Source organism: Heteronotia binoei, chromosome 14 (assembly GCF_032191835.1).
Source record: "Heteronotia binoei isolate CCM8104 ecotype False Entrance Well chromosome 14, APGP_CSIRO_Hbin_v1, whole genome shotgun sequence".
Lineage (NCBI taxonomy): Eukaryota > Metazoa > Chordata > Lepidosauria > Squamata > Gekkonidae > Heteronotia > Heteronotia binoei.
In genome coordinates this window covers 39,256,253-39,328,341 of record NC_083236.1, presented here as the reverse complement: position 1 = coordinate 39,328,341, position 72,089 = coordinate 39,256,253, and positions in this window count along the sequence as shown.

Below are 72,089 nucleotides of genomic sequence, written 5' to 3'. Positions count from 1 at the left end.
ACTGTTTTTCTTCACCACTGGTGTGCTTATTGCATTAGAATCCCTTAAGGAAAAAGAACCTTATTTGCTTCTTAGCAATATACTTAAGAGCATTTTTGTCAGTGAGTAAGCCCCGTTGAATAAAAATGGAACTTATTTCCAAGTACTCCCATTTAGGATTGCTCCATTAGTCTTACAAAAAAATTATTTCATAAAGATTTTTTAAAAAAAAAATAAAATTCTGAAATTGCTCATGTGAATTGGGTTGGACAAATGTCACCCATTCTGTTCTGTATTTCGCTTTGCTGCATTAAGTGGTCTTTCCCAAATCCTTCTGGTGAGCCAACACACATTTATGTGAGGATGAGCACATGATGAGTATTTCTATATCTATTTTATGCATGTCTTATACACATTCAATACATGTTGCATTGTGGCTTTCCATAATAATAACATATATTGTAATATGAGTGAAATACTAGCACTTCCACCAGCCACACATACACCAAAATAAAAATCTGGAGCACACAAATGGAACATAAAGGGAATACCCATGAAATCCCATTCCATATGCTATGTAAAAGGTCCTTACATAGAGCAACTTGTGCCAGAACAGTGTATTTTGATGAGAATCTTGTTCTAGAAATAATTTGGAAATGCCCCTTATGTCATAGGGGCTTAAGGTGAGCAATCAACAACAGTTATCCAGCAAATAATATTTATGTTCGTGGCAGTCCTTAGTAGTATACATATTTCTCAACTCTATGCTTTGATTTCATAGCCTCTTACAAAGGGTTATACCTCTTAGAAAGCAACTGAGAGATTATGATACATTCTGTTAAAGCCACCAACAATGTATTCTGATGAACATGGCTGTACACAAACACCATACATTAAAAGGAAATTGTACTCTAATCCAAAGTGGATGACAATATTTTGGGTGACTTGTTCTATGGAATGACTCATGGGCTATTTGAAACATGCATCAGCAGATAACTAAGGGGGGGGGGGAGAAAAAATATCCGCCATTTAAATATGAAGAATACGCATCCCATTATATTGAAAAGCCCTTATCTTTTCGGCAAAGCACATCAATTCTGGCACCTCTCAATACACATTTGTGGCAATTGTGTACACTGTCCTATCGACAGTGAGTGTCTCTAAGAGATCATAATGCACTTGGCAATCATTTATTTGCAAAGCTGCTTTTATTTTCCACTGAAAAGTGCATTCGGTTGGTAAAGATTCTTATTAACGCTGAAAATTGTCTTTTGTTAAATCTCTCAGCAGGACTGGAAAGGATCGACAAAATGAAAGTTGCAGTTAGAAGAGCAACACAGAGTGATTTGGCTTCCTTGTGTTTTGCAAGAAAAATGTGCCTAGGGAGGCAAGAACAGACGCATTTTGTTTAAAGGACAAGCCATGGCAGCCTTAGGTGACTTCAATGGACTAGAAAGGATGTGACTGTTTAGGAGTGCACCATACATGCCTTCTCATGTGGATGTCACACCTCTTCCTTATTCAGCTGGAAGGTAGTTTAAAACATTTAAGAAAACTTTTTTTTTCCCCACCATGTTCCTCAACAGTTACAAGCAGGGTGTCCCACTCAAGGGGTCACAGAGGATGATGCATATTCTAGAAATTCAGGACTGCTGAGATTGGTGGTACAAAACCCATGGGGCCATCAGCTTGAGGACCTGTGATGGTGCAATCATTGAATATTAGCAAATGCATTTTATTTTACTTTGAATGCAGTTCTGCACTGCAACCACTAGGGGCACGAGGAGCAGGTTTGACTTATTGGTGCTATTTGCTGTGCTTTGTTAGCAGCATTTAAAAAAAATATATCTCTCCATGGCTGCAGACAGGGCCAACCCTATACTGCCTGGCACCCTAGGCAAGGCTAACTTCTGGCGCACACACACACACACACTCTGCACTGAGTCACATGGGGGTGCACAATTTGGTGCCCCCAGAAGGCCAGCGCCCTAGGCAAATGCCTAGTTTTCCTAGTGGTGGGGCTGGCCCTGCTGCTACCACAATGAGTCCTGAGGCCTGTTTTGTTCAACATCATTATAAATGATTTGGATGAAGGAATAGAGGGAATGCTTATTACATTTGCAGATGATACTAAATTGGGAGGGATTACAAAAACAGTAGAAGACAGAAACAGGATACCCTGGCATAGAAGATTGCTAGGTGACCTAGGGCCAAGTGACTATGTCTCTGCCTAACCTGCATTATGTGATGGTTAATGTGAGGATAAAATGGAGAAGAGGAGGATTCTAGGGTTGCCAATCCCCAGATGGGGGCAGGGGATCTCCTGGTTTGGAGGCCCTCCTTCCACTTCAGGCTCATCAGAAAGCAGAGGAAGGGGGGGGAGGGAAACTCCATTATTCCCTATCCTTCATTATTTCCAATGGAGCGGCAGCATTTAAAATGTGTGTGGTCCCTTTAAATGTGATGGCCGGAACTCCCTTTGGAGTTCAATTATGCTTGTCACAACCTTGCTCCTGACTCCACCCCCAATGTCACCAGATATTTCTTGAATTGGACTTGGCAACCCTAAGTAGATGATATAGGGAGCCCTATACAAAGAGTAAACTAATTAGATTGGCAGTAGCTTCAGGACAGCCAAAAGTATGTATTACCTCACATGATGTATAACTATTTTTTGCATAAACTACTGGCATCCACCACTTTTTCATCAGTGGATGTATTAATCTGACTTCAACCAACTGGCTACCTACATTGTGCAACATCACTCCTCAGCATGATCTTCATGAATCACCAGTCCTGTTGGTGATTTGCTGAGAAGTATATTTTTGGCTTGGTTCATATCAAGTGCACACCCTTAGTAGCCATGTCTAGTCTGCTGTGGAAAAACCAAAAAAGGAATCTTATGCCACCATAAAAAAATTGTAGTTGCATTGTAGTTTCAGCATTTGTAGTTCACATTGTAGTTGTAGATGCATTGTAGTTTCAGCTTTCATGATTAGAATCTATTACATTGGATGAATGAAGTGAAATCTCAGTCTACAGATTCAGCTACACAGAAGGAAAAATGAATGTAAGGAAGGAAAGCAGGTGCAATTTCCACTAAAATGCTTACTATACGGCATGCTACGGAGAATGTTCTCAACACCCTAGGATACATACTGAGAGATCATCACAGTGCAAAAGTCATGCTAGTGTGGGAAAAAAGAAGCTATTGAAGAACATTATTCATTATTGTCCTTGTCCCTCTTTTGGCTCTGTGTAGCCTTGCAACAGAGGTAGAGAGACCCTATTCATCTCCTGATGTTGCAATATGACCAGTACTTCAGGAAACAGTGTTCATTTAACTGTGGTGTTTTAGAGCTGCCAATGTTTTCTTCTAGAAGAAGAAGACAATAAGGTTTTTATACTCTCCTTTTCTCTATCTTAAGGAGTCTCAAAATGTCTTACAGTCTCCTTCCCTTCCTCTCCCCACAACAAACCTTGTGAGGTAGATGGGGCTGAGAGAGTTCTGAGAGAACTATGATTGGCCCAAGGTCACCCAGCATGCTTCATGTGGAGGAAGAGTGGGGAATCAAATCTGGTTCTACAGTTGAGAGTCTACTGTTCTTATTCCAGGCTGTCTCTTCTACCCTGGCTTTTCTAGCAAACAGTTATTTGACTTGAGTTTCCAAGTCCCCTGTGTTCTCTATAGAGTTTCCCCTCCCAAACGACTAGAGCATCTGGGAAAACCATAGAGTTTTCCCGGAAATGGCTAGGGTGGCCGCCGCGTTGTCAGCGTGATGATGTCATTTCCAGGTGATGTCATCACACCAGCGACATAGTGGAGGTTCCCCCCGCTGGCCCAATGTGGTGAGGAAACCCCTGCCTGGACCGGGGGCTTGGAAGCCCTATGTTTGACCAGAACAGCTGCATCTATCTTGGTCATGGATTGACAAGGAGAGCACTACCTTTGCTTCTGTAGACTGTTAATACGGATTTCAAAGGTACTGGAAACCTGGAACACCAAGAAAGTTGGTTGGAAGCAAAGTTAATCAATTTCCTGTGCCTGGTCAGCAGAAAATGGAAATACCTAAACCATAGAACATTATCCACAATCACAATGTGGGAAGTTGATGGTGCCTCGAAGCCAGTCATTTGTGGTAGTGACCATGGAGATACTTTAGAACACAATTAGAATCAATTCAGTTAGGAAGAAGATGGACATCGGAACTTCCATGTCCAGATCTGTTCCATTAGGATTTGCACCCATCACTTTTGGGTTTTCCAAGATGCTTTTGAATTATGCATTTAGTAGACTGAGTTCCATGAATACAAAACACTTTTGGGGCACAGTCCAAAATGTTCTGCTTCCTTTTTCCTCTCTCTCATTTTTTTTTTCTTTTTCATCTTCCTTGTTATTGATGTGCATAATGTAAAAACAAAAACAAAAAAAAGACAAATCTTGCCAGAAGGTCAAAATCAATGATGATTTTACAGATGACACCTTTGGGAATCTGAAGTATAGTGTTAGCTGGTGTGTGAATGCTTGGAGATTTATTAAGAAAGATCAGTTACTTGAAAAGCAGTCTTCCATAAGGTTGAAAGGAAGCAGTATTTGAAATGTGTTTTTTTTATAAAACAATTTTATTTAGAAACATATGGTAACAATATCTATTTCTTGCATCATTAATAACTTCTTTTTATCTATCCCATATATTACTTTCTAACCACCCCTCCCCCTGTTACTTGACCCCGGCCAGTGTTATTTACTTAAAATACTAACATTTAAAGGTACCCTTAACTAATAAAAACAAAGATTAATATTCTTCTTCCTTCTAAGACTTAATCATTATCAAAAATTGTCCAATGTCCTTTTATTTTCCACTCTTTTTCTACATATCTTCTAAACTTTTTCCACTCCATCTTAAAAACTTCTAAGTCATAGTCTCTTAAAATTCTTGTTAATTTGTCCATTTCACTCCATGTCATAACTTTTACAATCCAATCCCATTTTTCTGGTATTTTTTCTTGCTTCCACAACTGCTCATACAGTGTCCTAGCAGCTGAAAGCAAGTAACAGATTATAGTTCTATCTTCTTTTGGAAATTTTTCCATTTGTAATCCCAACAGAAAAGTCTCTGCAACTTTCTTAAATTCGTATCCCAAGATCCTAGAAATTTCTTGTTGAATCATCTGCCAATACTTTTTTGCTCTTTCACAAGTCCACCACATATGGTAGAAAGAACCTTCATTTTTTTTCCAACATCTATCTGGCATCTTATTGTTCATCTTTGCCAACTTTTTAGGAGTCATATACCATCTGTACATAATTTTAAAACAGTTCTCTTTAATACTATAACACGTTGAAAGCTTTATAGAATTCTTCCACAAATATTCCCAAGTTTCCATCTGTATTTCTTTATTTACATTAATTGCCCACTTAATCATTTGAGATTTCACTACTTCATCTTCCGTAGACCATTTTAAAAGTAATTTATATAATTTTGAAATTAATTTTTCATTGTCTCCAAGCAGAACTTTTTCCATTTCTGTTTGCTCTCTTCTTATTCCTTCAGTTTTAATATCATTTTCCACCAAGCTCTTTATTTGTTGCATTTGGAACCAATCATATTTATTATTCAACTCTTCAGCAGTTTTCAATTCTATTTTGCCACTTTGTATTTTTAATAGTTGATTGTATGGCAACCGGGGGGGAGGGGTGGGCTCCCTCTTGGGTATCCTGCCCCCCCAGGGAAAGTGTATGTGCAATACATAGCCTCTCCTTTCCTGGTGTAGTGAACGCCGCGTGGTCACTGTCCGGCTATGCCTGGCAGATGGTCACTGCAATGGCCTCTCCTGCATTACTGCATCCATGGCAACACCTTCCCGCTGGTCCCCCCCCATTTCTCACAGAGTTTGCCATGTCATGGTGTGACCGAATGTCCGGCGGTATAACCAGATGGGCAGGCTGGGCTCACCAACCTCGCCAGCCAAGAGAAGGAAAACTCTAACATCAAACCCAGGCAGATAGGGCTCGTTAATGTAACACCTACCACCTGGAGGACTCACTGCCGGCATCCCGGCTTACTGGGCCATGGCAGATGACCCCAAGGTGAAAGGGTGGAGCCAGTACAGCGCACACTGTGCTTCACCTAAAAATTCCTCTGCGCAGGCCTGAAGGGCATATCCACATCCACAACCCACAACACACCAAGTCCTGCAGCGATGGGCAAGGGGCGAAACGGCAGGTGGAAGATGCCACTGGAAGCCGCAGTCCCGATCCTGCATGTAGGTGGTTCAGGGTATTGGTCGCCTGATGCTGACCCGGAGACGAAAGCATTTTTCGGCAGCACCCTGAACAACCAAGCAGCCTTATCTAGGGACAGCACTGCTTGCTCCACACGGAGAGGGGCCTAGAAAAGGTGGCCAAAACAAAGCTCATCTCCCCCACCCCAGTTGGGTAGCCGCGGTCAACGGGCATCCTTACTTGCGGTCAAAAAATAACAACAAAGAAAAGGCATGCACCTGCCTCACAAAGTGTGCAAAGACTGAAGCTTGCGTGTTGGAACATCAGAACCATGCTTGACACAGTAGACAGTGGTCGCCCTGAATGACGCTCTGCTCTAGTTGCCCACGAACTTCTCAGGTTGAATATTGACATAGAAGCTCTCAGTGAGGTCCGTTTCCCTGAGGAAGGTAGTCTTCAAGAACATGGTGCTGGCTATACCCTCTACTGGTCGGGTAAGTCAAAGGATGAGAGCCGCCTTTCTGGTGTTGGCTTCATAGTCAGGAACTCCATTGCCTCCAAACTCAAAAACCTGCCAACAGGTCACTCAGATCGCATCATGTCCATGCACCTCCCACTTCAAAACAAGCAGCATGCAACCCTCTTCAGTGTGTATGCCCCAACCCTTCAAGCAGATCCCGCAGAAAAGAACAAGTTCTATGCTGATCTACGCAACTTCGTATGGAAGACCCCTACAGAGGACAAGGTGATCATCCTTGGTGACTTCAATGCCAGAGTAGGTAAAGACTTGGAAGCCTGGAAAGGAGTACTTGGCAAACATGGCATTGGCAACTGCAATGATAACGGGCGCCTCCTGCTAGAATTCTGCATGGAGCACCAGCTCACCATCACCAACACTATCTTTCAGCAGAAGAACAGCCTGAAGACAACCTGGATGCACCCACGGTCCAAGCACTGGCACCTTATCGACTACATTCTGGTGCTCCAGAGAGACCTTCGAGATGTCTTACACACCCGAGTACTGCCCAGTGCGGAATGTCATACGGATCATCGTCTTGTACGCTGCAATCTCCATCTTCACTTTAAACCCACACCCAGGAGAGGAGGTATCCCTCGGAGGAAGCTTCAGGTTGGCAGCCTTCAGTCAGCCGAAGTTAGAGCTGCCTTCCAGGCAAAACTCCAGTCAAGAATTGAGGACCCCAGTTGCCCCACAGATCCTTCTCCAGAAGCACTCTGGGAACACCTAAAAACTACCATCCTGTCGATCTCTGAAGAAGTCCTCGGGTTCTCCACAAGGAAGAACAAGGACTGGTTTGGCGAGAACAATCAAGAGATCCAAGAATTACTAGCGAAAAAGAGATCTGCCTACCAAGCACATCTTGCTCAGCCCTCCTGTCCCGGGAAAAAAGCAATCTTTCGCGCTGCATGTAGCAACCTCCAGCGCAAGCTTCGAGACATTCAGAACGAGTGGTGGCCCATCATATCAGGCTCAGAGTCCCTTGCGTAGTGCAGATGGCCAAGTGCTCCTCACAGCCAAGGCATCCATACTGAACCGGTGGTCGGAGTATTTTCAGGTTCTATTCAGTGCCAACCGCGTAGTTCAAGATTCAGCAATCCACCTCACCCCACTTCAACCAGTGAAAACAAGGTTGGATGAGATCCCCACCCTAGAAGAGACTGTTAAAGCCATCAAGCAACTGAAAAGTGGCAAGGCAGCAGGAGTTGATGGAATCCCACCAGAGATCTGGAAGCATGGGGCACAGTACTACATAGCACACTTCACAAAGTACTTGTCACCTGCTGGGAACAAGGCAAACTACCACAGGACTTTCGCGATGCAATCATCATCACTCTACACAAGAACAAAGGGGAAAAGTCAGACTGCTCCAACTACCGTGGGATAACCCTGCTCTCCATCGCAGGCAAAATCCTTGCCAGAATACTCCTGAACAGACTGGTACCCACCATTGCAGAAGAACTCCTCCCAGAGAGCCAGTGCGGCTTCAGAGCTAACAGGAGCACCACTGACATGGTATTTGTTCTCAGGCAGCTCCAAGAGAAATGCAGGGAACAGAACAAGGTTCAATATGTGACTTTTGTCGACCTTACCAAAGCTTTCGATACCGTTAGCAGGAAAGGCCTGTGCAAATCTTGGAACATTTAGGATGTCCCCCAAGGTTCCTCAACATGATCATCCAGCTACATGAAGACCAGCGAGGCCAAGTCAGACACTGCAACGACCTCTCGAAGCCCTTCCCAATAGGCACAGGTGTAAAGCAAGGCTGCGTTCTCACGCCAACTCTCTTTACGATCTTCTTTAGCATGATGCTTCAAAGAGCTGCAGTAGATCTAGATGATGATGATGGTGTCTACATCCGCTATCGCACTGATGGCAGCCTGTTCAACCTGAGGCGACTAAAGGCTCACTCCAAGACAATGGAAAAACTTATCCGAGAGCTACTGTTTGCTGATGATGCTGCACTCGTCTCCCACTCGGTATCAGCTCTGCAGCATATGACGTCCTGCTTTGCAGAGGCTGCCAAGCTATTCGGCCTAGAAGTTAGTCTGAAGAAGACAGAAGTTCTCCACCAGCCTGCACCCCAGGAAGATTATCACCCTCCCTGCATCACTGTGGGTGAATCAGTTCTGAAGACAGTCCAGCAGTTCAGCTACCTGGGGTGCATCATCTCCTCAGATGCCAAGATCGACAAGGAGATTGACAACAGGCTGGCAAAGGCAAACCGTGCATTTGGCCGACTGCACAAAAGAGTGTGGAGCAAGGCACAAAGATCAATGTTTACAAAGCGGTTGTGATGACAACCCTCATCTACGGCTCCAAATCGTGGGTTTTATACCGTCATCACCTGCGACTCCTTGAACGCTTTCATCAGCGCTGCCTTAGCACCATCCTCAACATCCACTGGAGTGACTTTGTGACCAACACTGAAGTCCTCAAGAGGGTGGAGGTTACAAGCATTGAGGCACTGCTGTTGAAGACACAGCTGCGCTGGGCAGGGCATATTTCTAGGATGGAAAACCACCGCCTTCCCAAGATTGCTCTGTATGGCGAACTTTCCACCGGCCATCGAAATAGAGGGGCACCAAAGAAGAGGTACAAGGACTCCTTGAAGAAATCCCTTGGCACCTGTCGCATCAACCATCACCAGTGGTCTGACCTAGCCTCAGATTGCAAAGCATGGAGGCACACCATCCACCAGGCTGTCTCTTCCTTTGAGAACGCACGCATAGCTGGTCTTGAGGACAAAAGGAGATTGAGGAAGAATCGCACTGCTACAGCACCAACCCCAAATCAGACTTTTCCCTGCAGCCACTGTGGCCGGATCTGCCTGTCCCGCATTGGTCTTGTCAGCCACCAGCGAGCCTGCAGCAGATGTGGACTACTGCACCCTTCTTAAATCTTCATTCGCGAAGTCAAGCTGAGAGAGAGAGAGAGATGGCAACCACTTTTCTTCACCCGTCTCAGCTGTTATTTTTATTACTTCTGCTGGCACTATCCATAACGGTTTTCTCTCATCCCCATACTTCTTATATTTCATCCAAGTATTTAGCAAATTATTTCTCATATAATGGTGAAAGAAAAAACCATCCATCTTTTTTTCCCATAGTACACATTCCATGACCTTCCAACGCTAAAAGTTTTTTGTTTAACAGTGTTACCCATTCTTTTATCCACACTAAACAATCTGCTTCATAATATAGTTTTAAATCTGGTAATTGGAATCCTCATCTCTCTTTTGCATCTGTTAAAATTTTCATTTTGATCCTTGGTTTCTTCCCAGCCCACACAAACTCTGAAATTTTACTTTGCCATTTATTAAATTGTTTACTGTCTTTCACAATCGGAATAGTTTGAAACAAATACATTATTCTTCGCAAAATATTCATCTTAATTGCAGCTATTCTGCCAAGCAATAACAAATTAAGTTTATTCCATTTTATCATATCTTCATCCATTTTACGCCATAGCTTCTCATAATTGTTTTTAAACAAATCAATATTCTTCATTGTTATCTCCACACCCAAATATTTTACCTTAGAGGTAACTTCACATCCCGTTATCTTCTGCAGTTCCTTTTGTTTGCTTACTTACATATTTTTACATAGAAGTTTTGATTTTTCTTTATTAATATAAAGTCCCACCAGTTCTCCATATTCTTGTATTTTAACTAACAACAAAGGTGTTACTTGTATGAGATTTTCATTTATAAACATTATATCATCTGCAAATGCCCTATATTTGTAAGTAAATCCCTTTACTTTTAATCCTTCTATTTCTTTGTCTTCTTGGATTTGCATCAGTAAGATTTCAAGAATCATTATAAACAACAGTGGGGAAAGCAGACAGCCTTATCTTGTACCTTTGCTAATTGTCATATCTTCTGTAAGATCTGCATTTATACATAGCCTTGCACGTTGTTCAGTGTATATTGCTTTTATCATCCTTATATAGTTTTCCCCCAACTCCATTTTCTCCATTACTGCAAACATAAAGTCCCAGTTTAAATTATTAAATGCTTTCTCTGCATCCGCAAAGAATAATGCAACTTCCTTTTCTGGATGCCTTTCATAATATTCCACGATATTTACAACAGTTCTAATATTGTCCCTTATTGTCCCTTATTTGCCTTTTGGGAAGAAACCTCGCTTGATCCTTCTTATAAAATTAATCAAATGATGTTTAAGCCGTTCTGCCAATATTCTTGTATATATTTTATAATCATTGTTTAATAGTAAAATTGGTCTATAATTTTTTACATTCGTGACATCTCTATCTTCTTTTGGAATCAACAAAATAACAGCTTCTTTCCATGTATTTAGTATTTTCCCTTTTATTCTTATAATGTTCATCAATTTCTGAAGTTTCAGTATTAATTCCTCTTTGAAGATTTTATAAAATTTAGCTGTATAGCCATCTGGCCCAGGTGCCTTTTCATTTTTCATTGCATTAATAGCTGCTTCAATTTCTATTTTTTCAATTGGATCATTCATTTTTTTTCATATTTTCTGTTAAGGGTGCTATTTTAATATTTTGTAAATAAGTTTCCATTTTTTCTTTCTTTATTTTAACACCCTTAAATAATTTGGCATAGTACTTAAAGGATTCTCTTTTTATTCCTTCCTGATCTACCAACTCTCTTCCATCAACCACAATTTTATTAATAATTTTACCTTCTCCCTTTTTCTTCAGTTGCCAGGTCAAATACTTTCCAGGTTTATTTGCTCCATCAAAAGATTTCTGCTGTAATCTTTTCAGATTCCATTCCAGTTCTTTATTTAACAAATGTCTCATTTGTGTTTGTAATATTGTAATCTCCCTCACAATTTTCTTTTTCCCTGGTCTTTTTCTCAGTTCCCCTTCTTTTTTCTTTATTTCATTTTGAATGTCCAACATCTGTTTTTCTTTTGCCCTCTCGTCTTTATTATTCAATGTAATCAATGTTCCTCTCATTACTGCTTTATAAGCATCCCACACCGTCTGAAATTCTATATCTTCTTTATCATTTATTTGGAAGAAAACTTTAGTTTCATTTTCTAGAGATGTCACTATTTCTTTATTCTATAGTAAATCTTCATATAATCTCCATCTTCTCAACTCTTTAGACAATTTTGTAATCCACATTATTGGGTTATGATCAGCCCCTATTTTAGGTAAAATCTCTATTTTCTTTGTTATAAGGCCTAAATCCTTAGTGCCCCACAACATGTCAATTCTGGAAAAAGTATTATGTCTTGCTGAAAAAAAGGTATAGTCCAGTACTTCAGGGTTAAATTTTCTCCATATATCTTCCAGGTTTTCTTGTTTGACCAATTCAAAAAAAAGACTTTGGCAAATTTCCTTCCTTATTATTTTTTTTCCCCCAGACCTATCCAGTGTATTCTGAATTGTTAAAATCCCCCATTATCAAAACTTGGTCATATGTCACTTCATCAAATTGTTGTATAATGTCTTTGAAAAAGGCATCCTTTGCTCCATTTGGTGCATACAGTCCCAATAACAACAATTTTTTTTGCATTTAATATTATTTCTACTGCTACAAATCTTCCATTTTTATCTTTAAACACTAATTTCGGCTCCAATTCTTGTTTAATATAAAAAATCACTCCCCTTTTCTTCTGTTCAGCCAATGAATGAAATTCTAGTCCCAATTGCTTATTCCATAAAAATTTATAATCCTTTTGTTTGATATGTATTTCTTGTAAACAAATTATGTTACAATTTTGTTTTTTAATCCAATGAAATGTTGCTTTTCTTTTTTGTGGTGAATTTAGTCCATTTACATTCCAAGATAATAATTTGTAATCCATCATGGTGCAAATTCTTTGTGTTCTTCCCAAAATCTATGCAGTTCCTGTGTGTTTGTAATTGTAATCCCTTTTCCTTGAAGTTCAAAGCTCAAACCTTCAGGTAGTATCCATCTATACCTCATTTCATTGTTCCGTAATTTTTCTATTTATTATTTATTTATTTTATTTTATTTCATTCGATTTATATCCCGCCCTACCCCACCAAAGCAGGCTCAATTTCTGTCAATTTCTTGTATGGTCTTCTGTCATTTATCACTTGTCTTGGCAACTCCTTCATAATTCTTACTCTGCTGCCTCCCACTATCAATGCCTTTTCAAAGTTTTTATTCATGATCTTTCCCACCATTTCTTTTGTCATATATCTTATAACCACATCTTCCATTTTCGCTGGTAGAGAGATCTCACGATACTTGATGTATTTCCTGTGTTGACTGTGGGAGCTGCAATTCTATGACGATGGGGCTTTTTCTCAAAAACCGCAAGTAGACCAAATAATAAATTCCTTTCCACTTTTTAGCACTGTCCTTTAAATTTACAAAGTCCAAAGTTCGCCCCTTCTAACCTTCTTCTTCCAAGCTTTCTAGATTTCAATTTCCCACCTTCTGATTTTATTTTGTTTAACTTTAATTAGTCCTGGAATGAAAGATAGCGATCTGTACCTTTTCTGTAGTTATTCAGATCAACACCAGTCTTGTGTAGTTTTAGATGTTTAGCAGTATCAAAGAAGATTAGGATCCTGTCGAGCTTATGTCAAATAAATGACTCTGGAAACTTCTGCAGATGATGAAAATGCAACTCTTCTCCGGAGACCCCTCAAAGCCTCAAAGGAGCCCCCCATCGGGACTCCCTTTTAGCCAAGTTAAATCTCCTCAAAGTTTCCTGTGCATATCTTGGACTGATCTCTGACTGAGAAAAATAGGCAGTAGGCATTAATTTGCCTTCCACTACCCCGAACAGTAGTTCCAGCCTGCTTCCCTTCTGAGAAGCAGTTCAGCTCGGCATTTTCCAACCCCAGAAGTCTGCAGTATTTGAAATGTTTACTAACTTGTAGGTGAGCATTAACACATGCACACACGGCTTTTTTCTACAACCCCCCCCCCCAATATGAACTCATTTGCATATTAAGCCACACTCCCTGATGGAACCATTATTCACATAGGACTTTTTGTAGAAAAAGTCCAGCAGGAACTTATTTGCATATTAGGCCACACACCCCGAGGACACCATTGTTTCACACAGGGCTTTTTGTAGAAAAAACAGCAGGAACTCATTTGCATATTAGATCACACCCCCTGACAACAAGCCAGCAGGAACTGTGTTCCTGTGCATTCCTGCTAAAAAAAAAAGTCCTGCGTGCACATAATATAGATTTCTATTTCATTCTTCAGAATTTTAGATCAGTCCAGGGATGGACAAATCTTCAGGGCTTGATGGAACTTGTTGGTGGAAAGTGCCTTCAGGTTGTAGACAATCTATGACAACCCTTAGGATTTTCCAAGGCAGGAGACAAACAGAGCTGGTTTCCTACTGCCTGACTCTGCATAGCACCCTTAGACTTCCTTGGTGGTCTTCCATCCATGTACTAAACAGGATCAACCAGGGCCATAGGCAGGATCTGGAAGGTTGAGGAGCACATAATTTTTTTTTTGGGGGGGGGACTCATGCGCCCTGGCACCCCACACAACCTTCCCTTTCCTCACTTCCCCCCCCCATCCTCCCTCCCTGCCGCTCTCATCGCCGGCCTCCCTTCCCTGCCATTAAAATAGTGACTGGGGTGGGGGCAAAAGCAGCCCCCAACTTCCGGCATGAATTAAAGGGACCGCTGACCAGCCGAGACTTTAATGCACCGGAGACTGGGGGCTGCTTTTGTCCCTGGCCCTGCTCACTATTTTAGTGGCGGGGAAGGGAGAGCGGTGACCAGAGCGGAAGGGAGAGCCGCAGGGAGGCGGGAAGGGAGGGCGGTGACCAGAGCGGCTCTCTCACCAGTCTGCCTTCCTTCCATGTCACTAAAATAGCGCATGGGGTCAGGAGCAGAAGCAGCCCCCTGTCAATCTGTGGGCCCTTTAACAAGAGCAGGGTGCTGGGGGCTGCTTCTGCCCCACGGCTCCACATGCTATTTTAGTGGTATGGAAGGAAGGCTGGTGAGAGAGCTGCTTTGGTCACCGCCCTCCCTTCCCGCCACTAAAATAGTGAGCCGCTAGGAAAAGAAGCAGCCCGCAGCCTCCAGTGCAGTGTCGCTGCCCTCCCTTCCTGACACTAAAAGAGCATGCAGGGTTGGGGGCAGAAGCAGCCCCCAGCACCCCGCCTCAGTTAAAGGGAGCAGCTGGGGGCTGCTTCTGCTCCTGGCCCCACATGCTATTTTAGTGGCATGGAAAGAAGGCTGGTGAGAGAGCAGCTCTCCCTACCACTCTCATTGCTGCCCTCCCTTCCCATTACTAAAATAGCACACGGGGCCATGGGCAGAAGCAGCTCCCAGCCCCCAACTGCTCCCTTTAACTGAGGTGGGGTGCTGAGGGCTGCTTCTGCCCCCAACCCTGCATGCTCTTTTAGTGTCAGGAAGGGAGGGCAGCGACAAGAGAATCAGGTAGAGTCACTCTGGCTGCCGACCTTCTTTCTCTGCTGGTGGGGGGGCAGAAGCACCAGTGGGGAGCAGAAGCAGCTGATTGGTGGGCCCTTTAACTCAGGCAGGAGACCCGAGCTGCTTCTGGTGCTGGCCCCGCGAGCGACCTCTCCATCACCAAATCGCTTGTGGGACTGGTGGCAGCTCCTGCTAACATGTCTGAGGCCCTGGGGACTCCTTGGGGCCCTGGAGTCAGGGGGCTTTGGCAAGAAGTTGGGGGGCTGTTCCTCCACAGGCCCCCTCATAGCTACGGGCCTGGGATCAACTCTGCTAAGTTTTACAGGGTCTGACCAGATTGGGATAGGAAGACTATCCAGGTCAGGGCTGAGGGATATTACTAAATTTAACTAAAATTATTTTTCCAAGGATCTTTTATATGCCACAAATGTACTGAAAGCTGTAGCAAACCATGCATGTACAACACTCTGCAAAATTTCAAAATGAAAAAGGGGGGGGGGGACAAAGCTCCTGATGCCTTCATTCTGCTTCAGAAATAAAGTCAAGTAGTTTGGAACTTCAAAGACAAGGGAGAATTTCAGATGAGGAGAATTTCAGATGAGGAGAATTTCAGAAGAAACTTCAGAATCAGCAATACCAGCATTCAGCCTGCAGGAGGTACAGTTGCTGATCTCCAGGCTAGAAATTTCTTGGAATTACAACTGGTCGCCAGGTCACAGTGTTCAAAAATGGCTGCTTTGAAAGGTGCTTCCTATGGCATTATACTCTGAGGCCCCTTCCACCCACCCCCTGACTCCACCCCAAAAAATCTCTAGGAATTTCACAACCCAGATCTGGCAACCCAATCAGCATAGATAGCTCCCTTCTGAAATGTTAGACTGGGACCTATAAGTACCAGATTTCTCTTTGTGTTGTGTTTTGGATACTCTCCTTTTGCCTGCCATGGGGTAGGTTTGCCCATGTGTGCAAACCTGCACTGGACATTCAAGTAATGGTTTGCAGGTATGCATATGTTATCAAGTATAACTTCATGAAGAGCGGTAGTGGAGCCAGATAATGGCAGCAGATGAAAGCAATGGCAAACCACCTCTGTTTGTTGCTTGCCTTGGGCACCTTATGAAGCTCTCCATAAGTCAACTGAGACTCGACAACACTTTCCACCACCATTGTGAAATCCTTCTCCTCAGTAATTCCATTTGGATTCTGGAGTTCTGACTTACTAAGACTTATTTCTAACACAGCATGAATGCATTTTCTATCAAATATGGATACATCTTCAAGTAATAGATGTAAATTTGCAAGCCAAGCCAATCTGAGTCTCTTGAAAGCAGCTGTTTCTGCTTGGCCAGTCCTTCCTCTCCACTAAAATGAATAGTGTTTAGGCCTGTTGGTGCTTTTTTTACAGCCTTCTCTTTAATAGGAACAATTGGCTATACTTGCTTAGCATGGGAGAAGGGAAATGATTCCCAATAATGCCACAAATGCATTCAATATTTATTTTCCCTCCTTTTCATTCATTTTTAATGTTGTGTCAAACAACAAAATCAAAGGGCTGCATCGGGGGCTTCAGTGTATTCTGCTTTAATGTACTGACTTTGTAACTCTTTCAACAAAAGTGTTTGTTCTGTTGGTTTATTTAACTTGAAAATTACAGTTAGGAAACAGGGAAACCAAATTCTGTGGGGCATTTCCAATACGTAAACATTACTCCATGACACTGGGAGATACTTAACTTCTGACCATCCCAGGGATAAGTACCTTTCTCCCCATTCTATCATTTTATTATTCTGGGATTTTGTTCTATGCTGCAGTCTACTCCTTGAATCCAGATGGACTTTATTTAGTTAATGTGTAAAATCAGTTCCACACCTGAATAATACGCAGTTTGCTGCAATTTTCAGTTCTTCCAGTTCATTTACTTTCTTTTCCCTCCGTGAACATATGTACATGGGTAAAACACTACCCAAAAAAAGCAATATGTGATCACCTGCAGTCACATTCTCAGTGTCTTCATGTGTGGCTTTAGTTATCATTGGAGAGAGTTCACCAGTGCACTTTGGTTATATATATGGACTCAGAAGAGAATTAAATAGATGACATAGGGTTGCCAGATTACCCTTGGCCTGTGGTAAGTGGTGGAGGGCTAAGATTGCAGTTCCAGCTTGGGAGACTCCTACAGATCTGGGGTGGAGCCTGGGAAGGACAGGGACATCAGTGGGGTACAGTGCACCTCCAAAACATCAATTTTCTTCAGGTGAATTGAAGATCAGCTGTAATTCCAGGGGATCCCCAGGTCCCACCTGGAGGCTGGCCCCCCTGTGACTGTACTACCACACATTCACACCCAAGGCAAAATTCACCTTGCCAGTTGGCAAGAACCATCCGATGACCAAGCCATGCTGGGAAAGAGTTATCATTTATGTGGACTTGCATTCTGCTTCAAATAAGGATCATTGGACATTCTGTGGCATTCAGGCAGCCATCTGTATTCATGCAACACGCTGAAGCAATAACAGGTTGAAACATTTAGCTTGTGCACACGGGGAGCAAAATATAATTTATTCCGGTCCTTTCATTGTCACATTCTAATCATTACGTTGATGAGAGCTGTAGCTTTGAAGAACAAAAGAAATATTGAACAAGACACCATAAAGTTCTGCAATCCAATTATTACAGGTGCAATTGGCAAGGGTTGCAAAGGTCTGCAGATGACTGACTGTTCATCAGCCAATGCCCTTTAATTCCCTTTTTATAGTTAAAGGAAGACGTCATTTAATCATTGCAAAATAATTTATTGGCGTTAAATTGCTTCCCCCCTCCAATCTTATCTTTCTTTTTTTTAAAAAATGGAAATCTCATTTAAATTTGTTTGCTATGCCATTTCAACATGAAATTTAGAATCTAATGGAGTGAAAATGGAAGACTGGTGGCATCAATGAAGCTATTAATTTGACAACCAAAAAAGATTGGTTAGAGAGACTTGGGGCTTTTTTCATACCCAGTTTATCTTTGGACTCTATTAAAGCATGAAACACCAACTAAATAAGGGTTCTGCATCAAGGTCCCCCACATAAATTCAAAAGGACATCTTCATTATTGATATAGCGATTAATCAGAAAATCGTTTACTCTTAATAATCCCACTTGACCAATAAGATATATTTTCCCCTCAAAAGGCCAGCTACCAAACTCTGAAAAGTTAGTGTTACCAGAAGATAACTGCTATAGGCAGAAAAAAATATTCTAGCACTTTTCTCCCACCACCACCACCTCTTTTCTGCATTCACTAGCGGTAGATTACTAATGTATTGGCAGCAGCATAAATTAAAGATATAAAGATCTGTGCCTCTTCTTAGCCCTAACCTGGATATCCCAGGCTAGCTCAATCTTGTCAGAGATCAAAAGTTCAACCAAGTTAGGCCTGGTTAGTACTTGAATGGGAGACCATCAAGAAAGTCTCTCTGCAGAGACAGGCAACGGCAGAACACCTCAGTTTATTTCTTGCCTCGAAAACCCTACAGAGTCGCCATAAATTGGCTGTGACTTGACAGCACCTTCCATTTATTCATTTCACCCCACCAAGGAGGAAGGGAGAACCTGTTACTAGCAAGAGGTGCCTGGACAAGCTGGGTTGTTGAGGCCAGGTAGGTTCATCCCTCTGTATAGTGAACCATCTCACCCTGAGCCTCTGTCTTATGCCCACCCACATCCTGTTTGGGCTGGGGTAGCCCTGATAGAGTAGGAGTGGCCTATGGATTGGTGTGGCCCCTGCAGGAGGGGTGGCTGTCAGCCCCCAGGGCTCTTCCCAGTGGCCTTATTGGTCAATCCTCCCCTGGCAGGGGTCCTGAAACTCATTAATTCTGGAGGTCCTTTTAGAATGTGATGTAAGGATAGTGAGGATCACACACACATCCACACAAATACTGGCATAGTGAATTGTGCCAATCACAGAATAACTGCCTCCCCCACCCTTTTCACTCAAGACCTTTTGAAATTTATCTCTGGCTTATATGCAAGTACATGCAAGGAAACATTATCAGTGATCCTTGAGTGCCACGCTAGGAATCACTGCTGTTAGGTTCTCAAGCAGAGAAAGATCCTTCTTAGAACTTGCTACCAGCCATCTTTTTAAACTGAAGATTCCAAGACTGAATTTAGGATTTGGACTTTGTGTGTGTGGGTGTGTGTATTCAAATTATATACTCTACCACTGAGCTGTATTCCTTTTCACGTTCATTAGCGTAGTACATGTAGCTGAATGTAAGCCAAAAGTTCCCTCAAAACCCAATCCTCTTTGATGATTCTGGTTTTGATTTTTTTTAAATCAAATTATTAGCTCTCTCATTTTTGTTTGATTAAATAAATTTGGGCAGAATAAAAATAGAATTCATGCTCCTTTTAAAATTATTTTCTCTGACCCCCATAGTTTTGGAATCTGTTCAAAACCCCTAAAGCAGCTTTGTTCATTAAATGCATGCTTCCTTTTGGCATTTTTTAAAAAGAAGTAATTACTCCTAATTAGGGTTGGGCATGAACCAGCTCACAAACCTAAATCCATAATGAAAATTGCCCGGATCATAGTTCATAAGCAGTACCATGACCCTCTATGTGGTTTTTGGAGGGTTGGGCAGTTTGATGTGCTATGTATCAGCGGCATCCACAACAGACATGCTGGCACAGATCTATTGCAATCATCAAAGCAACAGGGGTGATGAACTTCTGCTGCCCTGGAAAAACCAATAGTGGCCCTCCAAAGCTCAACGAAGCACTGGCTGCCAATAAGAGACCTCCCATTTTGCTCTATGCATGTTACACTCCTGAATCTGTGGCCATGATTTCCACAGACAGCACTTTCCTGAGAACACCAAGTCGAGGGGCTGCTACTCCACTACCCCAAAGCCAATCATCACCAAACATGGAGGTCAGGTAGAGGGACATCCTGGGAAGGGCCACTGCAAGTTTGATGCCTCTAGCTTGTAGGGAGAAGGCATCTGACATGGGCCTGAATCTGATTTCCCTAGAGAACACTTTCCTGGGGCACCTACTAACTCACCCCCTAAATCCAATCCTGATCTAACTTGGAGGGCAGGCAGAGAAGAGTCTGCTGGAGACTTGCATAGAATTTGGCATGTCTAGCCCAAAGAGGGACTGTTTTACTGCATCACAAACTAAACTGGTTTGGTGAAGGTTCATGTTTCCTGAGGCCCGGCAAACCTCCATTTCTGCAGTTTGTGCCCATCCCTACTCCTAATATTTCAATTGACAGAGAAATAAAGACAAATTCTTTGAAATTTATCCCAACGAAACAAAAAACAAACTGCATGCATTTAATTAACAACTGCACAAAATGATTCCTACTTCTTAAAAATGCCATAACATGCCAATAATTAGCTGATTAAACTGCAAAGAAATAATTAAAAGACATCAGAGTAAATGAAACAGAGATGCTGCACAGATTTTTCTCTCTCTCTTTCAGATGCATGCTTCTTAAAAGGCCATCACAATTAAAGGCAGAAACATTCTTCTTGTGATGGACTCAAACCAGGAGCTTTCTGGTTCCGTATTTCCATTCAGGACAACAAAGCAGAGGAAGAAGCCAACTGTTGATGATTCTGTCCTTATTTCCTGGCTGCCTGTTTCTAGAAAAATTACTGTTTCTATTTTGATTTGGGAAAATGTTGTTCCTCTAAATTGTGAGAGATTAGCCTTTTCTAACTTTGGCTATTTTCCTCCTGATTTTCTATCATAAGAACATCAAAAGAGTTTTGCTGAGTTAGACCATTGGTCTATTTGATCCAGCATCGTATTTAATACAATGGCCAACCAAGAATACAGGTCTGTCCATGTCTTTGTCCACTTTGCCAAAAAACAAAACAAACACCTGGCCTTCAGAGGAGGAGGAGACTGGATTTATACCCCACCCTTCACTCATACTCTCAGAGCGGCTGGAAGTGACATCATAATTCTAAGAATTCCCCAAATCTCTAAGGTTTTTCAAATGAAGACTGGAGAATTCCTAGAGCATTGCAACATCACTCTGGGATACAACTGTAAGTGATGTTCCAATAGTATTCTGCCTTCCATATTTGCTTCCACTATAATAAGGAACACATTTGGCAACCCTTATCGAAGTCAGTGGGTTTTAAAGGTTGACACTGTAAGAATTCCTAGTTCATAAGGTGGTTTCTGACAGCTGAGATTGAGCAGAGGTGAAGTAATTTTAACTTACATGATTTTTATATATACATCCAGTTGAGACAATCATATTTATAATAGTTGTCCCCTCTTAAACTGTTACCTTTCTTGATCTCTGTGGAAAATGTATAGTGGAGATATAAATCAATACATATATTTCTAGTTGCTCTGGATTTCCTGAAAGTGAAATTTGAGAAGAAGTGGAAAGTTCCATTAAAGGAAAGCACTTGTGTAAGTAGATAGTAGTTAAAGAAAAAACAGAAAGATCAGCAAAAAGACCAGGCAGGTTTTTGCACAGCTTTATTTGTTATCTAAACCCTTTTTTTGTCCTAGTTTTTACATTTTTATAGCTTTTGCTGCATATTGTTGTGTTACCATGTGAGCATCTTCTCTGCTGAACCCCCCCCCCCAACTTTCTTATCATCATGCTGAAAAAATAAAAAATTATCAAACCAAAGAAGCTCTCAAAATATCAACCAAGGAGTGAATTGGCAATCCCATTCCCGAAGCAAACACTCCCTTTATTCCTTGTGCTTGCTCTAAAAATCAACCACTTTGTCTTATTTTGATTAGAATAAAATATGACTCAGTTTGAGATGTGCTTGGCTGCGATTCATTCCAGAAGAAGACCCCCCCCCTTTTTTTTGCTTTGTTTGCAAGCTCCCTTCTAAACTCAGACATTCAAGTTAGAAATGAAAAGTGCTGACATTATCTTCTCCACCATTTCGTGAACTTTGCTGCTATAAAAAACACTTGGAATAAGTACGGAAGTGGGATAGTAAAAATGTCCCCAAGTAACCAAATGTCCGGGAATGCATAATTATGGATTGCTCAAGGCCTTGTAAACTCTGCACATATTTCCAGGTTATATTTCATTCTAGAGTAAGCAGCTAGAGGACCTTTTGGCAGCATATTGTTGTGTTAAGAGTTATAAAACCTTTCAGTCAACAATAGCCTGAGGCAATCTGTGTAATGCAGACTCTTTTACAAGATGCAAACAATGGCAAAAACCCACACAGACAGAAACTGACTTGAAAGCAAAAGATCCCAGTGCATTTCAGACTGTTTTCAAAGCACTGGCATTAATGTGAGGATTTCTATTCAGGAAACAAAGTTATGAATTGCAGCTTGCATACAGTATCCTCTAATTTCTCCCCCCATTGCTTTTTAAAGAATACATGATGAAGAGTTTAAAAATGTAAGTAGGAAAATGCTTCGTAATTCATTGCGATGAGAAGAAAATTTGTGTTTATGTAGTACAAACTTGGCATTCTCTTGATGCTTTATGCAAAGTTAGATTTGCCAGCACTTCCTCAGAAATTGCTAGGAGTTTTTAAGAGTGGTGCCTGGAGAGGGCAGAGTTTGAGGAGAATGTGACATCACTTTCTAGAGGGTCGATATGGAGGCAAATTTCTGGCTTTTTGTCTCCCATACCTCAATTTCTTGAGAGTGGGGAATTGGGGCTGAGGGCAGGGGTTTGCCCACTGCAGGCAGGCAAACGGCAAGTATGTATAATACAGAATTAAAAGCCATTTTTAAGAAGTGGTTCCTTGTCCCCATCTGCTCTTCCAGATCTCATCTGAAAGGGGGAGATGGGCTATTCAGTATTTTCCTGATTTAGAAGAAATGAAGACTGAGACTTATTTCATGTTATACACACGTGTGTGTGTGTGTGTGAGAGAGAGATGCATAGCAGTAAGATGACAATAAGATGACAATGACAGTGAGCAAAAAATCATGTATGAGAATTAATATGTATAAAGAACTCAAAAGCACAAATCCAGGGGGGTATAGAAAGTATGCAACGAGCCAACTAGGTGGTACTCTGGTGTATCTTAGAGATTTGCTGGGGCAGTGCCTTGGCACTGCTGCACTGGTGCCAAACACTGGTGTGGTGCAACTGTGGTCTCCCACTCTGCATACCCAGGGGCCACTAGGCAAACTAGGCATTTGGACTCCTCCCCTCCCCGCACCCAAGACAAATGCCTAGTTTGCCTTCCCCCCATGCTGTCGTTACTGCACTGCCCCACCTCCTCCCCCCTCCCCCCTTCCCTTCTGCAGTGCTGCGCTCCACTGCCGCCATCCCCAGAGCACTCAGAGGAGAACCACTAGAATTGTCCCTACTCTTTTAGACGTAGCCCAGGCATCTCTGCCTTCTCATCTAGTGCTTTATGAGGCTTCGCTTCCGGAACCACTGGAAGTGAGGGGGTGCGAGCTTCGTCGAGTGTTCACTCAAGAGAGAGTGCAGAGATGCCTGTGGCATCTCTAAAAGGGTAGGGTCGATTCTAGAGGTGTTCCTCTGAGTGCACCGGGGGGTGGGTGGCAGAGTGCCGTGCTGCAGAAGGGAAGGGGGGCAGTGGTGGCCCAACCTGAAGTATGTGCATGCATGTGTGCATGCCTAGGGCCCCCAGCGGCAGGGGGGGCAGAGGTCATTGAGTCTGCCTGGGGCTCCATGTGGCAGAGTTTGGAGGGACATCTGGTGGCTCAAAGAGCACCTCCAACTGACTGGTGCTGGGGACATGGATGGGTAGTAGGCATGGATTGAGAAGCTGCTTGCAGAACTGTTTGTGGCAATCAGAGGCCTTGCACTGGCCCCCCTGTGTCCCCCAGTCTACCAATAGGGGTAGAGGGGGTCAACTGGGGCACAACCTGCTGGAGTCCACCTGACTCACATTGATGACCCCATGTTCCTTTTGTTCTCCCTGTGCCACGTTTCCAGGGGTTCCATTGCTTGACATTGGGCTTACTCCTGGGTGGATCTGCTTATGATAGGTCATGGTACATGGGATGGTAAGAGTGACCCTCCATTCTCTCTCTCTCTCTTGACTCCAGACCATTTGACTGAGGTTTTAAGGGGTTGGGTTGTGTGCTATATGCATGACCTACTGATCCATGGCTCCTCTGCCCCTATCTCCCCTGGAGCTAGAGGAGGAAGAGGAGGAGGAGGAGATAAGATCTATACCCCACCCTTCACTCAGTATCTCAGAGCAGCTTACAATCTGCTTCCCTTTCTCTCCCTGCAACAGACACCTGTGAGATAGGTGGGGCTGAGACAGCTCTGAGAAAATTGTGACTGACCCAAGATCACCCAGTTGGCTGCAAGCATTGAGGCATCAAACCTAGTTCGCCCAGATTACAGTCCATGCAATTAAACTCTACACCAAAATGGCTCTCCTTGTATTGCTGCCCTGTCGTTGGTTGGTTTCCCCCTCTGTGACCCAGCCACACTGTTGTACCCCTGAGGCATCTTGTGGGCACCATGACACAGTTGCTGGAGATGATAGAGCAGGTGCAGCCTGTACACCCAGTCCTTGGTCTCTGCAGATTCCCTTTAGGGAACTGTTAGAATATTTAAATGACTGAAAGGCAGGTAAAACAAGCCAGTATTTCAAATCGTGCAATGACTTTACCTCAGAGGAAAACGTCCACAGGACTGGGAATAGGAAAGCTGGAAACTAAATTTCTCCTGCATGCCATATATATGATGAGAAAGCAGTAGGGCAGTTTGCAAATGACCAGGTGTTTGTCAAATTTGGCTTTATTGATTGTTCTCTTGGGCACCTTTGTGTAATGAAGGCAGACTAATCTGTTTGTTTGTTTTGATTATTTATATTGGAAATTTGTTTAGATGTCAAGCTGAAGCATATTTCAATGGGAAAGGAAATAAAGAGCCATTTGTCATATCATGACAGAACAAAATGTCACAGGAGTCTCTCGGACTTCCATGCCAGGACAGCGGGAAAATAATTGCACAAGGTAATCGGCAAGGGATTCATAGCTTGAAGTAAAAATCCTAATACCTTCGAGGCCACCCCTCCCTCCCTCTTTGTTGTTTTGCAATCTCTGTCATTTGCCAAAAGTAAACTCTTGGCAATCTCATTCCTCACAATACTTCTTCATCTACATTTCTCCCCAGATTTCTAAATACAAATTAACTAGTCCCTGAGCTGATGTATTAGCAACCTTCTAATGTCCCATTCCCCCATCCCCAAATTTTGGATAAAGTTATCCATGCCACATTTTAAATACATTTTCTTCACTTGCTTCACGCACAATGAGAATTAATACATGCACAATGGCATTAATGAGAGAAATGTTGTTGGTTTGAAATGTAATAGAAGAAAAAAGGAAGGGAACAATAACAACAACAAAACAAGAACAAAAGAATTAAGGATATTTGGGGAGGGACGGTGGCTTAGTGGTAGAGCATCTGCTTGGGAAGCAGAAGGTCCCAGGTTCAATCCCTGGCATCTCCAAAAAAAGGGTCCAAGCAAATAGGTGCGAAAAACCTCAGCTTGAGACCCTGGAGAGCCGCTGCCAGTCTGAGAAGACAATACTGACTTTGATGGACCAAGGGTCTGATTCAGTATAAGGCAGCTTCATATGTTCATATATGTTCAAGGATAAAAAAAGGTTAATTGGATACAAAATAACGGGCCAAATATTAATTTCAATAAGTAAAAACATCAATATATAAATAATGCAAAATATGCAAAAAAATGTATTTATTCCAAATTGATTTAAAAGCAAGTATAGGCTTAAATGGTAAAGCTGCAGTGCTGCAGTCTTAAGCTCTGCTCATGACCTGAGTTTGATCCCGGCAGAAGCTGGGTTCAGGTAGCCAGCTCAAGGTTGACTCAGCCTTCCATCCTTCCGAGGTCGGTAAAATGAGTATCCAGCTTGCTGGGGGGGAAGTGTAGATGACTGGGGAAGGCAATGGCAAACCACCCCGTAAAAAGTCTGCCATGAAATCGTGAAAGCAATGTGGTCCCAAAGTCAGAAACGACTGGTGCTTGCACAGGGGACTACCTTTACCTTTTTTATAGGCCTAAATATAGCCTCAGCAAGAATACAATTCATACAATATTTCAAAATTAGGACTTTATGTGACCCTAAAACATGTGTTTCAGCCTATTGGCCTTCTTCAGTGGTCAAGCATAAACATACAGGCTCAATTATTGCCGTAATGAAATTATACAATATAGGGCCAAGTGAGAATTATGTTCTAATAGTTATCAATGACTCAAGCAAGGAAGTACTTGATAGGTCTCATATCTGCCTTATGTTCAAATCAGATACATGCAATCCAAGCAGTATTACAGTTATGTACCTTCCTACTGTGGTCCAAAATAATCAATTTGAAAAGCAATATGGAGCCAGTGTAACCTATTCTTTTGGCTCAAAGTAGGAAGATAATTCTAATCCCATTTGGATGAAACCCCAGCAAGGCACTTTCAAGGTAAGTGAGAAGCAAAGGTGGTTCCCCAGTATTTTCTGCAGAATCTTTTTTGGTGGTCTCCCATCCAAATATTGACCCTGCTTAGTTTCTGAAATCTGATGAAATCAAGCTATACTATATAATTCCACTTTACCTTTATCAAATGTGATCTGAAATAAAACCTTCTTACATGTCTTCCTGAGTTTCCTATGCACCCACTCTCATAAAACATTCCAAAGGACTGGATCTACTGCATGGAAAATCTGGAACCAAACCTTTGCCATACTGACAATGCAATTTGGAAATTAAATTTAGAAAATCTGGTTAATTGGGAGGAATCTGATGCAGGGCAAAGCAAACCTTCAGAATGATACAGAGCAGACTGAGGGAAATGCTGTCATCCCTAGCTGAGATTAAAAATAATTCTAATATGTGGAAGTGTTGCCTATAGTGACATTAACTTGGGCTGAAAGAAAGATTACAGCAAACAGGAAAATGCATTTCCTACTGTATCGTTATGTTATGTTTCATTCATCATTCCTTAGATAAAGCAGATAAATTGTGTTCAAGATCTGGGGAGGGCAGCCAAACCTTCATGGCTGGTGAACCATGTTTTTGGAAATTTGTAAATGGTCTGCTCTCTGTGTGAGCCTGCTGATGTCAGTCATTTTGGACTGAGTGTTTTATAGCTTACTTAGCCTAACATGGCTTCCCTGCCTCTTAAAATGTCACATGGATAAAAGAGTGTGCTGACAGCTCTGACAACTTTATCATTGCTGAGTAAAATCACATCCCTGGTACTCATATGTTCTGAACATCTATTTTGCTCTGTCTCTGGCCTTCGATGAATAAAAATTATTCATCCAGTTGGGAATTTTTTTTAAAAAAAAAGCATGAAAGACAAGGAAGATGACATGTTTTTATTAACCAAGAACAATTTGTTACTTCAGATTGCCTCAAGGTTGAGGACAGTATTACCTCATGTTATTCATCTTTACACAAACTCAGTGAAAGAGTTTTAGCATTTTACAAACAAGGACATTCAAGGTGAGAATTGTTTCTAAAAATCACAACATTCTTTTACCAGGGATTCTGGACAGGTTATGTGAAGGAATTCTACTGGGTTGGAACCTGCTAGTGTTGACACTCAATTCCCGCCGCCCCCCCCCCCCCAAAAAAAATCCCCTCCTTGCTGCCATACCCATACCACAAGGTTTTGATTCATATTAATCCTACAGCTCCAAGCATAGCTTTTATTTGATGGTCAAGTTAGCCCTTCCTCACTGTTGATCCACCCTGCCACCCTCCAAAAAATTACTTGAGGATCTAAGACATTGAGCTAAATCCATCCAGCTTTCCATTTGGTGAAAAGAGGAAGAAGGAATTCTCTTTGACCAGCAAATAAACTATGTCGGGGATTGTGTGACCTGCATGGAGAAAAGTCATGTGGAACAAGAGCTAAATAGTAAGAAGGAGAATTAGGTGAGATCGAGGTAAAAGACTGGCTGGATCTAACCTGTTGTATACTCACAACAACCCAGTGGACTGGGTCAGGCAGAGTGAATGTGACTTAACCATGATCACCCAATTGATTTTCCGACTAATAAGGATTTGTTACTGGGTCTCCGTGGGCCAATTCTATAATACTAGATACTAAGAATCATTCTGTATATAATGTAGAATAAAGTGATTAACTGAGGTAGAACTAGAAAAGGAAATACTTCTTTATTCGATGAATGAATAAAATGTGGAATTCACTGCTAGAGGATGTAATGATGGCCACAGGCATAGATAGATTATAAAAGGATTAGAAAGATTAATGGATAGGTCTACCAGGGGCTACTAGCCATGGCATCTAAAGGGAATCTCCATATTCAGAGATCATAAACCCCTAAATACCAGTAGTAGGAAGCTACATCAGGAGAAGACCTTGGCCTCTGTGACCTTCTGTTGGACCTCCAGAGGAACTGGTTGGCCACTGCATGAGACAGAATGCTGAACTAAATGGACCACTGATCTAATCTAGCAGGACTCTTTTGCTCTTATTTTTGGAATTCAAAAACATAAGCAGAGCCTGCTGAATCAGACAAATGGACCATCCAGTCCTTCATCCCATCTCACAGAATGGCCAACCAGTTACTGTGGAGGGCCAACAACAAAGCAAAGCAAAAAAAAAAACTTTTCCCCGAGATTGTGTCCTAGCAGTAGTATTCAGAGGCTTACTACCTCTGAACATGGACACTGTGCACCCCAGGCTAACAGCCCCAGGGCAAAAGCCCTGTGAGACCCTACTACCAGAGGCTGAAAATCTCTTGGAATTACAACTGGATTAACAGAGATCAGTTTCCCAAGAGAAAAACAACAGTTTTAGAAGATGGACTCTATGACGTTATATCCTGCTGAGGTCCGTCCCCAGGCTTATCCCCCTCCTCTCTCCACATCACCAGAAATTTCCAAACCCAGAGTGGTTGTTTGCCAGATCAACTTCCTTATCAAAGGAATCAAAGTACAAAACAGTAAAGCAAAAGGGACAGGATTATTGAAGAATAGATTTATACTGTGCAAATTGCAATAGATTGCAGTACAAAACAAAACAAAACAAAATGAGCAAGCATAATCAGAAAAAAAACTCCTCAGTCTAAGGACCTCACCAGAATACTGATGGGTATTATAAATTAAATACAGATGAGACACAAATTGCCTGGGAATAAGCCACATTGAATGGGGTGACACATCACTCTCTCTCAGAAAGTACTCAACTGAGAAAAAAACCCTTAAAATATTTCTACTCACTCAAAACAGAAAAGCAAGCTTATAGCAATATAAAGATGCTTAATGAAGAAGGAAAATTGGGGAGAAAGCAGTTACACTTTTGGGTGAGAAGAGAGATGTTAGTTGGGTCCTCCAGATCTTTGCTGAGCTTGTTCCTAAAGCAGGAGGCTTTATTTATTTTCAATTTGCACTTAAATATTATTGTATCAATAGAAAGTTATAAAAATATGTGTACCAGGGTCTCTGAAGACTTAGCTTTCATTAAAAAAAAATATTTCTAGCAACTTTGGTTGCAGAGATGTAAGAGGAAAACTATAGCTCCTCCATGAAAAGAGATATTTACATTTAAAAAAAATAAAAGTTGGAAATTCAGAGAAAATTATAAACATTAGCAGCTGGAACTTTGACCCTCCCCCTCCAGTTCCACCATCTTGGAGGCCATGGATGGCAAAACCTAGTTGACAATATCTGTGGGATCAGAGAATGGAGAAGGTTTTTGCCAGGGCTTTTTTGTAGCAGGAACTCCTTTGCAAATTGTGCCACGCACCCCCTGATGTAGCCAATCCTCCTGGAGCTTACAGCAGGCTCTGTAAGTAGAGCCCTGTAAGCTCTTGGAGGCTTGGCTACATCAGGGGTATGTGGCCTAATATGCAAAGGAGTTCCTGCTACAAAAAAAAAGCCCTGGTCCTTGCAGGTCCAGTTCTGTTGAAGCAAAGCAAACCTAGCCTTCAGTACGACAATACATATTTGGGTATCATATTTATGAGCCATTCTAAACTCTTTGGCAAAAGAGCAGCATGTAGATGTAATGACTAAAATCATATGTTCCCATGCTGCACTGTGACAATAGCCAATATTATTTTTCAACTGTAAGTGTTGTAGAGAAAAGAGACTGATTTAAGACAAAAGCAGGATTTACCTCATACACACACACATCCTTCTTTCACATCTGTGAAAGACTGAAAAGGCTTTTGGATTCCAAGGACATCGGCTGCAACCAATAGTGTGATTCTATTTTCAGGGCCCCCTTTGGAATTCAAATGCTGGTGCAATTTTCATTCTTGCAAAGCCTGATATATGGATTCTGAAATATCATCCCCTAGAAACACTACTTTCCCATAGCTAATAAATCTTAACAATGTGCTTAGGATCAGCTGTAATAATTACCGAAGAGTCTCTGAGCAAGCGGGAAGTGTACAAAATGTGTTATGCGTATCTAACAAGTGTTCTGTTGACTTGTATTTAGTAGAAATTGGAGATGGCCATACCAGAAGTTTATAATCCCACTGGTGTCCATTGTTTTACCTAAGGCAGCCATGACATCTCCCCTTTTGGTGATGATGACAGAAGAATTGGGATAATCACACTGTCGTACAGAAGCAATGTCAGAAGTGTGTCCTTAGTGAGTTATATGGGAAATGAAGAACCTCAAATATCCAAGCTCTCCCCTTCCCAGAAGGAACTATGGCTAACAAACCTAAAGATTCGCCATGCAAAAAGTAGGGGTTTTTTTAATATTATAAAAAGAAAATTTCAACTGTTCCTTTAGGAAAACTTCCTCTGCTCCTTCTACAAAGAGGTTTATTAGGATGAGGGGATTTTCCTTGTTATTGCTTCAGAATTTCATTTAATGTGCTGTGCCATCCCTCCTGAATTCCTTAAACAGCATCTCTAAGTTTAATTCCAAAACAGGAGTACATGCAGATCATCTCAATGTGTGTATTCACTTCAACATATTTATAGGCTCATATTTCCTAATTAGCCCAAACTAACTTATGAACAATGACAATGGGATGACAAAACATGATATAGCACCACAGATGGAATAACAAACAACAGATTAATCACCTGCAAAAAAGTATCCCACATAGGACATACACCCTTCAAAGAAAAGGCCATTGGAAAAGGATGGTGTTACGTGTCTGAAGAAAGGGCATTAGGGGAGTCACCTTTAGATCCTTGGAGCCCTTCCAGAGCATTTTGGAAATCAGCCAGAATGTCAAAGGTCATTCTCTGGTGCCCACTGCCTCCATCAAGGAAAGTGTCATTCCTCTGGTAAATGGATGAAACAGGTTGGGAGAGTCTTGAGTGTTGTTGGTGCAATGCATTATGGAACCCATGGCAATGAAGATGGCACCATCACTACCTCAATAGAGTTTCATCCCACTGAAGCAGGGTTCCTCCCCAGCAAGCTAGGCAGTCAGTAAACCAGTAAGAGAGACCATGGCTTAGTGACAGAGCAACTGATTTACCTGCGGAAGGCTCCAGGTTCAATTCCCTGCATCTCCAGTTCATGGGATTTGCCTTGAGATCCACTGCCAATCAGACTAGACAAGACTGGTCTTGATAGACCAAGAGTCTGATTCAGTATAAAGCCGCTAATGAATTCATGAGTTACAAAATGCCTTCACTCAGGCCTTTTTTTGTACAAAAGCCCAGCAGGAATCCATTTGCATACTAGGCCATGCCTCCTGACACAAGCTAGCCAAAACTGCATTCCTGCTCAAAAAAGCCCTGCCTTCACTGAATAAAGCAGCTTTATAGATATGGATGCAGATAATTTTGGGAAATGAGTCATAAGTATGGAGAAAATGTTCCCATTTAAGTCAATGGGCCACAGAGAAGCATGGTTTTATCCCTCCTACATCCTTGCAAGAAGTTCCCAAGAACCTTCATTTACTACAGTCCTCTTTTAAAGCATTCTAATTTCATGTACCCAATTTGCAACTTCAGATCTATCAGAATATTCAATTTCCTTTCACAGCTGCTCCTTTGTGATCTATTCTTCAGCATTACAGTTTTAACCCTAATACCATTTGATAACTTCAGCATTCTTCTCTGCACCATTCATTACTTTGCACCATTACTTTGCACCATTCATTACTTTGGGACAAGAAGTTATATTCTAAGTAGTTTGGAGCTGAAAAAAATAGGGACAGGGTATCTGAACAATAAGCAAAATGAAAGAACACAGAGATGAGAAATCTATTCCACAGGATAGCCATTGAAAGCCATGTGAGTCAATGCTTGTGCATGCAAGCATTTGCGCACACAATGCACAGATGAAGCATACATGTGCAAGTGATCTAGCTAATCAAAGCAGCATAGAATCAGCAAATAAACAAACAAACCTTGTCTCAACATATATTCCAGAAATCACAATAGTGCTTCTGAGGAAGCAAAATGCCCCACTATTACCACACTGTCAGTCTCTTCTGGCAGCTGTGCCAAGCTTTAATTATTGTGCATTTTTAGGTAGCTGTCATCACTTTGCTTACTGTATATGTAACACTTTTACATGTTTCTCTAATTTTGTGATCCAGTTTCATAGCATTGTTGTATATTTCTTATAGTTTTATTGTGATCATATCAGTACACAAATAAGGACATGAAACACTAGTATGAAAGTTAACCAATTTATTAGTGGTTTAGCTACATCCATGAATAGGTGTGAATTGTTTCTTACACATGTAGCAACATTTGGGGCAAACTCACCCTGACTCCAAACTTAGCCAGGGCTAGAGTTCCCAGATATTTGTTTGTTTGTTTCATTCAATTTATTGGTCACCCTTCCCTAAAAAAATAGGCCTCAGTGTGGCTTACAACATGATAGATAGATAGATAGATAGATAGATAGATAGATAGATAGATAGATAGATAGATAGATAGACAGACAGACAGACAGACAGACAGACAGACAGACAGACAGACAGACAGACAGACAGACAGACAGACAGACATCAACTGGTGGACAGATGGCAGACAAAATTTCCCAACCAACTCCTGGGTGGAGGGGTTATAAAAAGTAAGGAGGGAGATGGGGGAATATGAGACTGCCAGACTGTCACTGTCCTCAATCAAATGCCTAGTGGAACATCTCTGCCTACGGATAGGTAGCAGCTTATTCCACCTGGCGGGGGGCCAGGGCTGAAAAAGCCTTAGCTCTACTTGAGGACAGCTGGACCTCTCTTGGGCCAGAGATCACTGAAAGGTTCCTGTTGTTCAAGTGAAATGCTCTTTCAGGGACATACTGGGAGAGGTACATGCCTGGAACCCCCAGGGAACTTTGGGGGCAGAGCATGCATTAATGCCCCTTCTGGCTAAAACCAGGATGTGACATCAGCAATGGATTTTGCCAATCTCTAGAGATGTTTCCTCTTGCATTTCCTCTCACCGCTCATTCAAGCTGCTGTAGAGCTTGAGAGATCGCCCACTATAGTGGGAAAGCTGGCAATCCTATCCCAATGCCACCACAGGCTTCATTTATCCTCATCTACAAGTAAAACAGTGCCAAGATATGTTAAGTCTCATTTCCCTTTGCCCATGTGCGGTCTAGCAACTAAGCCTTGGATGATGTTAGTCATCAAAGGCATTCCCTCCCTAGCCCATCTGGCCACTTCAGCAAATGATGGACTAAACTGGAAGTAGCCCAACATCCTTAGGTGGCTCTGGGTACCTGTCAGTCATTCAGGTCATTTGGGGTGCAAAGAGAAAGCCTACTAAAGTTGAAAGTATTTAATGACCATATATTTTTAGAATCTTAGCAATACATCAGTAGGCCCTGCCCCGCCCCCAAAGGACCATGTGCCTTTGCACTTCCGGAGGCTTGATTGAAAGACTTCAACTTGGGATGGTGTGTCTGTGTTGCTGTGAAGAAGCTGGCGGCAACTCGTGAGTAGAGAGGCCAGTCCCCTGCATCAGATTTGCCAGAAACGGGGGGGGGGGGGGAGGAAAGGGAAACATCTTCATGATTCCCTAAGTGGAGATTGATTCTCATAGGGTATAATGGGGAATTGATCTGGAGGTTTCGGGGGCTCTGGAGGAGCTGTTTTTTGAGGTAGAGGCACCAAATTTTCAATATAGTATCTAGTGCCTCTCCCCAAAGTACCCCCCAAGTTTCAAAACGATTGGACCAGTGGGTCCAATTCTATGAGCCCCAAAAGAAGGTGCCCTTATCCTTCATTATTTCCTATGGAAGGAAGACATTTTAAAAGGTGTGCTGTCCCTTTAAATGTGATGGCCAGAACTCTCTTGGAGTTCAATTATGCTTGTCACACCCTTGTTCCTGGCTCTGCCCCCAATGTCTCCTGGCTCCACCCTCAAAGTCTCCTGGCTCCACCCTCAAAGTCCCCAGATATTTCTTGAATTGGACTTGGCAACCCTATACATCAGGCACTTCCTTTTCTTTTTTTTAATGGTAACTTGCATCAGCTAATAATATGCCGCCAACACTTTAAAAATATATAATCCTGAGAGAAGCCATCTGAAGCTGCCACAAAGTTCCTCACTTCATATCTTTTTGCATTTCTCATTAGCACCAATCCACTTCTGCTTTCTATACATCGGCTTGGCCTCCTATGAATTTCAATAGGATTTTCCCCTCTGTTGGTTTTTGCATTGCTACGTTCTTAGTTCTCGTACAGATATGATCATAAAGTAGTGTTCGTAACACAAGAAGCTCTTCTCTCACTGAGCATCTAGCGATCTGATTCAACTTAATGGTCCTAAAGCCAGAGAGAATTATTGTTAGGTTGGCAGCTTGCTGTCTTTGATAGGATTATGTACATAAGATAATGATGTATTTTTACTGGCTGGAATTTTTTTTTTAAAGATAATGATGTATTTCACTGGCTGAGACTTTTTAAAATAAATCATAATGGCTATTCTACAGGAATAGAAATGATAGAAATCTCAGAATATACGTGGCTGCACTGAAGAGACAATATGGACTTTGAATCAATTCAAACATGGGCCTTCTTCTATTTTGCTCACCCTAAAGACATTACTTTACATACTCTGTATCTAAAAGCTATGGTAAAGCAGATAGATTCTCCCACTCAATTCTTTTATAACTCCAGAATTTCTCTCTGTGTGGTTTTCCACTCCTCCTAATTCTGCTTTAACCAAGAGAGCTTCTACATAATTCCAGACCTGGATCATGAACCAATTTCAAAGCTTTTAGTTCCTTCAGTTTATCCACATCTTTCCTTCACTCCGCACTACCAATGTGCCTGAGTGCATTAATAAAACACTGCATGCACACACAGAGAATGTGAACATTTTCCCCAATCTTGAGCATTGCCACCAATCAAAAGGGCAGGTTAGGGTGTTTAAAAAAAAATTGCATTCCAGCAGCAAAATGCATCAGTGCTGGTGGGTGCCTGTTCTGAAACAAGCAGCCATTCACATTAGGAATACCAACACCATCAGCCAATCATAGCCCTCTTTATTTCACTCAGACTCCAGAGCAAATTGTTGCACGTCCCTGGGCACCATTTTCAAACACATTTTTTGTCTTTAGTCTTTCTCAGCAAGTTTGGATAAATCTGATGAAGGAGACATAGCACAGATGGTTTGGAGGTGTAGGGTTGTGTTAAAAGGCATGCTTGGCAAGGTGGTTCATTAGAACTTAAGAGAAGCCATGTTGGATCAGGCCAATGGCCCATCTGCCCAACACTCTGTCACACAGTGGCCAAAAAACCCAGGTGCCATCAGGTAGTCCACCAGTGGGGCTGGGACACTAGAAGCCCTCCCACTGTTGCCCCCTCTGAGCACCAATACAGAGCATCACTACCCCAGACAGAGAGTTCCATCTATACTCTGTGGCTAATAACCACTGATGGACCTCTGCTCTGGTTCAGTTCATTCTCATTGAAACCCCTGATATTCACAGAATGCTGGGGGCTGCAGCAGTTACTGCCAGGAGGACACTCATTCATTCTGCAGGCATATTTCTTAGAGCCAACTAGGAGAGAGGAGGCAAGGCAGAGCTGGGAGAGTGCCAAGTCCAGAGTAGGCAAGGCAATGAATTAATCCTGGCTCGCTGCTCGTAGTGGTGCTTGAGCTGATCCAGAAGAGGACCTCATTTATTTAGAAAACTTATGTCACTTCTGTAGAGATCTATTTGCAACAGCTCACAAAGGAACAAAATATAATAAAATCATTTTTAAAATCATGACAATTCTCAACAATAAGTCATAAAAACAACCAATGGACATAAAGTCAACATAAAAGCAACATTCAGCTGCCTGAATAGAATGTTATTTATTAAAAAGCAGTCAGACTACAAGACCATAAAAACACCTGGTGGCAAGGAGAATGGAACCCACTTAGAACCTTGAGTAAAAAAGAAATATTTGATTCAGGCACCTAAAGGGCATAATGTACGCTAGGTATGTGTGCTGTCAAATTGTAGACAATTTATGGTAACCCTGCAAAGTATATTCAATGCAAATAGGAAGTAATGGAGGTGGTTTGCCAATGCCTTCCTCTACAGATTCTTCCCTTTCCATCTAAGTACTAACCCTGCTTAGATTTGGAAATCTGGTGAGATCAAGCTATACCTTCCCTCCCAGTAAGGTATATTTGTGCTCTCCTGTCAGGAAATGAGTAGATAGCATTTGTTCAATTTCAGCCTTCAAGGTAAACTTGACTACAGCTGCAAAATATTCACTCAAGTCTACTTAATTAAATTTACCCCTCCAGAATATTGTTCAACCAGAGGACTCCTTTCTAAGGCACAAAACATGTTGTATGAGTTAAAGGACACTGCTAAGAACTACTACGTTGATACGTTTAGATACCTGAGAAATTATACTGAAGAGATTTTTCTCCAAAAACTGGAACCACAAATTGATGATGATGATGATGATGACGACGACGACGACAACGACAATGACGACAATGATGACAATGCACTCCAAGGAATTCTCCTACAGCAATCCAAAAGGGCTTAATTGCCTCTGACCACTATCGGGAAGTCCCACTATTGTTGTGGAGTGTATAAATTCCATCCCTCCAAAGGATGATGATTATCCTATGTTTCTACAGGACCCAAAATGGCTGCCAGATGGACCATGACAACAGCAGCCACAAAGGCTAGATTTATTAATTCAAATTACTGCATTTTGTTACACTTGATCTCCAATAGCGTGGAACATTATTTTGCAAATTGTTATTAATAGAGTTCACCCCGAGTTCTGAAAGGCTGGAGCTCTAAAGTAAAGTACTAATTGAAATTTGACTTGTAATTTCTCACAGAAGAACTGAACTGCTGAGTTCTGGCAATGGTCATGGGAGAGACTTGTTGTGAGATTCAGACAAAAACCATTTCAGAGATTCATCTACATTTGCAGAAGATCTCCTTGGTCCCAGCACCCCCAAATAAAGACACAAGACTACAGCATGGGTTTAACTAATTTCATTTCAATTGCCAGTTCCAGCCCCTGGGCTATATGTTTGTAATCCTTTCCCACTATTCTCAAGGCTTTTTTTAAAGCCAAGCAGTAAGTCATTTGCATATTAGGCCACACCCCCTGATGCCAAGTCAGCCGGAACTGTGTTCCTGTGTGTTCTGCTCAAAAAAAGTCCTGTCTATTCTCCACCCCCTCCTTTACCTACAGCTCCTTAATCAACAACCAAAAGAGGTCCGCATACTCTCCTTGCCAGGTTTTCATGTAAGTGGAAAGCAAGGGGTAGTCCCCCAATGACAGGGATTGCTCTTAGTTAGTGAAATGCTTCAGTGGTACTTGCTGCTGGCTCCACTTGGCCAACATCCCAGTGAGCAGCCCTATGATCACCATGTGAGGGTAATTTAACACCAGAGACAAAAGAGACAAAGGTGATAGACACCATGATGTTAAGGTCCTCCCACATACACACCGCACCCTGCTACCCATTCTGTCCCCGAAACTTCTTCTCCATTACCAGTAGTATCTTTTGTAGAAATTTCAGTGTCCTGGCCAGCCAGTCACTTCAGTGTAGAAGGTGCCACAAGGATACAATTTAAGGCAAGGGTTTGCTCAGGTAATCCTGTTGCTTCTAACCAGCAGTCATTTTGTAGAAAAATAGGTGGTGGAGCACATCCAGGGATTCTGATGCAGTTGCAATACTATTCAATTGACAAGGAGGTGGAACTCTCAGAAGGAGGAGGTGGAACTCTCAAAAAGGTTTCGGAGCTGCACTCCTGTGAGCTCCCACTGAATCTGAGGCCTGTTTTTAATACAGCTGGCATAGTAGTAACCCCTTTTGAAAACCCTGTAGTATAGCCTGCAACCCTGGCCAGTAAGGAGGAGGAAGGAGGGTTAGCAGATCTCCTAGCCAGGACTACACTAGCCAACTGGCCTTCTGGGTTGCCCATTCCAACCTTGTCACCAGTTCAGCCACATTAGGTTCCTCCACATCATCAGAAGATAGCTATATGGTAGGACTCTTGGAAAGAAGCTGTTTGGTCAACCCTCCACTTTCTTGCAGGACTTTCTTTGGTGCCTTGCTTTGATAAAACAGAAGAGATGTAATATCCACAAAGTTAACTGTTAAACTCTGGCCTTCTAGGCTGGCTGGAAATTCAATTAATTCTTATGTACCAATTCCAATGAACTGCACCAACGATGTCAAACTCTCAACCTGCCTGCAGTCCAATTTTATTCTACCCACACCCTCGGCTAGCTGTATAACCTAACCTCAATTAAACAAGCACCTGATAATTAACTATCCAAAACCTTTTACTAAACTATGTGTATTTATTTATTTAATACACATGAACTATGCACTCCTGACTAATCCAAACCATACTAATTAACTACACAAATTGCCCTCTTAACTGTGCAACAAAACCTTGCTCTCAAATTGCAAGGGGGGGGGAACCTTAATTAACCGTGCTAACTATGCAACTAAGCATAATTAAATAAATAATTCCTTTTAAAAAACCAATTAACTCTGTAGCCAAACACTCTCCCTATGCCCCCGCCCCCATAACAGGGAGTGTATGATAAACTATGACTACCCAAGCTCCCCTTTTACCCTTTTTTTGCCTCTAAATCACCAACTGGGCATAACTGCTACTCCATCTAGGCAAGAAATGCCTCCTGCACCTGCCCTAACCCAGCACAACAAATGAAATCTGTTTGGGCATGTGGTTACAAATGATACACTAACCACCTGAAACCACAAGCTCAGTATACCAAAGCTCAGGGCCGCCCCACCACTAGGCAAACTAGGCAATTGCCTACAGCTTCGGCCTTCTCAGGGTGCCCCCCACAGTAATATTATCAGTGCAGGGTTTTGTTCCCCCCAGAAATTAGCCTTGCCAAGGGTGCCAGACAGTCTAGGGCTGGCCCTGCCAAAGCTACAAAATGGCTGATGAGGGGTTGATTGAATGTGCCCAAAATGGCCACCACATTCTTGAGCTCCAAAATGCAGGAGGATGGATGATCATCCAAACGGGGAGGGGGGGCACTGTGAACATAAAGCCTGCACCCCTGAGAGACTAAGGAAGCAACTAAAACCATGTTCAAGCCCTGTTTGCTGCCATGTCCTCCAGCTCACAGGGATAACAGGAAGCCCAGTACAGCCCAAGCCCTCCGAATGGTACAGAGCTACTTGCTCCATCCCCAGGGCCATGCCTCCACTAAACAGGAAAAACTTGCTTCCCTGCAAGGGGATAAATTACCTTCCTTTTCCAAACAAATAGCCCCTAACAGAAAAAAGAAATTTGCTTCTCCTGCAAGTTCACAAGATAAAGAGAGAGAATAGAGAGAATTTTTCTCTCTCTCCAAAAATACTAGAAAGTTGGTGAAAGTAGATTGGCAATGAATTTGAGACAGACAGAAGGAACTACTTCTTTACACAACTAGTATGTAGAATTCTCTGAGGGGGGGGTGTAGTGATGGCCACAGACAGCTTTAAAGGGGAATGTGAGAGATTCGTGGAGGATAAGTCTATTAGTGGTTATAGCGGTAGTGACTGAGGAACTCAATATCTAGAGGCACTAAAGATCTGCACACTGGTGCTGAAGTAACATCAGGGGAAGGCCTCAGCCTCTATTCCCTCCTGCTGAACCTCCAAAGGAACTGGTTGGTCACTGTGTGACAGGGCTGTAGCCAGGATTTGAAAGGTTGGGGGGGCCAATAATTTTTTCAGAGGGCACAGCAGCTCCACCCCATAGCCTACCCTCCCACTCACTTCAAATAAAATTGCACTACATTATATGGGTGATGAGGAAAGGTAGGCAGCAGTTACTAGAGCACTGACTGAACTTGGCAGGCTCTGCAAAGGGAAACTGACAAGTATTTTTCCTTGGCTTTAAGGGATGGGGAAACACCCACCCCACCCCTTAAAGCCAAGGGAAAATGACGATTCCCCTCTCTTGCAATGGCTGAACTCGGCCTTCACTGCCGAGAGAAACAGACAAGTGTTTTTCCTTGGCTTTAAGGGGTGGGGGAAGTCCCCCCACCCTTTAAAGCCAAGGAAAAAAGGGAGATTCTCCTCTCCTGCACTGACTGAACTCGGCTGGTCCTGCAGAGGGCAACTGACAAGTATTTTTCCTTGGCTTTAGGGGGAGGGGGGAACCCCCCCTTAAAGCAAAGGAAAAACGGCAATTCCCCTCTCATTCTCCCCATACATAAGAGGTTGTCCATTCATACAGGTTGTCCTGTAGTGGCTAAACTCGGCCCGCGCTGTAGAGGGAAACTGACAAGTGTTTTTCCTGGGCTTTAAGGGGTGGGAGGTCCCCCCCCTCCTTAAAGCCAAGGAAAAAAGAGAGATTCCCCACTCCTGCACTGGCTGAACTCCTCCGGCGCTGCAGAGGGAAACTGACAAGTGTTTTTCCTTGGCTTTAAGGGGTGGGGGGAGTCCTAAAGGCAAGGAAAAAAGGGAGATTCCCCTCTCCTGCAGTGGCTGAACTCGGCCTGTGCTGCAGAGGGAAACTGACAAGTGTTTTTCCGTGGCTTTAAGTGGTGGGGGGAATCCCCTCCCACCTTAAAGCCAAGGGAAAAAGGGTGATTCCCCTCTCCTGCACTGGCTGAACTCAACCCAAGCTGCAGAGGGAAACTAAGTGTTTTTCCTTGGCTTTAAGGGGTGGTGGTAGTCTCCCCCCACCTTAAAGCCAAGGAAAAAAGTGTTTTTCCTTGGTTTTAAGGGGTGCCCCCCCCTTAAAGCCAAGGAAAAACGGAGATATCCCTCTCCTGCACTTGCTGAACTCTACCACACTGAAGAGGGAAACTGACAAGTGTAGGGGCCCAAAGTTAGGGGGGGTCTCATCCAGAAGTGGGGAGGGCTGTGCCCCCACAGGCCTCCTCATAGCTACAGGCCTGCTGTGTGAAATAGAATGCTGGACCAGATGGACCACTGATTCAGCAAGGTTCTTCTTATCAGTGGGTGAAAAAGCCCCCCCCCCACCTCTCTTACACTAGCAGCAGACCCATTCACATATAAATACATACAAAACACAGCAGATACATTCAAATTACTTGCTCACATACATAAATACCATCCAAACAACCCTCAACAACCAATAAATGCTCAGAACCAACACTCAGACCAAATTAAAGTAATCCTGTGTCCCTCCCAGTGGCAAAAAACCTGCCTGAATGCTTATAACGTTGCTCACTGGGTGTGATCACACAAGAGGTTTGATCCGGTCTATCCATGCCTCCCATCCAGATCTCATGTGCACAATCACATGTGCATATCTGCCACTTGTGTCCCATCCACACCTAACTCTTCTGCAGACCAGTTGGGACTGGATTAAATAATACCTGGAAGTTCCTGGTAACAAATCTCTACATTGTATGTAGGGAACATTTCCCAGCTGACTGAATGGTCAAGTGCACTATGCACCCACTCCCCATGTGCGTGAGCAGTTTGAATGCTCCTCATACACATGTGTGGCCAATGCCTCTCCCGACAGCAGGGCAGGGGCTGTGTGAATGCCCCCACACACATAAAAGAATACTGGCTTTTTCAAAACTGGGATACTGCCAAACCAGATTCCTTGTGTGATCACACCCATTATGTGTCCTCATTGGCTAAAGGGTTTTCAGAATATCTTCACCAAGCCACCAAAACACTCAGAAGTATTCCTGTAAGAGAGCATCATCTCAGTATCAGATCCCTCTTCAGAACCTAGAAGTCCACTCCTGATACATTTTTGTGTCACTGTTTTAATGTTGCTGTTACTTGCTGGTTTTGATTTGATGACCACTGATGTTTTATTGCTTTGAGACTGCAAACCACCTTGAATGCATTTATAGATATAGGTAGGATTAGGGCTGCCAAGCCCTAGGTGGAGGCTGGGGGATTCTCCACTCCCAGGTCCCATTGATCATCACAGCTTGGAGTGGTGGTGAGATAATTTTTTTAAAAAGACTCACGAACCTACTGGAAGTTCTTACTTACAGTTTGGAGTAGTGGTTAAGTGTGCGGACTCTTATCTGGGAGAACCAGGTTTGAATGAATGAATGAACTTTTTTATTACGGTCATAGACCAATATAAAAATTATAACACATCATGTAAAACCCCTCCTAAAATACATAAAATACATAAAATACAATAAAATACGTAAAACTTTTCCGAACCTATACAGGTCGGGGATAACTAAAATATAATTTAACCAATTTTAAAATCCAGAATCAGTTCAAATTAATATAAAATCCTTTAAATCCGAATATATAAAATCGTTTATAACCTAAAATTCAAACAGATCATACAAAACCTACCATTTCTTGTTTCTTAGTATGGAACTTCACCAGGTAATGGCAGAATTTAGCTATCTGTCTAGAGATAGATGGACTTGCATCCACCAAAAGTTTCTCCAAACACGCCCTGTCCGCATCTACTATTGGTTTGACTACAATTTATTTATTTATTTATTTAATTCGATTTATATCCCGCCCTACCCCACCGAGGCGGGCTCAGGGCGGCTTACAACATAAAACCAACAAAATCAATTTAAATATATTAAAAATACATTAGTAATTATAATTATACAATAAAATACTTAAAATACATATAAAAATACATAAAACACATAAAGCTCGTAGAGCTCACATCAATATATACTATGCTGCCATTCTTCAAATCAGTTCTTCAGTGTTCCAATATTAGATAGTCTGATGTTCGAGATTAGATGTTCAGGCATTCCGATAGCAATTTACTTGTATGCCAACCGGAAGAGGGCTGTTTTGCAGGCCCTGCGGAACTGTTCAAGGCTCCGCAGGGCCCTCACCTCCTCTGGGAGCTGATTCCACCAACAAGGAGCTACCACCGAGAAGGCCCTGTCTCTAGTCACTTTCAGACGGGCCTCCTTTGGCCCAGGGATTGTGAGAAGGTTTTGGGACCCCAATCTCAGCACTCGCTGGGGAACATGTGGTGAGAGACGGTCCCTAAGGTAGGCATGTCCCAGGCCATAAAGGGCTTTAAAGGTCATAACCAGCACCTTGTACCGAACGCGGTATGTTATCGGCAGCCAGTGCAGTCCCCGAAGCCCCGGCTGAATGTGCTCCCATCTAGGGAGCCCTAACAACAGCCGGGCAGCGGCATTCTGCACTAGCTGCAACTTCCGGGTTCGGCACAGGGGCAGCCCCATGTAGAGGGCATTGCAGTAATCCAGCCTCGAGGTGACCGTTGCATGGATCACTGTTGCCAGGTCGTCGTCCTCCAGGAAAGGGGCCAACTGCCTTGCCCGCCTAAGATGAAAAAATGCGGACTTGGCAGTGGCCGCTATCTGGGCCTCCATAATTAAAGTAGGCTCCAATAGCACCCCCAGGCTCCTAACCCTGTGCGCCGCTGACAGGGGCACACCATCGAGGGCCGGTAAGGGAATCTCCCTCCCCGGACCATGGCAACCAAGGCAAAGGACCTCTGTCTTCGACGGATTTAGTTTCAGCCCGCTCAGCCTAAGCCACCTAGATACGGCCTGCAATGCCAGGTCCAGGTTTTCAGGGACACAGGCAGGCCGGCCAGCCATAAGTAGATAGAGCTGGGTATCATCAGCATACTGGTGACAGCCCAGCCCATATCTCCGGGCAATCTGGGCAAGAGGGCGCATGTAGATGTTAAACAACATCGGGGAGAGAACTGCCCCCTGAGGGACCCCGCAATCCAGCGGGTACCTCCAGGACAGCTCACCCCCAATCGCCACTCTTTGTCCCTGACCCTTGAGGAAAGAGGTAAGCCATTGTAGAGCCAACCCCTGAATCCCCACGTCGGCGAGACGGCAAGTCAGCACCCGATGGTCGACCATATCGAACGCTGCCGATAGGTCTAAAAACATCAGTACCGCCATGCCGCCTCGGTCCAGATGCCGTTGGAGATCATCCACTAGGGCAACCAGCACTGTCTCCGTCCCATGACCCAGGCGAAAGCCCGACTGATGGGTATCAAGGGGGAACAAACCTGTCCCTATATGCTTGGTGGAATGAACATATGAATCATCGACTCCACCTCTCACATAGCACAAGAACAGCGTCGATCTTCATATGGAACTTTTCTATATTTCCCTTCCAGGTTTGATTCCCCACTCCTCCACTTGCAGCTGCTAGAATAGCCTTGGATCAGCCAGAGCTCTTGCAGAGGTTATCCTTGAAAGGGCAGTTTCTGGGAGAGCTCTCTCAGCCCACCTATCTCACAGGGTGTCTGCTGTGGGGGAGGAAGGTAAAGGAGATTGTAAGCCGCTCTGAGACTCTGATTCAGAGAGAAGGGCAGAGTATAGATCTATGGTCTTCTTCTTCTGTAAGTGACAAAGGGTAGCTCTAGGAATCACCACCAGAAACTCTATGGCAAAACCCTTTGTATCAACACTGTTTGTATCAATCCTGTTGGAAAATGCATTGAAAGTGGATTGAAAGTGCATTATTTAGTGTGTATGTTCTCAGCCATTGGGTGTTTTCACATATGGTAAATAGTGCAGTTTCAATCCACTTCAGTGACTGTTTGTAAGTGGATTTTGCCATTTCACACAATAAAATTCAGTTGAAAAGTGCATTGAGAGTGGATTGAAAGTGCATTATTCAGTGTGTTTGAAAGCACCCATTGTCAGTAGAACAGGAACACCCTACGGGATCACATGCTGCTATACCCTTCTTACTCCTCTCTCCTTTGTGCAGACTCCTCTCCCGTCTTTCTGGATCTAACTATGGTTAGCACTAATTTTCTGGAAATGTATTCTCATCTCTGCTATCCAAAACTGACAGGGCTGGACCCACAGCATTCCACATTCATGGGGAGGAGTAAGTTCAGGGCTGGGATGTCTATTGCTGTTTCAGTCAGGGTGGGGAGAGTCACATTAATATACCCAGTATAACAGCGGTGGACAACAAAAACCCTCCTGATAGCTGCCAGGCACTGCCTGGTAACCCTAAGCAGGAGACTAATGAATGAACAACAACAACAACAACAAAATTTAACAGAGTGATGCAGAACAGTCAAAAAAGTACAGAAATATTGTCACCAAAAATAATAACGAACCTGATCGACATCCCGATTCACACATGCTGATGCAGTAGAGTGGGCATTTCTGTGTGGGCATTTCTGTGGGATCTAGTCCACTTTTCCACATTGATATGTGGAACAAGCATATAACTGAATTTCCCAGCAGCACCAGCAACGTGCGTGCATCAAGGACCAGGCATAGAGAAGCAAGCTATTAGAGAGGGGGAAATGTCATGATAAAAATCTTCCATTTAGAACAGATATTTAACTGCCACTACATTTCTGGGGTTGCTGTGGCTAATTTCTTTGAGACATCCTGCTGATGAGACTAATCACCTTTAAGGCAAGCTTTCTGCTACTTTAAGCTGATTGCCAGCCATTTTATTATTCATCTTCAAACTGCATCAAAAGGAGAGATAAAATGTTGCTTGATGAAATTGATAGAGCTATTGAGCTTTGCAATTTGCTTTGCTAAACGCCTTTCCAATACCTGCATGCCACAATCTGCATACACAACAGCCTTTAAACGCTTTCCCATTGATCCAGCTGTCCTTGCAAGTTAAATAACTGTTGATGAGCCCAAGTAGCAATATTGAAGGAAGAAGCCAAAGGCTCACCTTGACCAAGGATTGCCCACCTCTTTCCCCTACCCCTGAAGTCAGCACTCCAATAGCTAAGCTATCATAATGGAAAGGGGTATGATTCAATGACAGAACATTGGCTTTGTGTGCAAAAGGTCCCAAGTTATTATGAAAGTCCCAGCACTTCCAGTTTAAAGGATCTCTTAGCAGGTGATGTTAAAGATCTTTGCCTGAGGCCTTAGAGAGCTGCTGCCAGTCAGAGTAGACAATAATGACCTTGATAGACTCAGTATAAGGCAGCTTCATGAATTACAGGGATGGTTTGCCCAGGGCCCAGATTCTGCAAGTTTTTGTTGTCCACTGCTGTTATACTGGGTATATTAATGTGACTCTCCCCACCCTGACTGAAACAGCAATAGACATCCCAGCCCTGAACTTACTCATCCCCATGAATGTGGAATGCTGTGGGTCCAGCCCTGTCAGCTTTGGACAACAGATATGAGAATACATTTCCAGAAAATATGAAATGCTAACCATAGTTAGATCCAGAAAGACGGGAAAGGAATCTGCACAAAGGAGAGAGGAGTAAGAAGGGTATAGCAGCATGTGATCCCGTAGGGTGTTCCTGTTCTACTGACAATGGGCTTTCAAACACACTGAATAATGCACTTTCAATCCACTCTCAATGCACTTTTCAAATGAATTTTACTGTGTGAAATGGCAAAATCCACTTACAAACAGTCACTGAAGTGGATTGAAACTGCACTATTTACCATATGTGAAAACACCCAATGGCTGAGAACACACACACTAAATAATGCACTTTCAATCTACTTTCAATGCATTTTCCAACAGGATTTTGCCAGTTCTCGCACTAAAATCCAGTTAGAAAGTTGATTGAAAGTGCATTATTTAGTATGTGTGACTGCAGCCAATGTTTAGCAGACTGGACGCTATTGATTCCTCTGTACTGAGCCTTGGAAATACCTTTCCCCAGGGATCACTTAGGAAACAGGATTACACAGCTCTCTGCTTGCTCCAGCTTTTCCATGGGCTCTGCCAATGAAGTTGATTAAGGAACAGGGGGACTCATCTGTATTAATGGGGCAGGGAGAAATCTAACTGTGGTGCCAAGCTCTGCCGCTTTCCAATATCGAACCATCCAATTCTTTTCAAGGTTTGCAAGTCTTCACATTTACTTAGCAGCCTCAGGAATCTATGAACTGAGACTGCAGGTTACAAATATCCCAAGTCATTAAACAAGTAACTTTGTAGGCTTTGCTCACCCATATTACAGGCAAGTGGGTTGTATCTTATATGGCTATAGAAGGTCTGTAGAAAAACAGTCATTTTACATCGGGAATCAAAGTCAGTGCCTGCCCTTTCGACAGGGCTTTTTTTTGTAGCAGGAACTCCTTTGCATATTAGGCCACACTTCCCTGATGTTGCCAATCCTCCAAGAGCTTACCGTAAGCCCTGTAAGAAGAGTCCTGTAAGCTCTTGGAGGATTGGCTACATCAGGGGTGTGTGGCCTATTATGAAAAGGAGTTCCTGCTACAAAAAAAACCCCTGCCTTTTGGTATCCAGAAAGCATAGTTTCTGCTAATTTCAGCCTAAAGACTGTTAACAACTTAGTTATATTAAAAAATGTGGCTACAAAATTGACTTGATTTAGGAATAGTTCCTAAATTTAGAACACACACATTCAGTGTCTGGGGTGAGAAAACAGTAGCCTCTTCAACCTTGTCTCTAAGATATAGGACCCATTTCCAGAGGATTTTATGCAATTTCTATAATTTAACATGTTATAACTCTCCATGACACCATTGCAAGAGCAGAACTTGCTAACACAAAACAGTACCCAAACATCACACTTGAGCTCTAATGCATTTTGAATCAATAAGATTGTCACCTTTAATGGCCTGGTAGCCTGGCACACAGCAATAGAGCTGGTGACCATTTTCTTCCTTTGCCACTCATGTCCATGACAGGAAAACAGGTACCTGCTCTGTGCAAAAATTTCAGATTAAAGGTGCATGAACAAAACCAATAAACCCAGGCAACAAATCTGTAAGAGAAACCCGAGAGATGTTGGGGTGGAAGTGTTAACAGCTCTGAAGGGAACATTGGTCTTTTTCTAGGACCTGTCATTGAGAAGATAATTTATAGGGATATGCATTGGATAATACCTCATCAAGAACTGTCCCAAACTCTTCTCTTAAGACAGTTAATATAACGAATCTGATTGCCATGCTTTCTCACTTAGAGTAAGTATCTGAAATACTGAGATTTGGAGCCCAATTGTTGGATTTCAGCAAGAATGATAGTGAGAGGAGAGAGCAGCAGCAGCAAAAGCTTTGTGTCTGCAAAGATACCAATCAACTATTGGGGGAAAGTGGGAGGATTTGTTCTAAGGACAATAGGAAGAGAAAAAGGATTTTGGGGGAAAAAGGATCATCTCTGCTTCCCCTCCCCCTGCGGAGCAGTCTTTCTAACAGTCTGCTGTCTTTTCCTAGTTGCCAATGGAGGCTCTGGAGCATTCCTCTGCATTGTTCTCGAAATGTTACAAAATATAAAAGAAGAACAATACAAAATATAAAAAAATTAAACTTAAAAAGGGCAAATTTCACACCTGCATAGCTCTACACCTTTAACAAGAAACGGTATAAAGACTTGCTACATAGGACCAAATTGTCACATTGGCCTTTGGACTGTTAACTGTTCAAAGCTTGCTTGTTTGATGCAGTCTTTTATCCAAGCATCAGTTACTGCTGCCAGGATTCTTTTGTAATTATTGAAAGAAGGTTTGGAAATCTTCTGGGGCTACTTTGAATATTGTATTAATAGATGTAGTATAGGGATGGGCATAAACTGGGAAAATGGTGGTTCATGTTGGTTCATGGTTTGTTTGCTTGAACCATGAACTTGTACAAATTTTTCCATTTCCTGAACTGGATTGTGGCTTGTTTGGCTCAGGAGTAGTAGAACAGCCCCCTTATAAGTTAGACATGTCAAACTAATAGGGAGTCTTCAGCAGGCTCTTCTAGACCCACACTCCACGTTTGGCAAAGATTGGATTTGGGATTCCCAAGTTATAGCCCCTCAAACCAAGTGCCCTCCAGGAAAGCTCAGCTCTAGCTTCAGATCTGGTCCCTGTAACTACAGCAGGGAATACCTTTCCATTTGGTAGAGGTGTCTAAAAACTGTTCCACTGTGTCAGGGGAAAAGGAGTCCCTCAAAGACTCCTTATATCAGTCATGCAACAAGAAAAAAATTATTCTGCTCTCACAACTGCTAACTCTTCTCTCTGCAAAGTGAAAGAAGCTGAGTCAGGGTATGGTATTATACTGGTATACAATTTGCTCCATAGAGCAGAATGAGAGCTCCATGGTTGGTTCCCAGAGCTGCCAATCAAGCTATGGACAACTGTTTTGGGTGCTTCTAGAGCTCTTCACATCCACCCTCAGCATTGTCTAGGAATTGATTGAATCATGCCAGGCTGTCTGGAGAATAAACCACAAAAACTTACCACCTGAACCTCCACAGAAAGAAGGCAGTTCGTTTGTGGGTTCAGGAATGACAATACCAAATGAACTTTTTTTTAACAAATCACAAACTGGCCTGCTCCATGCTCAAACTGTGGTTCATTTTTTGGTTCGTCCGCATCCCTAGTTTAGTAGTAATGGGTTTGAGGGCAGCAGAAAATGAGGAAGACCTAAAATGAGATGGATTGACTTAATATAGGAAGCTAAAAAAGATTTGCAGAGATTTTGAATGGTTGTGGAATTTAGCAGGGGCTTACAAGTCCATTTCTTCACAAGATGGATTCCTGATTCCTGAAACAGCAAACTGTCAGTTCAACATGCCAAATGTAAATTGGAACTTGAATAAATGAACAAATGTGCTACATGAAAGCAAATTTGATGACTGTACTATCTAGAATAGAATTTAGTTAAAGATGAATTGTATCTTAATCACAATGTAAAAAACAACCAATACTTTTGAAAAGTTTTCTTGCTACTCCTCAAAGCTGGGCACTTCAATTACTTTTCCATGCTAGCAGAAAGTATACATGAGAGCAAACCCATTGTTTTGGAGATAGGTTGAAGATCACAATAAATGTGCATGTAGCTCTCTGTTGACTGGCACAGAAAGAGACCACTAAAATATATTTTACATGAAATAACTAGGTACATGAATATATATTTTAAAAATCAACATCAACCATTGTCCTTGATTTTTTTTTCTTATCAAATCTTGCATTCCACTTGTGTTACACTTCTGTTGCAAAATCTATCCAGAGATGGACCTATTGTACAGGTAAAAAGATTTTTAAGTAAAATGGTTTGGGGGTGGTTATTGTCTAATGTTCCTATCTGTTAGGATCATACAATGTGCAAGGGAGGAAGATAATAGTATAAGTGGTGCCTACCACCTCCAGGTAGTCTAGCTAATGCTGAAGTTAATACATTGTCATTATTCAAAAATTGCATGGTTCATAAATGAAGACACCTTATCTTGATATTACTAAGTAATGTCATTTATATTTCCATTATTATGTCAAATTTGCATGTCTACTTCTTAATGTACAGAGCAATTTCTTTTGCATTTCAAATAGCAGCCCAATCATTTGCTTTTCAAGATAATGTTGCCTGATGTGTGCAGCTGGTTGGGTAGAGCTATCTCAGGGTGACTCTCTTGACCTAAACTTTTTTTCTAGGTAAACAAAACATATTTAAAGCCCTATATGGCCGAGGACCAGCCTACCTAAGGGACCGTCTCTCCCCATACAAACCCCAGAGGGCACTGAGGTCAGTGGGTAAAAACAAAATGACTACCCCTGGGCCGAGAGAGGTCAAACTCCAAAACACTAGAGTACGGGCCTTTTCAGTTGCGGCACCTGCACTGTGGAACCAGCTTCCGGAGGAAGTGCAGGCCCTGCGGAACCTTGATCAATTCCGCAGGGCCTGCAAGACCGCCCTTTTTAGACAAGCCTATGGTGACACTGACTGCTGAGTTGCATGATATAAAGAACCGCCATCTATTAAATATAAGAACACTCATATAAGATTGTCTAAACCGGCAGAACCAGCGCTATAATAGTTTATTACTGCCAGATATATTTATATATAGTGTAATGTAAATTATGTATTTTAACTTAACTGACTGGTTTTTATATGTTTAATTTTAACTGTTAAATTTAAAGTTTTATTTATGTTAACGTATAAATTGTTGTTAGCCGCCCTGAGCCGCCTAGGCGGGGAGGGCGGGATAGAAATAAAAGTTGTTGTTGTTATTATTATTATTATTATTATTATTATTATTATTATTATTATTATTATTATTATTATTATTATTATTATTATTATTATTATTATATTGGGGTGTGTGTATTTTTCCCATCATCACTGTCTCTGTTCAAAAAATGTACGTACTAAATGCCCACTAGTTTTCCTGTAGTAGTTTAAATGCTGATAAACCAAATAGTTTTTTCCCCCCAACATCACAATTAGTTAAAATTATGGGTTTGGATCCTACAAATTCATTCTGCTATGAGTGGTTTCTCTGGAGTCTCCTCCTGCCCCCCCCCCCCCGGTGGAATAAGCTACTGATTTGGTGGAAGATCAGACAAAATTGCCACCATTAGTTGAGTGGATCTACAGGAACCCCCCCACGATCATTCATTCATGGAGTAGAGATTGGGAGGCAGACACAAATGCACTAAAGGAACTGAAATATGGGGCATCCTGTGTATGTATAAAATTTAGAAATGAAAAAAGGAAGATTTCCAGTGCATCAGTTCTACTTTGGAAGTGAGACCAAGTAATATGGAATTACAAAATATAGGGAACATTTCAGCAAAGTGAATTTTGGATGCATCATTCAATAGCACCTCAGCTAACATGTCTATGTTCTGTAAACATGGCATGAATTCCCAGAGAGCACATTGCTCCATGAGTGACATCACAGAATTGTACAAGGCAGAATGAAATGATGTTGAGGAAAGAATGAGGAGATAATCCTGTCAAGTCTCTGTGAAGTTAAGGCTTAAGTGGTCCTGTTGGTGAAGGTCTCATTCAATAAGCTATCATAACATACATTCAGATGTTTGCACCATCAATGAAAGTCATGACTGCACTGTGGATGAAGATAGAGGTTTATTTTCAGAGGAACTTGTTAAGTTTGGTCAAAGTCTTACTGTAGTTGTCATTCCATATGGACTAGAATGTCATATTATTAATCGATCCTTGATTTAAAAAAAAAACCTTTCTGTTGGGTGAATAGCTAATGTAATGGAATTGGACATTCATGTCTTGGTCACCTCACCCTTTAAATAGACTCATTTGCACAGTTATTAACAGGACAGAATATGTGAAGGGTTTTTTCTCTAAATAATATATTAATGTGTTAAGTAAAAGTGCCAATCCTTATCTGTTGAGAACATCTATCTTTCCTATCACAATCTTCATCCCTGCTCTCAAGCGATACCTCTTTTTTTTACATTCATGTTTTTAACAGTCCTTATAAGTATAAATGTAAATCATTTATAAAGATTGAAATCAAATCTAGAGGGCACAGACTTCACAGGCCTGAATGCAAATATATTCCACAAAATTGGAAACCTGTTGAACTAGCACGTAAAGAACATAAGAAAAGCTTTCCTAGATTAGACCAGTGGTCCTTCTACTTAGACTGTCTCACATTGCAGCCAACCAGTTATCTTGCAGGACCAATAAACATGACATAGTGGCCAAGGCACTTTATAAAGATGCCTTTTATAAAGATAAACTGTGGGAATGTCTGGCTCAGTATTGTCTCCTCTGACTGTACCAGACCATCAAGCTCTGAGGTAGAAAAATGTCTTTGACCCATCCTGACCTGGATAGCCCAGGCAAATCCAATCTCATAAGATCTTGGAAGTTAAACAGGGTCAACTCTGGCAAGTACTTGGATGAGAGACCTCCTTGAAATACCAGGAATCAGAAGGACAGGGGCAGACTTTATTCAGCCACCTTTCTGAATATTCTCCAGGACCCCAGTAGGGGTTAGTCACCAGAAGTCACCATGACTTCCAGCTGTAGACACATACACACATGATACAAAAATACTGAAAAAAATGTCTTTAACAGTTTTTAAATTGCCTTTGTATTCTCTTTTAGTAATTGGTTGCTTATGGATTTTTTTCTGTCATTTCAGACAGACCCATTTTAGTAAGCAGTTGATAGTAGAATTTATTTAACTGTTCATACAAACCTATTTGCATCAGGTAAGGAAGGCATGGTTGAACCACTTTGGAAGGAAACGGATTTTTTTCTTTTATCAACTCCCTTCACCCCATGCATAATTTTAGAAATTTGCACCCCCAGTTGGAATAAAGAGGCTGACACAAAATAATTGGGAAACAGGCCACTTTATTAACTTCAAACTCAACATGGCAAGGTAACTACAAATGGGCAAGCCCTGGGGTCTTCCACCGACCCCGCCAAGTCCATAAATGCGTGAGCCACCCCACCCCCAGCACAAGCCATACCATTGTGGCTAGCGCTGGGCCGGCAGGCCACAAATTACCTCCCCTTACCCCTGAGCCCCGATCACCAGAAGGAGGCTAATAAGGGGAGGAATGAATACATTCTGCATTATACGACATTGAGCCATAAAGCCCATCTGCCGTTCATGCGAAGCGACTGCACTAAACAGGTGCAGAGGCCTGGGTGCTCACCGGCAAGGAATAAACCCCTTGCTCCTTCTGCCACTGCAAGTGCCAAGCCTCTACTTAGCCCAGAGCCGCCTGCAGGCCTTGCCGTAAATTTTTTTAAAGGCCCGGTTCCCTGCATGGGACAGATGAACACCATCCGCTCGATAGAAATCCACCATCTCCACCTTAACACCGGGTGTGGAAGGAAGGTACCCAGACCCCCTTCCAAGGCCTTCCTCAGGGCCCGATTTGCCTTCTTGTGGGCCCACTCAATCCCAGCTGGATCCCAAGCGGCCCGCCAAATTCTCTGAGGCAGGATAGCGGACAAATCAAACAAACTCCGGGCCACCTCCACACGATGACCTGAAGATCCGCCACCGCCTGCAGGGACAGGGCCTTCCCTCTCATCAAACCCAAATCATTATCCCCCAGGTGAATGACGAGAATGTGAGGTGGGGAACCAACCCTTCCTGAAAACAACAAAGGCAGGAGCCCAGGCCATCTTAGCTCACGTTGCCCCTGCCATTCAACCGTAGCCAACTCGCTTAGCCCCAACTGGGACCCGATTGGCGATCTCCTGGCAAAGCGAGCGGCCCAGAAAATCATACTGTGCCCACAAATGAGGATCCGCAGCCTCCCTTGACGAGCCAAAGCACCTGGAATGAAACAACAATTAATAACTGGACATCAACATAACAAGGATAAACCGCTAACTCGATCCCTCAAGGGAACAACAACGGACGCACATAAGCCTGGTAAGCTGCAGAACGCCAACATCCCACCCGTTGGATAACCCATAGCTGCCGCCGTGGATGCAGCTCCAATCTGGAAGGAATGAGCCCCAAACTTAACTCTGCCTAATCCCAACCTATCCAGTGCCCTTGAAGTTACCACCCAAAATTGATACTTAGTGAGGGCTACCCCCCCCCCCCCCCGAATGGCAGAAAAATGGACCCTGGGCGTTGCCGCGGACAGCAACATACTATCGTAGCGCTTGCACCGGGCATAAACCAGCCTCAGTGCAAGGACCAAGTTCCACCGTGGTGCCCTTCTGCCTCTGGTCAGTTTTAGATCTTCGGACTCGCAGGAGCACGCGATCACCCTTAAATGTTACATCGCCATGCCGTAATGCACCATCAGACTGGTCACTCCTAAAGATCATAACCAGTTCACTTACCCTTAAGGCTCCAAAAAATGCGGTAAGCGCTGCTGCATGGAACAACGCCACCTCATAATCTGAACTACACACCTCTGGCCAAATACCGCCCAGCCAACTCAGTATAGAAGGGGAAATAGGTTGCCTGTCATCTGCTTGCATCCTGCGCTCCCTAGACCAACCCTTGAGCATCTTCTTAACCCTAAAATTATCTACGGACGCCGGGTACCCCTGAGCCTTACTAATAAAGGCTAAAGCAGCCAACTGACCACGGATAGATTTAATCGTTAATCCCCTACTTTTTTGTTGCACACAAAATTGCATTAGGTGTAGAACCAGTATGGGCCAAATATCACCTAGCCCTGCAGAATTCCTAAATATCCTAAACTGTAATGCCACCCTCTCATAGGCTTTCCGTGTCCTCGGGGCCAAAGCTAAAAGAATTACCTTACCGGCTTCAGACTGCCAAGTTGCCACAGGTCCTGAGGCATCCGAGCCAACAGAGGATCGGCCTCCGGGGCCAGCAGACAAAAGCACTCCATCTGTCAGCGAGACAGAGCGTTTGCCACCTCGTTATTGACCCCTCGGCACATGTTTGGCTAAAAACAAAATATTTAAACAGAGGCAACGTAACATAAGAACCCTGATTAGGTTCATCACAGGTTTAGACTTAGAGGACAATGAGTTGATGACATGAACAACCGCCAAGTTGTCACACCAAAAGTGTACAACTTGGTCGGCCAGCTGCTCCCCCCACAAGTAAACTGCTACCACAATTGGAAAAAACTCCAAAAATGTTAAGTTTCTGCAGATGCCGCTAGCTTGCCACTCCTCGGGCCACTGTTCAGCACACCAATGTTCCCTAAACAAAACCCCAAAACCAAAAGATCCAGCAGTGTCCAAGGATATCTGGAGTTCAGCCTCGATCTTCATGTCCTCACGCCAGAAAGAAACCCCGTTGAAAGACTCCAAAAAACACTCCCAAACCTCCAAATCACTGTGCATGCTTGCAGTTATGCGCAATCTGTGATGAGGTATCCGCAGGGACCCCATGGCATCACAAAAACACTGGTGGAATGCCCTACCCGGTGCTATTACTCTACAGGCAAAATTGAGATGACCTACCAGTCGCTGAAGCTCTAACAAAGACACCTTATGCTTTTGCTTCAATGCAGCGAGCCGTTCCCTAAGCTGCTGAACCTTCTCCACTGGCAACCATGAGGCTTGCTGAAAGGTGTCTAATTCAATACCTCAAAATGTCAGCCAAGCAGCAGGGCCCTCTGTCTTCTCGGGTGCCAAAGGCACTCTGAGTTCCTCCACCAGCTTCATAAAAAGCTCCAAGAGCTTGGAACAATGCCCAGTCCCCCACGCACCCACGAACAGTTAGTCATCTAAATAATGAACTGTCTCGACACGCCCCGATCTATCCTTCAGCAGCCATTCCAAAAAGGAACTAAACCGCTCGAAGGCGGCGCAAGACACCGAGCATCCCATAGGTAATGCTCTATCCATATAATACTTCCCTTCAAACTTGAACCCCAACAACTCAAAATCATCCAGGTGAACTGGCAACAGGCGAAAGGGTGACTTGATGTCGCATTTGGCCATTTCTGTGCTAGTCCCACACCCACGCACAACCTTGACCGCTTGATCAAAATAAGTGTATCGAACCAAACAAAGGTGGTCGGGAATCCATCATTCACCGACCCACCACTGGGGTATGAGAGGTGATGAATCAACCTATACTCACCCACGGCTTTCTTAGGGACAACTCCCAATGGGGAAACCCTCAAACATGGAACCAGGGGGGTGTCAAAGGGGCCAATAACTCACCCTTTCTGACATTCCTTAACTATCTTAGCCCTAACGAACCGCTCAAGCCCTACGACAAAACGAAGATTGGATGCACTACAAGGGGCCCTAGGCCCCTGAAACGGGATTCTAAAACCAACACTGAACCCCTCCCACAGATAGTCTCTATCCACTACCCTAGGATAACCTTCCAAGAAATGCCTAAGAACACTCAGCCGAATGGGACTGGGACACCTTACCAGGTGTCTGCGAATTACCCCCTCCTCCAGGGTGCTTTTGCCCACTTTTTTGATTGGCCTTACTGCATGCTGAAAATGCGTGGGGGCCACCACATAACGGGCACTCGTGTCTAAATTTACATGATTTCCAAGAACAAACTCCTTGAGATGTGAACTCCCAACATAACATCCAGGGTTAAACCGGCTGAACCGCAATAGGCCCTATCACCCAAATTGGGCTTTGCCAGGGCCATCAGCTGCAACCAAAGCTGTTGATTGATCTGATCCCATGGCAACAATGGGTTGATCACTGCTCTCATCCGAAACAATGGCACAGCCCTTGCTGGCTGCATCCTAGCAATTACACCCACATATATGAGGAAACCCAGCAGCCAATTGGCTCAGGTCCTATCTACCCTCCTATGCCTGAAGCTTCTTTTCATCCATTTCTTCCTTACTCTTCTTCTCCAATTCTCTATAAAGGAGACTAAACACGTCAACATATTCGCCCCTCAAAATCTTTTCTCTCATCGCAGAAGTCAAATGGTCCCCTAAAGGCATTGCCAAATCTCCAAACGGGATAGCCAAAAAGGGGACTGACCCGTAAGGATTTGATGCATAACCCCAAGGGTTGCAAGGAACACTGGACCACACCAGGGGATGTGTCGCTGACATCTGTCTACCCCAAGGTAAAACCCACACTGACGTAGCCGTTACCGTCGACCCCTGTGCAACCTCAGACCCAATATTCGTAAAGGATGGATGGCACCAACCCGCCGGAGGGCCCTGAGCCTGCCCAAAGGCCGGGCACCCTGATGCCCAAGATGGTCCCAGCTGGGCAGGCGAGACCCAATGCCCCCCCTGTAGGTCCAAGCCCCGCCCCAACTGGCCCCAACCCCACATCGAAACCCCAAGGTCTCCAAGGCCATGTAACCTGCTGTTGCGTTGCTGCACTCTTACCTTCAACACCTGTCTGTGCGACTGCTACCGCCACAGGCTGGGCCAACTGCTGCCCCGCCTTGTCCTCTTCCTGCTCCACCATATCATTGCTCGGTACCGTATCCTTGCTTTTATTTGCTTCCTGGCTTTGTTCAGGTGCCACTCCAGTGCCCGTGCTCTCCTGCAAAGCAGAAAGTCTTGCAAGCACTTCCCGTTCAAACGTAAGTGTACCAGAGCGCCCAGAAGCACTGTGCCTACCGGGCCACACCGTCGCCGTTCCGGACGCACCCTGCTCCCTCTTGAGAGCACTCAGCCTCTCCATTATAGCTTGCCTCATCTCCGTGCTATCCATGTGCTCCTCCCCAGGGGCCACAGTCCGTACCTGTTTCTGTGGGGTCTTGGCCGGCTGCTTGCCTTTGGAAGGGCCCTGACCCTTCTTTGGATCTATATTGATCCCCCCAAGAAACCCACCAAGCCACCTTGATGACCAATAAAGAAGGGGGGGAGAAGGAGAGGTAGGGCATGTACCCTAAATGATGCCAATAATAATTCCCCCAGTCCCAAATTAGGGGGGAAGGGGGGGTAGAGTCCTATCAAGGCCCTTGAGACAAAAAAGGGGGGTGCGTAAGGTGCACGGAGGCACCCACTACCAAACACCTTCCCACTAGCCAACCGGGAACTGGGGGGGGGACTGATCAGGGCCACTCCCAGGCACCCCCTTCCCTTCCCATATCACCGAAAGCCCCCTCCGGGGCTCGTAGCCTGAAAGCCCCCGCTCAAGCCGGGTCGACGATCGCCGTCGCTACACACTCCCGAGCTCTCCCAAGCCCCCAGCTGACAACGAGGCCCCAGCTACACACTCTTGGTCGAGGAACACACGTGCGTCCTGTCTGACCGAGAGCTTTGCGCAACTGATCCATTCAGGTGGGGCTGAGGCTGGCCCCTCCCAAAAGCACCCGGATGCCCGGGAAGCCCTCTGGCAAGCCTCACATCCATCTGGGGCCGCAAAAACAGCCCTGCGGCGTGCAGCCACTTTCACGGCGCGGCCGAGGCAGGGCCGAATTCTATCATGTCCCCCCTTAGTCCTCTATTTTCTAAACTTCATAATGTAATGATGCACAGTAGACAGATGGAAGCTGCAGAAACAAAGTCTCATAATAGAAGAAATCCACTTGGGAGGAAGGGCTTTCTTCACTCGAGGATAAAATGGGAAGAAGAAAGGCATTTTGGCTCCCCACTGGGGGAAAAATGTGGGGGGATGAATGAATGAAATCATGGGACCATCATCTTGTGTATTGTCTTCTCTAACTGGCAGCCACTGCCCAGGTTATTAAGCAGGGAAATGTATTTCCCATTTCCCAATGCCCTTCTAACTCAAGATATCAAGAATCAGACCTGGGACCATTAATATGCTAAGCGCAAGTGCTCTACCACTGAGACAGGGTCTTTCTCTATTAAGTAGGACATCCTTTCCATGCTTTGCACCAGTGCGCAATTCTGTTAAAAACTACTCAGGTCTCCTCTTCCCAGAAGCAAGGCACTGCTGAAAATAACCTCCAGGTCTTTGCTGGGTGTTTTGCCTAATTATCATAGAATTATTAAATCAGTTGTCAGCAGCTAATACATTGCTTTTCTTCTCATATGGATTTTCCCCTGAAGAGTACTGAATTAGCTTTCTTGTTCACTAATACAAAAGAACACAAAATCTATACTCTAATTTATGAGCAATGGATAACAATAATAAGACTTACTTGTTATTTATAAAGAACCATTGTGTCTCTAGGCCAAAAAGTTCTTTTTGTAGAGGCAGTAGTTTTAAACCTAGTGATGTCAATTCAAAAGACTTCATATTGCCTTATTTTATTAGTCCAATTTCCAATCCAAACATGGGGAAATTTCCATTTGAAAGCCACATACTGACGGTGTGGCAATATTTCCATGGGCTCCTTAATCCATTTGTGTTGTGTATGGCAGACATTCAACCCTGTAAGCCAGTCCTTCCAGTTCATTCATTTCAAAACATAATGTGCCTCTTTAGATACATGAAACTGGATAAAATAACATTTTTTTGGGGGGGGAGGTTTGCCTTTTATCATGATGGCTTCTCTTATGTTCTTATTTAAACTGGTGAGTTTGAAAGGGTTTGGTGAGTTTTCCTAGAACGTCAGCATGCAAAATGCCAATTCCAAAGACAGTTATATGTTTGCCAGGTGCCTGTTATGGGCGTTGAAACTCCTTCTCCTGCCCACATTGCCCATCCTTGATCCAATGAGGAATAGGAGAAAAATAGAGGCGAAGGTCACTGACACTTTGACGTCACAGCATTGCCAGGCCATGATGCTCCAGGAACTTTCCCAATCTCTATGGTATTTACCTTAGGCACTGGTGGGATTCCTAGAGCATCCCAGTGGGGCAGTGATATCATTTCTGGATCTTTACCCAGAAGTGATATCGTCATCATCAAAAACTTTCCTCCTCCCAAGCTTTACCTCCAAACAGCTTGTGGGCACTGCAGGTGTAGGCCTGGCAATACTAGACAGCCATCATAACTGGAGTTAGATTAATCTACACTAATGAAGAAGTACTATTATTACAGTCCTAAACAGAGTTACACCTTGCTAAACCCACTGACTTCAATGAACTTAAGTGGGTGTAACTCTATTTAGAGTCACAATATTATATAGCATCAAAAAGGTTTCATATAGAATATTTCTTTATTACTGAGATTATGACTTTAATATATCTTGCTACCAGAACAATATCAGTTCCTTGTGCAATGTAATCTGCCCTTTTTTTAAAAAAAAAATCAAGACTGTCTACAGGTTTTCTGATTCACATTTTACACAGGTTGGACTTGGAGTCTCCATTCTCTGCAATGGTCTAATGTGAGTTTCAAGGTTATTTATTTAGATGTAATTATTCTTATGGTGCCTCAAATAAGTCTATGGGGTTTTTTTGCTAAGGCTAATACATTGATACTTTTGTCAATATTCCTCACTTTTTCACTCAAGGTTATTATATTTGTAAGTTTGTCCATTTGCTATTTGTATGTTTATTTGGGTTTTTTTTTACCTGTATTGAATTATTTTCTGTTTTCATTGTTATGATGCTTTATGATTAAATAAAGTATGTTTTTTTAATGAAAAAAGGTTATTTATTTAGGGAATTTAGATGACACCTCTCCAAATTCCTGCTGGAAGCAGATTACAAGTAAGGACAATTTGTTGGGTTTACCAAAGACTCCTAGTCCCTGTACAAATGACTGGCGCTGTCACTGCTAACTCACCAGAAAGCTGTGTAAGTGCTGCCTCAACTGCGAGAGCCATGGGGCTTCCATTTCAAGAACACGTATCCATCAGCGTGCCCAGTTCCTCCTGTGGCTGGAAATATTTGCAGACAATTCTGCCTCTCTCCTTTGAATGTACTACATGTCCTTACCCTGATTATAGCATATGTATTTAAACTGGGGGCAGTTTCTTTCTCCCCCATCCCACATCTATCAGATTCGTAATTGGTAGACTCTCAAGAAAATCACTTTCCTCTCACAATCAGAATTCAGAAAATTGCATTTCATTGCAGATGATATAACCAAATAACTCTAACTTTCTGTTCACTGCTAGGTCAATATTTTCTTCCTTCTGGTTCATTTTTATGACTTTATTATTTCACATGTAGGCTGCCAAGCAGCTCTTTTTTTCCTCACTACTTCTTTTCTCTTTTCCTTTCTGTTTTCTTCAGTCTGTCAAAGTTAGCAGTGACTCTATGGATCACCTAAACCAGGGGTGGCCAAACTGCAGCTTGGGAACCACATGTGGCTCTTTCACACATATTGTGTGGCTCCTGACGTCCCCACTGCCCTGTTGGTCAACTTGGAGGAGGCATTTCTCTCTTTAAATCATCTCTCCAAGCCAAGCCATCCGGTAGCTTGGAGAATGCATTTAAAGTTGTTTCTTTGCCATCTTTTCCTTCCTTCCTGACATTTATTGTATGTGGTGTAAGCCAAAATGCCCTCAAAATGAGGTTGGGGAATTGACAGGTGGGCATCTGGCTTAAAAAGGATCTAGAATCTATGTATACAGGATACACGTCCAGAAATTATTGCTTAAATTTGCCAAGCACATTTAATTAAGTAAAACAATTAAAAATTTATTCCAGAAAAATATAGAATACACATACAAGGTAATGAATACATACAACACACATACAGTCCTAATAAAAAATAAAAAGAAATGCAGAGATAACACAAGGATGGACAAACAGGGTGATAATTACTGATCGTAATCTTCAAGGAAGGCTCCAATGGCAACAAACGAGGACTAGGGGGAAGGGACCCTCAACTGGCCAAGAATCGGGGATTTATCTAAACAGTAGGGTAGGGATATTGCTAGATGCATACCTGTGGGGAGCTGGACCACAGGTTATAAGGACTACCTTGAGCCCTTAGGGGATGGGAGGTACAGGGGCAGATGACAGTGGTCAGCTGGTACATGACCTCATAAAAGGGGGAGGCTCCGCAATGACCATAAGGGCTGGACTTATGCAGTAGCCAATAGCCAGTTTATTGGGGGCACCTGATTGGATGCCCTTACCTGACCAATGGGCTGCCTTGGCCCTGGTTACCTGATTGGACTTCCAGGTAATAATAGGCCAAAGTGGGAGGCTCCAGGATGACCATTAAGGGAAAGAATGGGAAAAACGATTGGGGTGGGAGTGATTAAAATTATCAAACTTATCTAAAAAGGTGACAATAGATGGCCAAATTGCTATCTAAGGTAACACCCGGTCTAGACATATACCGTTTTCGCACACAGCTTACCTCGCAGTCACAATCCTGTTCCCTCTGCAGCGTCTGTCAGATTTACCACCATCTGCACTGGAGTTACAGGAAGTGTCGCAGCTTTTGCATAGCAAACATAAACTGGGTTTTAGTGGTTTACGTTTGCTACACAAAAGCTGCGGCACTTCCTGTAACTTCGGCGCAGATGGTGGGAAATCCGACCAGACGCTGCAGAGGGAACAGGATTGTGACTGCAAGGTGAGCTGTGTGCGAAAACGGTCAAAGACACTTGGCTCTAGGTGAAGATGTTCTTCCTCCTCTTCATCCCTCTACTGGTATCAGTCCTTGTCTTGGGTTCCATTGGACAAAGGCTTAGGCGGTCTGGCAGGATCCACACCTAAGATAAGCTTGATGGCTTTATGCATAGGTGACGTCTATTGAGTACGTGAGCCTCCCGCTTTGCTACTATGGAGTCTGGCACTGCAGGAAGATAGCTGCTGCTGGTGTTAGCCTTCCAAGATGGAGTCTCTGGTCAAGGCTGGAAACCGCTTGCCTGGACAGTTCCTGGCGGCGCAACTTCTTCCGCTACAACAGCCAAGATGGGGATCACATGGAGCGACTGTAAACCATCTGTTCTCCTGGTTAGCACTCCTCAAGAGACACGGAGTGCTGCTGCAATGTTGTGGCTGTTAGTACTCATAAGTCCCTTCCAGTCTGGTAGACAAAACCCACGTTCTCCTGGCAGATGTGTGTGAGTTGAGTCTCCAGGCACACTGGCAACCAAACGGGTGACTACGATGTTCTGGAATTAGGGGTATTTTTCTCACAGTGGCTCTTACATTAAGCAAGTTTGGCCATCCCTGACCTAGACCAAGAATAGCCAGCTTGCTTATGAAGCCATTGGCTCATATCACAGATATGCAATGGGGTTGCGGGGGGGGGGGGAGAGTAGGCATCAATCAAAACTTCCTTTCTCGAGTTCTTTAGCTATGGAACTTCCTGCCCAAGGAGATTTGATCCAGTACTTTCTAAATACATTGAAGCTTCCCGTTCTGACCACTGATGGGCCTCCTCTGGCCATGGGGAATATTACCAGAAATTGCAATCCATAATCCTTGTACAGCCACTAGAATATGTTTGTCAAATTCTTCTTCCCTTGTCCTGAACCCTAATTATTGACCTTGTGCTAGGTGCAGCCAGCCTGAACTGCCTCACTGTGTTGTTGCTAAGGTACAACTGATGGTGCCAGTGTGGTATAGTGGTGAATAGCAGTTGACTCTAATCTGGAGAAATAGGTTTGATCCCCCACTCTTCCACATGAAACCTGCTGAGCTGCCTTAGGCCAGTCACATTTCTCTCAGAACACTCTCAGTCCCCCCTACTTCATAAGATGCCTGTTGTGGGGAGAAGAAGATAATTATAAACTGCTTTGAGACTCCTTAAGATAGAGAAAAGTAGACTATAAAACCACTTCTTCTTCTTCTTCTACAACTGGAGAAAGCAGGACCATGTGCACAGTCCCAATCTCCCTGGGGGAAGAGTGGAATAAAACTAAAATAAAATTGTTGGCTAGAAATGTGGGGATTTAACAAAATGAAATTTGAATGCCAAACATCCAATGCCAATTTCACATTTTTAAAAAATATCATACATACTCCATGTGGACTACATCAAAGGAACCTAACAATAGCAAAGAATGGGTTGTGTTCTAAAATGCCCTATCATTCCAATACCTTATTCCTGTACATTTCTTTAAGTTGAAACACAATTTAATGGCTCCATCCAGTGTTTGTTAATGGCATATTCTTGTACACAAAAGGTATGCAAGAGGAGAATGGAAAATGAATTTGATCATAAAAACAGGTCAGTCATATATTTGATAGTGAGGGGGTGGGAACCCAAAGGAAATGAGGTATGTATTGATCAGGCTGCATACAAAGTCACACTGCAAAGATAGGAAATTTAATAACAGCACTAGTGTCCTGAATATGATTAAGTTTCAGATGCTTAGAAGTATTGATCCGACTACAATATCCATATTTAAGCTCTATCTGGTAAATATATAATTCCCTCTGATTTACCATTCCCTATCAAATTTCCTTGGATGTAGCTTGTATTCTCCAGTCATCTTGTTCATTATCAGACTATTTGAAAGGGGATTGTTTCTTGTTTTTGTTTTTTTGCAAGACCGCTTTCAGTGCTTTCAAAGTCAGAAACAGCCAACATAGTTTAAATCGCTTCTTTGGCAATCAACTTCTAAACTGATCACTGAAGAGTAAATATAATAAGCATCAGTCTCTAATAAAACCATCAAGTAATCAAAGTCATGTTAAGAGATATGAACGATTTAGAAAGTTGCTGGCTCCTACACTCAACTGAGAGCTATCATAGGGCTAGGTAAATTTATTTATCCATTTAAAACATTTTTAAATGTCACTCAACTCATCCTCATTGTGCTGCATCAGGAATTCTCTTCCATATGCTTCCAGGAATCCACTGCAATTTATGTAAACTCTTTATGGATGTGCCTTTTGATATGTATTGTATACTTTTATTAGAAGACTGAGATACTTCCATAATGCTTCCATAACCTTAAAACATAACACAAAGGCACATGCGGTTCCCACCCCCTCAAAAAATGTCTAGTAACTGGAAAGATGAGATCCAGGGCTTTTTTCCTGGGAAAAAAGATGCTGGAACTCTCTAGAGATAAATTAAGGAGAAATACACAGTTGCCCCTCACAAACTTTTAAACATTTTTTTGAGAATTTTGTTTCTGCATATTGGTTCTGGAACTCTGTTCTGCCAGGATAGATTGATAGATAGATAGATAGATAGATAGATAGATAGATAGATAGATAGATAGATAGATAGATAGATAGATAGATAGATAGATAGATAGATAGATAGAGGGATGATGATGATGACGACAATGATAGAGATATTGTGGCTGAAAGGGACAAAGTCATATCTGATTCAGAACCCCATTTGCCTGCATAGTTCTTAATACAAACCGGGATATACTAGCACCAAGGACATCCCTGCTTATACTACCTATATTGCAGTATAGCAGGGCTTTTTTTGAGTAGGAATGCACAGGAACACAGTTTTAGCTGGCTTGGCATCAGGGGGTGTAGCCTAATATGCAAATGATTCCTGATGGGCTTTTCCTACCAAAACAACAACAAAACCCTGACATACAGGACAGACAGAGCTCTGTAGGAGACGCAAAGGGGGTTGGAGAGATAATCATTTGCTAAGGCAACCCAGGATCTGAATGACCATTTGCGACTCAATCCCTGCTTTCATGAACTAGTCATTCTTAAAATATAACAATTTCATAATATGTCTGACACTAGCAGGCAAGTTGGGTTTTAGACACTTCACAGTGCAATCCTAAACTGAGTTTTTTGTTTTTGTTTCCGGAACAGATAGTTTATTGAAGTATTTGATCCTGCTTCCATATAACTCAAACAATAGCATATATAACATACATCAATACATCAAATGCTTCTTTTTCCCCTTTTCTTTTTGTCCCTCCCCTCAAAATGACCAGTAATAATACCTTATTTTAAATCTGTAGCCATAAGCACACCTTTTGGAGTTTAACACTATATCATTATTGCCCTCCCCCCCACACACACACACTTTTACCCATCTTATATACTCAAACCACCTCTTCTTAACTTCCACAATCTAATCCTTACCCAGCTTTTCCTGTTTCAATATCGTTAATATGTCCAACTGTATCCATTCATATAAACAGCCATTCCATCTGTCTAAACAGAGTTATATCCTTTTAGGTCCACTGAAGTCAATGGGTTTAAAAGGGTGAAACTTTGCTTAGAATTGGGCTGTCAACTCAACCTGTCTTGGCAGGAAGGTTGGGACATCTTTTTGCCAGCTAAAAAAGATTTGCATGGAGAATCTTTTCAGGTATTTTGGCTGGGTGTGACCAGAGGCACAAACTGAAGAACCAGACCCCAAAGGCTCTGATCCTGTAGTCATGAGTGAGCTGAGACAGCAGATCTGGAATTAGCCCGTGATAAAGTATGCTATTGCAAACCCAGGGGCAAAGGGAGGGGGGAGTGAGATTAAGGAAGGAAGTACAATGATGCAAACAGTTTGGGAAAAAATCAGCTACAGCTTTATTGAATACAACTGCAGGAGCACTTGGAGCACCACAGAGCTGATCTTGCATTGGGGGACCCTGCCCAATGTACACTGTCCCCTCAGCCCACTGGGAGGGGAACCATGGAGTGGCATCCACATGGGTACCAACCACTGTATGGTTTCCTTGCCATCTGGTGGTGAAACCGAGTTGACAGCCCTCAAGCTGGACAAGCCTGTGAATAGCTCCACCTCCAAGACCCCTATGAGGGAGTCCCCAGAACAGGAAGGCAAGTGCATAGACACTGCCTCCCTTGTAAAAGGATCCACCAAAGTGCCTAAATGGAACTACCAAGCTGTGATGGAAATGCAGTGAAATGAAGAACAAATATACCAAAATGCAACCTGTTAACAACCCATAACACCCAGGGAGGGTGGAATGGAGAGCCAGAAAAATGAAGAGACAGCCCAGCAGCAGCCTAGCTACATAGGGAAGGGATGGAGCTGAGAAACAACCCCAAGTTCTAGGACCACCTAAAACTCTGCCCCTCCCTGGCTAGCCCCAAGGCAGAGATTGGCTGGCTGAAGGATGCTGCGAGGCCATGTCCCCAGATCTCCACGTGGCCAGCTTGGAGGTGGCGGAAAGCCTTCCCCTGCTTGGTCGCAGCCCCAGGTCACAACAGCAGTCCCCTGATAAACTGCTGCTTTGCTCAGACCTGGGTGGACCAGGCTAGCCTTTAGCTCTTGGAAACTAAGCAGAGTCAGCGCTGGGTAGTACTTGGATGGGAGACCATGAAGGAAATTCAGGGTAGCTATGCAGAGGCAGGCAATGACAAACCAACTCTGTTCATCTTTTGCTTTGAAAAACCCATGAAGTATTGCCATAAGTCAGCTGGGGGTTGACAGCACTTTCCACTACCAAGGTTAACATTTGGGTCCCTCTCCCCATTTATTTTCAAACGTGTCATATTTTGTAAGCTACTTTCCCACTGAGGAGAACAGCAGGTTAAAAAGTGCATAAATAAACAGATACATGTCCATAATGCAACTAAAACAATTATTTCCAGCAATTTATTTTGGAATCCCATTTTTGAAAAAGTTCCTCATAGGGACTGGTGAGTTGTTTGCTTCCAAAATACATTTGATATGCTAATTTCATTCCATTCATACATTACATGTAATATTTGATCCTTCTGATGCTGATAATTCAGAAACCTGCAAAAAGCTAGTTGTTTTTTTTAATATACATGCCATATTGATAATTTGCTATTCCCACTCAATGGTATCACTTTTAACGCTTGTTATTGGTGGCTTTCATCATTCTGCTGTGATGATTTTGTATGGGTTATAAAATTCATTTTTAAAAATAATTTGAATTTCAAATACAAATGAACTGAAGCTTGGCTGTACCACAGCTTGTAATGCATATTCATAATTGGTCAGATCAAATCTTTAACATTTGATACCTGAATAATGAAAAGCTGGATTGTTTTCTCTACCCTACTCTGACCACTATACAAATATCTGTACTGCAAGTTCAGTTTGATAGTCTTCATTTGTTTTATTCATCTTGTCCAAAATGACAGTATCTGCAGACAAAATAGAACAGATGGTAGCATTCGGTGTAGTGACTGAGTTTCCATTAGTGCAGTCCTGATCAGAGTTACAGTCTTTTAAATCCACTGAAGTCAATGGGCTTCCTAGGCAATAACTCTGAACAGGATTTTTCTGCATGAATGGGAAATCTTTCTCAGATACCAAAAAGATGAAAACCACAGAGCTAGCCAAAGTAAATCTATGTGATGAAATGCTTCCATACAGTATTAGTGTTACACAAGATGGAAGGAAAGATTCTTGATAACCTGCTGTTTCAGCTTGTATCCAGTTTGCCAGGTTCATTCAGGAGGCTGATCATTCACTGAGCAATTCAGATGCATACAGGTAAATTTGGATGTGTTCATTTGCACAATTACAGACTGCCTTCTGGTAGCTGGCAATCTGTCTCTACCTGTCTACTTCCTTTTCCAGTTGTTAAAAGGCAGACAGTTTAAAGAGTGATTTTTTTTTTGTTTTTTTGTTAAGAGAGACCTGCTACTTAGCTCTCCCTGTATGCCTTCAGTGCCCATAAACCTGGCTGGTCTTGCAATCAGTTCTTTCAGTCATTCAGTAATAAACATATCTGATTGCACAGGTGCAAAAAACAAGCAATGTTTCTTTGACACTATTTAAAGGATATGGTCAACTGTGCAGATGCAAAAAGGAATGAACTGTGACCACTGACACAATGACCCAGCCATGGCTCTGAGCCTACCTACCTCTTCTCTGGTAAATAACAATATTTAGATTGCAGCAGGGGTTTTTTTTAGAAAAAGCCCAGCAGGAACTCATTTGCATATTAGGCCACACCCCCTGACACCAAGCCAGCCTGAGCTGTGTTCCTGTGCATTCCTGCTAAAAAAAAGCCCTGGATTGCAGACTGCATGTGCTGCAACTTATTTCTTATTTATGAAATAGCCCTGTAGTACAGTCAGTAACTGAGAAGACACAAAGCTGCTTGGCATGGAGTTTGAGATGAATTTCAAAAGCAAACACCAAAGTGATCCAATCAGGAGCTCATCATGCATGTGAGCAAGGGAATTTGATGAAGATTAGTTTGCCTGGCGATTGTGCTCAGAGCAACATGCTCAGCAGCCCTGGATGGAAAGTCACCTGGATGCTTCCTAACCTCTCTCTGGTGAGTCCATCCATAACAGCTGAAGAGAGACTGCCAGCAGGAGGTGGCTGTGGGCACAGTGGAGAGACTGGCTGCTTCCTGCTCTCAACGGTCATTGGTAGCACCTGGAATCTGAAGCAAAGAGAGTGTTGAATGTAGATAGATCCTGCCATGATGGAAGGGTGCCTGGCTGCCAGCTTTATGCCTTACTTCCAATAGCCTCATAAGTGGCTATTAAAGTCAGAGCAAAGGAGTTCTTAGCTTTATCTGGTGCAGTAAAGGGAGTCCAAGTTTCTTCCTGCTTTCTCACTTAGGATTGGGTCCAGCCATCCTCCCTCAAGGTGTTTTGGCCAATTCACTATGTTGCTACTCCCCCACCATAACCACCAGGGCTTTTTTTTTTTTTGAGCAGGAATGCACAGGAACGCAGTCAGGGGTGTCAGGGGTGTGGCCTAATATGCAAATGAGTTCCTGCTGGGCTTTTTCTATTAAAAAAAAGCCCTGATGCCATGGTGTTTTTCTGCACAGGTCACATAATCCCCAGAGTATCTTTTTTGGTAGGCCTTCCTTTGTTCACCGAGGCAGGGGGGTGGGGGAGAGAGGCCTGTGTTCAACCCATAGGATCCCTTCCCAGGGCAAAATGTACATTTAGCCCAGTGTATTCCACTTGCATTTGCCATTGTTATTTCATACAACAGACAGCATATAGCCCATGAATAACCCCAGCCTTTAGAAGCTGCTGTCTATCTTCACTGCAGCCCTGCAACCAATGTATTACGTTAGACTGTACCATACCATCACCATACAGTTGAGCCACTGGGAACCAGTAGAATGTTCTGTCAAATTAAGTAGTCTGTTTCTTATTGCAGCTTGAAGATTCCCCTCCTATTTCCTTGCAGTTACATTAAGTGGCAATATAACTAAGATTTTCTCTTTCCTGCCAAAGCACGCATCTGTTCCATTGGGACAACGACCACATTTCCAAATCTAAAAAATCACTCTCATGGGATTTCGCCCCCCTCCCTTTGCCCCCGTTCTCTTAAAATATTGATTTAGAGAACCCTACAGATAGAAAATCATTATGGCGTTACCTGATGAATCTGCAGGTCTTCCACAACAAAAGATCTTTTCAAACAGCAGGGCCTGTGTTTTCACTCGGGGAAAGAGTCTATCAATAAAGGTCAGTGCAACAGTGTGATTTATTGAAATACAATTCAGCTCCAAGCAGTTAGCATTTTACATCCCATAATACACAGCATGTATTTTTTATATGTTTCGGTTCCCCACTGAAACATTTATCAATTTTTTTTTAAAAAAGCTTCATTATTTATTGTTTCCTTTTTAGCGACAAAAGAGGTGAAATTATTCAGCTTTCATAACGATTTGTCACAGGTACAAGGATCTTAGGACCTGCAAGAAAACACAATCAATTGGCTAATAAAATAGTTAATTGACAAAATGCTTCTTCCAACAAGCACCTGTTGTGCAGAAAGCAAAGAAGGGTGGTTTAATTAAAAACAGAGAGGTCACTGCATAATATATTGGCATGCGGAAAAATTTAAGGATGACAAGTCCCCTGAGGCTTAGACCTCAATCGGGCACTATTCAGACATCATGACAAACTGCAGCATCAACATTTTGGCACAGGGAAAGAGAAAAATAGACCAAAAAGAGTCATGGGTTTGATTTGCACAAGGGAGAAGCTGAAATGGGGATTTTTCTTTTTCATTGAAAGGGTAGAGTTGCAAAATTCCAGGGCTTTTGTTTTGTAGCAAGAACTCCTTTGCATATTAGGCCACACCTTCTGATGTAGTCAATCCTCCGAGAGCTTATAGTAGGCCCTGTACTAAGAGTCCTCTATGCTCTTGGAGGAATGGCTACTTCAGGGTGTGTGGCCTAATATGCAAAGGAGTTCCTGCTACAAAAAAAGCCCTGGGAAATTTGATGGCCTCTGTAACTGTTAAAACATTGAAAGGGATTCAAGTCTAGTAGCACCTTAAAGGCCAACACGATTTTCAGGGTATAAGCTTTTGAGAGTCAAAATATGTGATACAAGGAGCTGCAAATCTCAAAAGTTAGTATGCAAAAATCTTGTTGGCCTCTAAAGTGCTACTGGACTTGAATCTGGCTCTTCTGCTGCTGACCAGCACAGCTACCCTCTGAAACACTGAGAAGTGAAGTAGATTGACTGTGGAATCCTAAACAGGTTCAGTCGTCTAAATTCACTGGAATTAATGAGTTTAAAATTACGTAATTCTGCTTAGGATTCCACCAGTGACCATTTTATATGTTCATGTATTTGTGTACTGGTGTCATCATCATATTACCAGTGTGATCATACTATACCTGTGCTTTGACAGCTTCATGGGTTACCTGTTTCTTTCCAGGCATAATTCAAGGTTACCTTTAAAGTCCTTGATGGCCTGGGACTCACAGATCTAGTTCACCAGATCCTGTGTGTCAACTAAAGGCATCGGGTGCCTCCCTTTTCACAGTCCCTCTATTTGGAAGGTGCATTATCATTTTAGGTAGCCATGTTTGCACTTTGGACCAGTGTGTTGGATCTGGTGCAGAAAACTCCAT